General features: G+C 62.7%; 1 protein-coding gene across 5 annotated transcripts; it reads left to right on the plus strand.

Moving 5' to 3' along the window:
• The first annotated feature begins 6,749 nt into the window (after positions 1-6,749).
• On the plus strand, positions 6,750-37,713 carry LOC147571786 (maestro heat-like repeat family member 5). 5 transcript variants are annotated; one of them, XM_086695472.1, is made up of 28 exons: positions 6,751-6,881; positions 10,306-10,346; positions 10,503-10,620; positions 12,544-12,692; positions 13,765-13,848; positions 14,786-14,902; positions 15,281-15,400; positions 15,928-16,077; positions 16,176-16,295; positions 16,405-16,481; positions 16,906-17,041; positions 20,930-21,025; positions 21,501-21,605; positions 22,022-22,157; positions 22,236-22,330; positions 23,551-23,700; positions 24,532-24,686; positions 25,697-25,841; positions 26,168-26,352; positions 26,715-26,852; positions 27,036-27,147; positions 27,391-27,534; positions 28,101-28,277; positions 29,255-29,410; positions 31,439-31,561; positions 36,960-37,020; positions 37,219-37,293; positions 37,544-37,713. In XM_086695472.1, exons 2-28 carry the CDS (start codon positions 10,329-10,331, stop codon positions 37,642-37,644), a joined length of 3,243 nt encoding a protein of 1,080 aa, XP_086551598.1. In that variant the 5' UTR covers positions 6,751-6,881; positions 10,306-10,328; the 3' UTR covers positions 37,645-37,713. The 5 variants fall into 5 exon arrangements, with proteins under 5 accessions (XP_086551601.1, XP_086551598.1, XP_086551599.1 ...); XM_086695471.1 differs by having other exon boundaries at positions 6,752-6,881; positions 36,918-37,020; XM_086695474.1 differs by having other exon boundaries at positions 6,752-6,881; positions 22,139-22,157; positions 36,918-37,020.
• Positions 37,714-52,781: the final 15,068 nt, after the last annotated feature.

Raw genomic sequence — 52,781 nt, forward strand, 5'->3', positions numbered from 1 at the left:
GGGGCGGGAGGGGTGCACAGGTCAGTGGAACAGGACACAGGACGCAGTACCCAGGCGGGGACCCCCGTGCGGCCCAGCTGGTCTGCCTGCCTTGCAGGGAGGACACGTGTGAACACCCAGCGCAGCTGGAAACCTCCCCCTCCCTCACCCCGTGGCTCCCACGACCCCACGACCCCCACAACCCCCCACCACTGTGTAGGCAGCCCCTCCTGGAGGCCCCCCATCCCTGACTGCGCCTTGGGGAAGGGAGGAGAGAATGGGGATGGGACAGGCCCTGGCTGGGCCAATGGGGGCGTGGCCTGTGGTTGGCCTTTTCCCACCACTGCTGCACTAGGATTTGAACACAGCTCCCATCAAGTTCCTCCATCGGGCCAACTTGCCTGGTTATTTCCCTTCGCTGAGCGCACCTTCCCTCCTCTGTGCCAGTGGCTCACTTCTTCTCTGGAGACCGGCAGGGCTGCCCATGCCCACCAACTCTACGCAGGGAAAGGTCTCGTAAAGGGGTCTCTTCAAAACCTCTATGGCTTTGGGGAGACTGGGGGGTTCTGCATTACCATTGCCCTTGATGGGTTATCTGGGGTCTTAGATGACCCCTATCTTGCCTCCCTCCCTGCTTCATTTACATGTTTGGAGAGATAGTGAGTTCCCCAGCCTTGGAGGTAACCAACCAGAACCTGGAATGCCAGGGACGCTGTGGAAGGGACTTCTGTCAAGGAGTCAGGAGACTGGTCACGAAAGTCCTCTCTGGGCCCGAGAGAACTTCTCCCAAAGCGAGCTGGTCCTTTGGAAGGAGCCTGCTGATGGGGTGGGGGGTAATTTCAGCCTTGGGGAGATGGCCAAGGGAAAAGTGAAGGAATCGTCAAGTGACTGTCAAACCCTGGGAGGTGGAGGGACATCACCCTCGTGGCTCTGCAGCTGTCGCCTCACGCTGTCACCAAGGTGGTCCTTGAAGAAGCAACACCTTTGTGATCAGAGCTGCTGGATTATTCATGACGGAGCAGTGAAGCATGACCGCCCCAATAACTTGTTAGTGATGGTGGGTCCCCTCCGCTTGGTGTCTGGGAGACCCGGCTGAGCCGGAGAGAAGCTGGTGACAGGCTCCGGGAAGACTGAGGGTCTGACCTCAGGGCCCACGCTCCTGGGGGGTGCCCGGCCCGCAGGAAGCCCTTGGAGGTGACGGTCTATTGTCCCGCGCATCATCTGGTCCCTGAGTGCCACTGACGTCGCTGCGGGGTGCCGGGGGCCGGAGGTGATTTCGGGGCTTCACGGTCCAGTGAGGGGACAGACCCCAACCGGCAAACACAGTGCGAAGGAGGTGTCCTGGCAGTGATGAGGACGTGGTGTCCGTGGAGCCAGTGACGACGGGGTCAGGCAGTGAGGTGGGAGAGGAAGGGGGTCCCCACGGAATCCCCAGGAACAATAACGTTGACTCTGCAGGTCCCGCCGGCTTCCCGCTCTCAGCCACACGAGGCAGGAGGAGCACGGACTGTCTACACGGGCTCCAGGCTGCCCGCTCCGACCTCGGATGCTGTGAGAGGAAGACGCTCTCATCCGGGCAGGCTTGGGCCCCGTCGGCTGAGCGCACTTCTGGCTGGGCCCTCCTTGGCTAGCTCAGGGACACCTGACCGGGTGGGGGCGCTGCTGAGTGCCAGCCTCTCCAGGGGCCCCCAGGCCTCGACCCACACCGCTGCTCCCGGGTCATACCGGCGGCCCCAGCAGGGAACCCTCTCAACAGCAACAGGCACAGAGGCCCTTGCCATGTCCCAGGCCATCGCTGGTGAGGTGGGGGGGGGGGGGGGGGGCCAGCGGGGGGTGACAGCAGCAGCATTCGGAGCCAACACGCTCCGCCTCCCCCCGGTGGGGGGGGTCTCCTTCTGATGGGGTTCTGTCAGCAGGGGAGGGGCCCAAGGGGATGGGCACAAGAGTGTCTCCACCTGATATGGGGACGCGGCCTGAAGGCGCGTGCCTGTCCCTCTGCTCGCCTGGCTTGGCCCCCCGCCTTCTGGGGACTTCCACGCTCCTGGCCAGCACACCGGCGCCCCCTTCGTCAGCCCCTTTGTTTCTCCCCTCCCGCTGGGGCTGGCGGGCAGAGTCCCCGCCTTCTTTCTGGTAGGCTCCAGTGGTGGCTCGTGGTGGGGACCCGCTGGGACCCTGCAGGTGAAAGAGGGACATGGGGGAGGGGCGTCCTACATCCGCCAGAGGTGACTGGAGGTGACCGCAACTCGGCTTTCAGCGGATCGGCAGCAGCGGGGAGGCGAGCCCCTCGACCCGGCTCTCCCTCACCCACTGTGCTCTGGGTGCCCAACGCTGGGTGCTTATTTGATACTCGAGGGAAGAAAGGAGGGGAGACAGGAGGGAGTGAGGAGAAGCCGCGCGGCCCGCTGGCCTCCAGTGGCCCCCCAACCGCAGGCTTCTGCTTCTTCCTGAGTCTGCCCAGATGTCACCGTCCTGGCCACCGTTTCCCTGATTACCCACTCTGAGGACAGGACCTGGCCCAGGTCGCCCGGCCGCCCCACCCCCCCCAACGCTAGCCTGGTGAGTATAAGCACCCAAGTCCTCAGTCATCCTATTTCGCTGTCTTCCTGCCCCAGCACGCTGGCAAGCGGCTTACAAATAAATGCTCTGTTTAGCTTCATCACGACCCTATGCTGCGGCTGAATCTTACAGGCAACTGAGGCACAGAGTGGCTCAGTGACCTGCTCGAGGCCACACAGCATGCGGTGCGGGAGCACAGCTGAGCCCAGGCCCTGAGCAGAAGGGGCCCTGGGGGATTCGGCCGTGGTCGGGCTGACCGCCGGAGGGGTGAGCCCTGGCCTGGGGTTGCTTGGCTGCAGACATCTTGAAGCACCCCCCACCCCGCCCTCCCTCCGCCGAGAAGGCGGCCCCTCCCGGCCTTCCCTCCCTCTCCATCTGCGGGCAGAGCAGGACCCAGGGCCGGGACCCGGGAGGAGAGTGTCGGGAAGGGCCTCTGAGGCCTCTTGCCTGGTCTCAAGTGCGGCGTGAAGCCCGAGTCTGATGGCGACCGGGCGCCGTCTCCCTGTGGCCGATACCTTCTCCTTCCTGCTGCTTTGAAGCCCCAGAAGCCTCCCTTCTGCCAAAAGGCAAAACCCGAATCCCAAGCCTTGCGTTTGCAAAGGATTCTCGCCCCCTGTCCCCGCCGTGGGGGCCACATGCGGCCCCCCAAGCACCCCCTTTTCCGGGCCCTGGACCTGCTTCCCCTGCTGTATGCCTTTGTACGCTGTTCCCTCCCGTCGCGTGCCGCGGTCTGGCAAGCTCCTCCCTCTGCTTCAGGCCCCAGCTCCAATGCCCCTTCCTCCAGGAAGCCTGCCCTGATTCTCCCCGGCAGACCTGGACGGTTTCCACTGGGCGCTTTTGAATGACTGTTGGTTTAGGAGTCTGCCTCCCTGGCAGGCTGAGCCCCCCCTTTTCTTCTTTTCCCGAGCTGACGGGGGACAGTACATTCTGGGTGTTCAATGATCATGTGTGGAATGAGTGAGTCAGATGGTGACAGCCTGTCGCAGGGAGCCGTGGGCTGTGACGGGACTCAGCGGGGCCCGCGTCTTTCCCATCCCACCTCTTTCCCACAGGGAGGGGTCCGTCCATCTGAAGCCGTGAGGCCCCCACACCCTGCCTCCCCAGCTCTGCGCGGACCTTGGGCGGCAGGGAGAAAGTCAGCCTGGTAAGGCTCACAGAGTCACCAACCGCAGGTGCAGAGGCGGCCCCCCTCCGTGGCACACGCTTGGGTTCCCAGGCTCCCCAGTGTGACCCCGGGGCTCCTGCGGTTCAGGGCCTCCCTCCGCCCAGGGGTCCCTCCGGGTGGGGGTGCCGGAGCCCCCACACTGCTCCGTCGGCCATCTCCATTTCTGTGCACCTGATTCTGGGTTTTCAAACTCCGGCAGTGACGGGTGCGTGCTGAGGAACGGACACCGGGTTCTTCAGGGGCCGTGAGGACGTGCGGCAGGCAGGGGCCTTGTCAGCTGCAGCCCTGAGAACGGATCCCCTCCGAGGGGCTGGAGGGTGGACGGCCCTTGGACGGCTGCCTGGGAGGCCCCATGAGCCGAGCCTTCCCCGAGCACTCTGTCCACTCCATGCCGCCGACTCGGGATCCCTCTGCCCCTGGCTGCCTTCCCCCAGTACCCTGCGGTCACTCACGTGCAGCTCGACCTTGGCCACAACGGGGCTTGTCCCCACCTCTCAGATTGCTTGTCCTGCCCCCTTCGCCGCGCCCCTGCCACCGAGCAGCCACACAGCCCACCTGTCTCCAAAAGCCTCGCGGTTATGGTGTCGAGGTGGGATTCCTCCCCCCCAGCCCCACCCCGTGCCCCTCCCCTGCTCCCCACCGCTGCCGTTGTCAAACCCCCCATGACCCCCCCACCTCGGCCTGCCCATCCTCGCCCCTCGTCTCACAGTGGTCCCCCCCAAGAGCACCCAGGGTCCTCTGTCCCTCCCTTGCCTCCTCCAAGAAGCCTTCCCAGGCTGCTCCTGATTCCACACCCACTCCAGGGTGAGGGCCATCCTCCTGCTTCCTCAGATTTTTGGCCCCCAGCCGCAGGGCGATGGCCACACCACGGGCACCTGCACTCTCCTGTCTAGAAATTGGCGCTTTGAGTCCTGGCCGCTGCTTGACTTCTGACGCGGGCTGTCACCGGCCTCGCCGGCTCCTGGGCAAATGCACCCTGGCCGCCCTGCAGCCCTCCTTCTCCAGCCGAACTCAGGCCTGTTTCCCCCAGCCCCTCGCCTCCTCCGGGACGCCCCTTCCTGGCAGCAGGATGCCTCCCAGCCCCCATGCCGTGCTCCCAGCCTCGGGAGGGGCACCCACTGAGCACGGGGCCTGGGGGCACCAAGCCCTTGGGCTGGGCAGGGACCTGCCAGTGGGGTACTTCCCGGCGCCCCGGCGCCCCCCACTTCCGCTCAGAACCACCACTGGCCCCTTGCTCTACCCTCCAGGTGGCTGCCCGCCCAGTCCCGGCACGCCCGCGGCCCCTGCCTGTGGCCTTTCTGCTCAGAGCTTTGAAGCAGAGGCCAGCTAGTGCCCAGTCCCTCCCCCCTGACCAGCCACTCTTCCCCAGACAGCCCTCGTCACCACAGAGATGGCACGTGCCACCGGAGGCCCAGGAACGGAGTTCCCCGTTCAGATGCGGGGCCCTCGAGGGCCACGTGCCCACAGTGTGGCCTGACTGCGATCTGGAGGTGTTGAGGGTCTTTAACGAGCCCCCCCCCACCCCCCGCCGCCCCGACACATCTCAGGGTCACTCTGGCCCCTCTTCTCGTGGCAAATGGTCCAAAGGGCTTGTGGGGGTTGGGAAAGCCCTTTATGTGTCCCTACAGTGCCCCAGAGCCTGGACAGGGCTGCATCAGGGTCCCCCACCCCGCCCCGCCCTCCCCACCAATACCCTCCAGAGCTAAGAGCTGTGGGCCTTGACAGGGAGTGGGGGACACAAGTGGGGAGACGAGCACCCCCCCGGCAGAAGGTTCCTCGGGCCACAGCTTTCAAACTGCCCAACAAAGCGGCCGCTGCCTGTCCTGGGGGAGGCCTCGTTCTGGGGCTTTCTCTCTACACCGGGCTCCCAGCCTCCCGATGGCCTCATAGGTGGAGGCCTCAGGCCAGGGCCCACAGGCCCCCCGTTCTGAGCCCGGGACCCACCTCTCCCACGGCACTCGTGGCAGGAACCCCCCCGTTGGACCGCTTGTGGGGTCACCCCCAGGTTCCTTGGGGCCCCATCCCTTATCAGCCCCTGCTGGTGGCTACGGTGGCCTCAAGGGGCCGGTTCGCATTCTACTCGCCCGCCTGCCTCTCCACCAGGGCAGCGGCGCCTTCTGGGGCCTCACCGCGAGCTCATCTGAGGGGAGGGGGCCTCTTTCTAACTCAGCGGTCCGCAGCCCTGGGATTTTCTCTGCCTGGGGAATTAGAGAGCCCCACTGGCGATCAGGGATGCCCTCGAGAGCGTCCCAGAGACAGTGACAGACCTACAGCACTCTCAAGGGGACCTCTTCCAGCTGCCCCCAGGGGTGGCTGGCGGGGGCATCTCTGGAGGAGAAAGTTCTTGCGATAAAAACTCTTAACAGGTGGAGGCTCCTCAGGGGAGTTACGCGTCACGCTGTTCTCGGGAAGGCTCAGGAGTGCACCTGCTGGTGGGGCTGGGGGGGGCCGGGGGGGTCCCGGGCGGAGGGCGCGGCCGAGACCCCCTGTGGCAGTTGCCAGGGAGGGGACCCCTGGTCCGTCCAGGCCGGAGGCTGCTTTCAGTCACTGAGCAGCCCTGGGGGATGGTGAGGTGGGTGGGCGGGTGGGGAGATGATCCCTTGGGGAGCACTGCCAGGGAGGGGCTCGGCTTCCCCCGGGGGCAGTGGGTGTGGCTGCACCTCTGAGCGCCCGTCAAGGGGAGGCCGTCACGGAATACGCCCGTGGGCAGGTGGGAGCAAGTCTGCACCCGTTTTATATTCTCGGGGCTTTTGGGGGCCTGGCCCCAGGCAGCACCCGGATGGTGGTGCCGGGGACACACGCCCCCGAGGGTCTTCAGGGTGCTGGTCAGAAGCAGGCAGGGTCTCTCCAAAGACGGGCCCCTCGAGCGAGGCCTGACTGCCGCTTCCCGGCTGCGACAAGGCAGGGTGGGCACCGCCGTCTCGGGCCCGTATGTCTGGGTCAGCGTCCAGGCTGGGGTCCCTCTCGGCCTCAGGAGCAAACCCGCGGCCACGCGGGCCCGGAAGGCCCTCAACTGCCCACGATGTCGGTTGGGGATGGAATTCTCAGGACAGGGTGGCTGTTTGGGAAACAGGGTCAGCCAGGGAAACGCGGTTTCTGGACCCACTTTCTCAGGAGACGTGTCCCCACTGAGCCCTGGGATCAGAGACTCGAAGACTCACAGAAGGAAGGCCGCCCAGAGGTATCCACCCTGACCTGAGGCACAGCTGAGCCGCCCGTAAATGCGCAGCTGGAGCCACACCCACAGGCCTTTCGAGATTTTTTGTTAATGTTTATTTCTTTTTGAGAGAGGGAGAGAGAGACAGAGAGGCAGAGCAGGAGCAGGGGAGGGGCAGAGAGAGAGGGAGACACAGAACCCGAAGCGGGCTCCAGGCTCCGAGCTGTCAGCACAGAGCCCGACGCGGGGCTGGAACTCACGAACCGCGAGATCATGACCTGAGCCGAAGTCAGATGCTCAACCGACTGAGCCCCCCAGGTGCCCCCGCCACAGGCCTTTCTAGATGCCCCCCAGCACTCAGGGCACCACACTCACAATCAGACGATTTTGACGGGGGCCTCCGGTCTGCATGACGTCCACGGGGCCTCTGCTGACCTCCAAACGGCATTGGGGAAAGCCAGACACACAGCTGCTCCTGCCCCCCGCTGCGCGGTCTCCCTGGGTCACTGGAGGAAGGCCCTTCTGGGTCACCTCGGCCTGGCTTGGCTCCCAACCCCGTGAATCCATAAATGTCCTCCAAGTCTCCCCCAGGCTTTCTTGGAGAATAAACCCTTTGCCATCTGGTGGCGGCCTGTCAGGGCCTCTAGGGCCGGGTGACCTCGAGCTGTCACTGCCTCCCAGCGGCTCAGATGTCTGCAGGACGCTGCTGGTTTGTGCAGGGGCTGGGCATGGGCTGACATCCTGTCCCCTGTGAACCTCTCCCAACACCGGCCTCTCCCAGGCCTGAGCAGAGCCCCACCCTCGAGGCCGGGGCCTGACCCCTCCCTGTCTCCTCAGGGTCCCCGGACCTCAGAACACAGGTTGCAAATTGTTGCAAAGGGTACAGGAAACAGAATCCCCTGGAAGCCCGACACCCCGAGATGACTTTTGACTGTAAATTTGAGTCATGGAATTTTTTTATTCCCTGTGGGCTCCTAAGCATTTCCCCACGTCGTTGAACAGTCTTTAGAAACCCGACTTTTGATCACTGCCCCCCCCCCTCTACTTTGGAACATAGCTTTTTAAATCCACGAAGCACCCTCGAGTAGGTAGATTTTTCATGCATCTCTCGTTTTCCAGAGATTAAATTCCCAGAAATGTGCACCTGTGTGCACTCTGGGGGGGTCTTAGCTGAGATTCCCTCTCTTGGGGGCTGTTATCTTTCACAACCCTTTAAACAGTCTTTACTCGTGAATAACATCTTTTACACGAGATTTCGTGGATTAGCCTGAAGTTCCTCTCTGAGTTGATTCCCAGCGTCCCCGAAGCGTGTGTTTAGCAAGGCAGGCTCCCCGTTGGGACCTCATGGCCCGGGGAGGGAGGCATAAAGGGAACCCCGGGGGGGAGTGGGTGGGGGCCAGAGCAGAGGGCCAGCAGGTTAAGGGAGCTCGGAGTGGAGGGGTATGCAGGCGACAGGGAAGGCGTGCTCCGGGCAAAAGTAGCTTGTGCCAAGGTACAGGTAGGGGTCTGAGTGTGGACCCTGGGGACCAGGCAGGGAGCAGCAGTTGACAGGGTCCTGGGGGCCTGGGGTGGTTCCTTCCTTTGAGAGCAGTGGGTAACTCGGAGGGTGGGTCACCGCACCTGGTGGTGGTGGCGGGAGAGGAAGGGCCCTGCAGGTGGGGGGCCATCCCTGTTGGGGGAGATCAGCGAGCAGCGGGGGAGCCCATGCTCTGTCCTCCCCCAGCTGCTTTCCTACCTAGCTGACTTCTGCCGTCTCTGGCCAAATCACCCTCTTTGGGATTTGATTACTTCGGGGCCCCTGAACATTACTTCCTGGGGTCCGCTGTCCCCTTCACGGACTTTGGGGTCTCACCTCACCCACTCCAGGAAGCCTCCCAGGCCTGCTCCCACTGTCACTGCTAACAACCTGGCCCCCACCCCAGGCTGGGAATGGGTGACAGTGGCCCTTGTCTCACCCATGGAAAGGGCTTTGGGGACCGGTTCAACCTGGGGTTCAACCTCCAGGAAGAACTCTCTCCCCCAAACACCAACATCCTCCCGGCCAGAACCCATAGCCAGAGTGCAGGTCACAGGGGCCTTGGAGGAGGTGAGCGCCTGTGCATGGGGTGTTGAGGGCGCCCTCAGGAGTGTGTCACCAAGAGTCAGGCGGGAGCAAAAGCGGGGCCTGCTGGGGTCAGGAAGGAGTCTCGGGGACCCTAGATGAGGGAGCAGCCAGCTCAGACCAGGGTGGGGAGGGAGGGGGCTGACGCGGGCCCCGAAGCGACAGGGTGCTGAGGGTCCAGGCGAACAGGGGCGTCAGATGTTGGGATCTGGGGTGCCGGCTGCAGGTGGCCCCGGGACGGAGGGCAGGGCTGGGCTGTGGCTGTCTGTTGTCACCTACTCCAGGCCTGTGCCCAGGACACCGGACATCTGTCGAGTGAGGGAAGGAGGAGCGGGGATACTCGGGAAGTACAGGAGGCTCCCCCGAGAGCCGACTGGCACCCCTGTTCCCTGGCGCTGTGCCAGTGGGTGTGAGAGCCCAGACGGACGGGGTCCCTGCCCCTGCTTGGGGAGAGGCTTTCTCTGGCTCACCCTCAGGAACACCTGCTAGAGGGCGTGGACTCACGGGTTCACCTGCCTTCACGTATTCCCGCACACACTGGGGACTTGGGGTGCAGACACCCCTGCCTCTGGTGGGGAGGGACCCAGAGCGGGGCCCCAGCTCTCCGGGAGACTGGAGCAGAGGCCGGGAAGAGAGACTTGGGCTCAGGAGATGCGCGAGGCTCCTTTTGGGGCCCAGGGAGAGAGGGGGCAGTGGGTGGAGGAGAGGACAGTTTTGGGGAGTCACCAGGAGTTAAGGTGGAGGTGGGAGGGGTCAAAGGGACGCCAGAGCCCTAGTGTGGCTGATGGTCTTGGAGGCGCTCTCTCCCGGAGGAGGAGCCCCCGGGCCAGGGTCCTGGGGGAGAGCACTTGCCGGGGGCCCAGCCCAGAGAGGGATGGCCCAGAGCCCAGGCTGGCAGCGAGGTCCCCTGTAGGCTTCTAAGAAATGCACATTCTGGCCTGTCCCAGGCCCTCTGAACCAGAAGGTGCCCTGGAAGCGGGCCCCTCGCCATCCCCTCATGCTGGGGAGCCTGGTGGAAGGGTGGGCGGGTGTGGACGGCCCAGGGAGACGTGACGGCAGAGGAGGGCCCCGGGCTGCCATGGGGCTGCAAGGCCGGTCAGAGCACATGACTCCTCCACGCAGGCCCAGGTCAGAGGGGGTGGTGGGTGCCTAGGCTCTGGTCCCCCTGCATCCTGGGAAAGCTCCGGTGAAGCTCCTTTGACCCTCCACGATGCCCCTGGGCTGTGGGTGTCTGGACAGTGGGAGGCCCGATTCGGGATGTGGAACCCGAGCCTCTGGGAAGGGGAGCCTGGGGCTGGTGAGGACCCGATGGCCTTGAATGTCAGCTCATCCTTCCTCCTTCCCTAGGTCCCCGGAGCTCACGGAGCTGTATGACTGAGGGGGCCCTGGTAGGTTGGGGTGACTGACTGGGGTAGGGTCCTGATAAGGTTGGGGTGACTGGGGTGGGGCCCTGGTATGGTTGGGGCAACTGAGGCGGGGGCCCCAGTGTGGTGTGGCCTCTCTTCGGCAAGTCTGACTGGCCCTGCCCACTGTCCCGGCCCCAGAACCTGCTCTCCAGGGAGGTGACACTGTCCATGGTGGCCACACCCAGTGAGGGTTTCTCCTGTCCCCACCGGAGGTCCAACTGCCTGTCGCCCACAGGGGAGCAGAAGCTGGATATTGGTGAGCAGATGGGCTGGGGGCTGTAGGGATCGGGGGCCCAGTGGGCGGTCTCTGGACAACACTGTCCTGGTCCCCTCCAGGCTCGGAGCACGTCCCTTCCCCCGGCCGTTTGTTTCAGGTCACTTGGCTTCCATTTGCCAAGTGTCCGCTCTGTGCAGGGTGTGGGTGCAGAGCCAAGGGCGGCACGGAGGGTGCCGTGGTCTTGCGTCTGCCGGGTGCTGAGGGCCGCCTCCATGCACCCCTGACAGAAACTTCTGGAAGGGCTTTGTCTCTGGAGTCTGACAAAGCAGGTGAGGCTTGCTCTGGAGGCCTTGATCTCCCTGCCGGCCTGCAGCACCACGGAGGATCGCAGCCACCCAGGCCACCCCCAAGAAGAGACCAGGGTCCACAGCTGCTCGGGGGCAGGTCCGGGGGGAAGGGCACTGCCTCTGTGCCACCGGCTTCCTGTGGCCCTGACAGGGAGGGTCCCCCACCTGCTCTGGGGGCACAGGCCCCTCGAGAGTGCTGTAAACATGAGCATTTGTTGTTTATTTGCGGTTCTAGTGCTGGGCAAGTAATAGATTCCCAACAAGTTTTCACTGAATGAATGAATGAATGAATGAAACAGCAGATGGACCCAGATGGCAGCGGGTCAGCACCACGAGTGAGGCCACCTCACAAGCCGCCTTAAGCCTGGGCCCGGCGCTGGCTTCGAGCGGTGGCCCTGGCTGTGGGCGTCAGCCAGGGCTGGGGGGGTCCTGAAGCGGGGTGTGCGTGGGCCCATCAGCAGCCCCGAGACTGTGGGGCACCGGGCGATGCTGGCTCCTGGCCCGCGGTAGGGATTGGCAGCGCGGGACCCACCCTGCGGCTGACCCCAGGCCTGACTTTGTTTCCATTCCCAGGGGGGCGCTGGCCTCGCACCCCCCACCCCCGCTTTCTCCTGATCAAGGCAGCACTGATCACCTCTGTAAACCGTGTTAGAGGATTTGGTTCTCAGAAGGCTCCCAGGCTGTGCCTCGTGAGCCGGGAAGCTGGTTGTCCGAGTGGCTCGGAACACGGTTTTGATGTACGCTCGAGAAAGGTGTACTGTCAGCTTTCAAAGAGGACGGGTCCCTGCGTCCACCCCCAGTGCTGGGACGGCGTCTCCACCCCTCGCTCCTCCGCACCTGTGCCTCGACAACCTGACGGGAAAAGTCCTATCTCCTTGTGGTTTTTATTTGCTTTCCTTGTATCGCTGCTGAACGGCCTTCTCGTCTCTTTACTGGTCACCAGGGTCTCTTCTGGGCGCCTCTCCACCCCTTCCCTGCGGTGGCTCAACGCTCTCCTGACCTAGAAGGGTCTGGAGCATCGATACTGGCCTTCTGTCGTAGACGTCCCTTGTAGACGCCTCCTCAGTTTACCGTTCCGTGGGCTGTAACGATGCTTGGGCCCTAAGCCGACGTCGCTGACTCTAAAAGCGTTTTTCCTTTTGCCTCTTTGTGTCGTATTCAGAACCTCTACTCTGGGGTTTCCGGATAACAAAGCCACGTCCGCTCGGCATGTTCACAGCTGCCATTCGGAAATTCAGGCTTCGTAACTGCCTGCTATTTATTTTGGTGTGAGAAGTAGGGCAGGGACGTAGGTTACTTTTTTCACTCCAGACGATAAGTGACTCCTTTGGGACCGCGTTCTCCTGGGCTGGCGTTTTGTGCGTTTCCGTCACGAGGCGTGTTCTCTTCGCCTGGCTGGCTGGGCTCTGCGGGGGGCTGTGCCCTGGCACCCGGGGCGGCGTCTGCCCTCTGTGTTTTGCCTCTTGGCTGCGCTCACACCGGTTTCCCTGCAGACGCGTTGTCAAGAAAGTCCTGTGGGCCCTGTGACCTAAGGGCCCGGCCGGAGCCAGAACTGGGGGGGTCCAGGCTTCCGTCCGGCACCCCTGGCACCAGACTGCTCTTCTGTCCTCTGCAGAGCACCTAGGCAGGGCGAGCACGAGCAAGCCCCCCAATGACGGACCCCTCTGGGAGGAAGCGCTCATTGGCAAAATCAGGACCATGTCGGCCTTGCAGAAGAGCCAGGCGTTGGAGGCCGTCCAGTGCCACATCCGGGAGCACACCCAGGTGGGACCCCAGGAGCCCTGCTCGTCCGTGCGGGACGCTACCTTCTGCCACTCCAGGGCTCACAGGGGGTGAGCCCCAAGGCCTGCACTGCCGCTTGGCTCCCGCCGGCCTCGGCAGCCCCAGAAGCCCCTGACCTTCAGGGACGTGTGGCAGAAGGTGCCGGGATGTAGGAAGGTGTTGGACCACGAGCAGAGGGGCAGGTGGGGCACAGAGGCCCTGCCAGCTGGTGCTCAGACGTTGTCACTGGGGCCTGGTGGCAGGTACGGGCCAGGGAGCCACGTGGAGCCAGCCAGCCTGCCCCCCGCTCTAGGCCCCGGGGACTGGAGAGGACAGGGTGGTGTCTGATCCACCTCTGTGCCTGGGGACCTCCCAACCTGTGGGCCGCAGGAGGCTCCCCAGCTCAGGACTCCTGCCATCGTGGGGGGCCAGGCCCTGCTTTTCCCTGACGCCCCACACACTCTGGCCTGTTCAGCGTGAAGGCCTGAGCCACCACCGGCGGTGGCTGAGCTCCCAGGTCGGGTGGGGCCCCCCCCGGCCCCTGTCCTCCACCTTCCTGCTGCAGAGTCTTCAGGAGTTCAGGGCCGACAGACAGAATCGAGTACGAGGGACAGCAGCACGGACGTGTGCCTAGAGGGAGACGGGCTCTAAGCACACACACAGCTTGGCTTCGGGCCCCTGGAACCTGGCTGATGGCCAGGTTCCTGCTCTGCTTCAGAGCAGGGGAGGGAGGGACATCCGGCCAGTGGGAAGAGCCCGTGCAAAGGCCCTGAGGTCAGCAAGATGGCAGAATGAGAGGGCTGGGGGACACTGGCAGGGCCAGAGTGTCACGGGCTCCCCAGCCAGCTTAAGGGGTGCAGGGGTATCCCGCAGGTGGGGGGCTGCCAGGGACCAAGCAGAGGTGGGCACAGCCCTCTGGCAAATATCTCCTTACCCTTTGGGGGGTGGTTTGTCTTCTCTGCTCACCCACAGGTGCCCACCCCGAGTTTTCATCCCTGGGGCTTCCCAGCGGATGTGGGGGTCCTGCTTCCCCCGGAGGGTCGGGTGGGGCCTGAACACTGTGTTCCGCCCACAGCTCATCAGGAAAGAGGTGCCCAACGCTGGCCTCCAGGAGCTCCTGGCGGCCTTGAACCTAGAACTCAAGCAGCCTTTGGAGAAGGTCAGTGCCTGGGGTGGGGCTTCCCCGGGGTCTCCTACGTGTGCTCAGAGCCCCCGGGAGGCTGTGACTGCAGAGAGCCCGCGGCCGCTCAGGCCCCTTCCCCGCTTCCCAAGTGATTGTCGCCATCTGAAGCTCTGCGCACACGGACGATGCCGGGAAGGCACGAGGGGTGCTGTTGCAAGGGGACGGCAGCCTCGGGGCCACTTCGTGTTCGCTGAGCCCTGGCTCCCAGCCGGCCAGGCCCTCTTCCGGGCCCCAGGGACGCAGCGGAGGCAAGGGCGGCAGGCTTTAGCTCTAGTGAGGGAGCCGCGCTCGACAGTGGGGTCACCGGTGACAATCAGGAGTGCACTCTGTTCAAGTTGTGTTGCCCGATGTAGAAACTACACATTTTCATCGGGAGAAAGATAAAGGGGAATTCTGGAAGACCCTGAACGCAGCCTCCTGCGCCCGCACGAAATGAGGCTGGGGGGCAGGGGGGCGCAGCTCTGCCCGGGACACCGGAGGTGGGCGGGAGGGGAGGTCCGCTGTGACCGGTCGGCCCTCCACAGGATGGCGCTCAGGCTAGGCTTGGGTGTGCCCGGGGCGGGGTGGGCGGGTGGGAACCGCGGGAGCCTCCGGGGAAACCGAGGCACCGCAGCCGACACGGCGTCTGGGTACCGCCCTGAGGACCCACGAAACTTGGCGCTCAGGGTCTGGCGGCAGCCCCAGGCGCGGTGAAGAAGCAGTTCAAGGTGGGCAGGGAGGGGGTGCTGCGGTGGCCCCCGCGCCTCCTGCGGCCTCAAGCAGACAGTGGGCGCAGCAGCCTGAGGCAGGAGCCGCGCAGCTCGGGAAGGTGCTCAGGACAAGCTCCGCGAATTCATTCGCCCCTCGCCCTGCGGTGGCGGCGCCCCTGCCCCAGTGCCCCGTCCCACGCCCGCCCCCTCCTCCCTCCCCCCAGACCTTCCTCTTCCACTTTTACGGGCTGATCCTCCGAGAGTGCGCCTGTGTGGACCTGGTGAGGAGGCACCTGGCCAGCCTCCTGGAGCTGTCCCACCAGTCATCCGGCCAGCGGGAGGTGGGTGGCAGCCCTCGGCACCCCCGCCCCTCCGCCCCGCCCCGCCCCGCCCCCCGCGCGGACGTCGCTGCTTGACGGCAGATGGACACCCCACCCTTCACGCCACGACCTGGTGCGGCTCCCGCGGCCCCCGGCGCTGTGCCGAGCGACAAGGGGCTGCGGTGCGGGTGCCGCCTGGAGGTGACCTCGGGCACCTGTCCACGGCCGAGTCCTGGTTCCATCCCGCCCCGACGGCCCCAGTGGGACACACGCCCTTCAGGGCAGGGGTGGGGCTCGCCCACCTTCCTTTGCGGGGCCCCCGGGAGGGTGGGGAGGAGACGGCAGGCCGCGTCCAGCACTGCCGCGTGGGGACGAGCTCACGGTGTCTCTGGCCCACAGGGCATTGCCGTGGCCATCGGCATTGTGTCCTCCAGGCACATGCAGGAGGTGTGGGCCACGCTGGAGCACGTGGGCCGCACCAGGTTCCTGAGGACTGTCTTCACGTCCCCAGACAGCCAGGTAGAGAGGGCAGCGCGGGGGTGGCAGGGGCCAGAGGCCCGGATCGGTGCTGGCTTGCTCTGAGCCTGTTTGCTCGTTGGAAACGTGGGGGTGACCCCTGCCCTGCCCACCTTCCTGAGGGGCTGGTGTGTGGGTGTCAGACCTCCGTTCTTGCTGCGGCCCGGGAGTTTGGAGCCTTGTCCTTGGGGCCCCACACGGGATCCAGAGCCTCCGCTGGGTCTGACGGTCGGGAGCCGTGTGGGCTTGCCTTGATTTTCAGGTGGGGCGTGTGGCCCGGGTCCTGTGTGTCCACCTATGCTCCCGCCCTGGGGGTTTACGTGGAGCATCTGTGCTTTGCTAGTCCTGGGCACCCCGCTGGGAAGAGACATGAGCGACAGAGACCCCCGGACGAGAAGCAGTACCTCCAGCCAGAGGGCGGGGAGCCCGGGGCCCGGGGCCGCGGTCCTGAGGCGCACGCGGGGAGGGCCCCCCCGCGGAGGGCGGCAGGTAGAGAGCCGATTCCCCAGTGGCCACCACTCTGTCCGCAGCAGCCGGAGCCGGACACGCACTGGAGATGGGCCGGCAGCACCTCCCTGCTCTGCTACGGGCAGATGGCCGCGCACGCCGGGGCGCAGATCCTGCCCTGGGTGGACAACATCGTGTCCAGGATGGCGTACTACTTCTCCTGCAGCCGCTACGTGAGCGCGGCCACGGCCGGGGCGGCGGGGGGTGTGGGGGCCGCGCGTCCTCTGACTGGGGCCGGCCCACTGACCCTCCCCGGACTCCACACGGACAGGACAACATCCTCAAGACCAGCTTCCTTTCGGCCACCATCATGCTTTTGAAGGCTCTCAGGCAGAACAGCACCCCGAGCTACAAATTCTCTCAGATCCCAGAGCTCATCCAGTGCCTCCTGGTGAGCGATGCCTGCGGGGGCTCCCGGGGGCTCCCAGGGCCGCCAGCGGGACCAGGAGGCTGAAACGACCGGGCACTCTGACTCCACCCCCCCCCCCCCCCCCCCCCAGTGCATCCTTCAGAAGGAGCCCAACTTCCTGACCACCCTCTTCCGGGAGAAGATCATATTGGTCATTGTGGGACTGAGGTAACTCTCCTTGGGGTCCAGAACGAAGACAGGCCAAGTCATTGCGTGGGGGTGGGGGTCCACATGTGAGGAGACGGGATGTGAATAAGGGACCAGGAACACAGGGCTGGCCCTGCTGAGGCTGCGCACCGTCAGCCTCGTCTCCTATCCAAGATAGGTCGTTAATGTTGACACAGACCGATCCCCAACCTGGTCACACACCAAATCCAGGCCTCAGTCACAACCTGAGCCTGACCCTGGGCCACACGCTGAACCTCGACCTTGACCCCGGTCACATTCTGGGCCCTGATCATGGTGACACCCACTCGTAAATCTTAAATTGTGTAGGCCTCTCCCCGCTGGGAATCCATTTCAGCCTGGTGTCTCACTCCTGAACCGTGGGCTCTTGTGAAAAAGTCCAGAATCTTCCCCGTGTTTCTTCCAGCAACCTGCGGCCCGGTCTCAAACCCATGGTCAAGTCCCAGATCCTGCAGACCTGCCTGCAGAGCCTGTACACGCTCCCACCCACGGAGACGCTCAGGAGCAGTTTACCTCCATTGGACGTGGCCCCAGACGTCACGGTGACTGCCTGTTCCCGTCTCTGGGTGCTGGGTTCCGGGTGCCGGGCCGGCCTGCCAAGCCCCGGCCGCGTGTGTGAGCGAGGGGAGCACCGGAGAGAGCTCGCCCGGCCTGGGTTTCTTCCGGGCTTCGCCACAGGCTGGTCTTGACCTTGGAGCCCGAGTCTTGAGTTCTGCCCTCAAGTGGGGCTCTGGTCTCCATGCTGCCCCTGAGGTGCTGTGATTCAGATGGGACAAGGAAGTGACAGCACTCTGCAGATGTGTGCCGCTTCCGGCCGCCTATTCAGCAGCTTCTGCTGCCCGAACAGGGCTAGCGTTTCTTCCTCGGGTGGGGCAGACAGAGCAGCTCGGATCCCCACCACCGGCAGGCCCAGCGTGGGGTCTTCTCCCAAGACCCTGCTCCCTACCTGGAACCCCCCGGTGGGCGGGGACACACACATGCACCCACATGCCACCAGCCAAGCTCCTGGGAATCCCCGGTCAGCAAGAACCAGCAGGCCGGCGTGGAGACGAGCCACGGCAGGGACCTGAGCTGTGGCCAGGCTGGGCTCCCAGGGAGCAGACTGTGGGCCCAGAGTTGGGGGTACACTCTCAGGAGAGGCCCGGTGGGGAGCTGAGAGGATGGGGTGGGGTCACAGGAGAAGCATATCCTGGTGTGGCTCAGGGAGGGCTCAGCAGATCCCCTGGGAAGCTCTGGTACCGAGGGAGCTCAATCGTGACATCGGCCGGCCCATCGCTGGCCCGTGGACAGCCCGCTTCGGGGGAGCGTGAGCTTGGAGGTCAAGTCCTGAGCGTCCAGCAGCCGGGAGTGGGTGCCTGGCCCCCGAGTCTAACATCTAATTGGAGCCCTGTCCCAGGAGGGAGGGGCCAGGGCACCAGAGGGGAGGCCACGGGTCATGACACGTGACACGGGTGGGAGCTGGGTCTGGGTGACAGATATAACAACCGAAGTGTCACTGCCACGCAAAACGTGGCACTTTTCCAAGTGTATGGTTCTACACGTTTTGACCTGGATTTGTGAAACTATCCTCAAAGCCAAGATGAACACGTTTGTCACCCCCAGAGCCTCCGTGTGCCACCACGGGACTCCTCCTTGCTATTGTCATCATAGTTGGTATCTCGTAGAATTTCACGCAAGTGGGATTATGGGGGTTCTGCTTAGCTTCGCCTGGACGCGTCCCGATCAGACGACCTGGAGATTCGTCTACACTGCAGCCTGTACGGACGGCTCATTCTGGGTTCCTGTGGCACGGTATCTGACTTTTCGGATGCCCACCGGGTGTCGACATGCTCGCCGTACGAGGGGCACTGTGTTATCTCCAGCCTCGCACTGCTAGTCAGGCTGCTGTGCACATTTGTGTGCGGGTCTCTGTACAGACCTGGATTCTGGTTTTTGGGTAAACACCCAGGACCGGACGTCTGGGCCATAAGGCAGGTGTGCGTCTAACTTGCCAAACCGCCTTCTAACCGGCTGTGCTGATTTGACTGCCAGCAGCAGGGACGAGAGCCCTGCTCCTCCCACATCCTTGTCAACACACGGTGTAGTCGGTCGTAAGCGCTGGCCATTCTCCTGGGTGTGCAGCAGTGAGTGGTGGTTTCAGCGTTCGTGTCTCTACTGAGAGGAGCATCCCCTCGTGTGCTTTTGACCATCTTTGTATCTTTTTTTGGTGAGCTGTCTGTTCAAATCTTATGCCTCATTAAAAAAAATTTTTTTAATGTTTATTTTTGAGAGAGAGAGAGCACGAGTGGGTAGGGGCAGAGAGAGAGGGAGACACAGAATCCCAAGTAGGCTCCGCGCTGTCAGCACAGAGCCCGACGCGGGGCTCAAACCCACGGACGCAGGATGGTGACCTGAGCCAAAGTCGGACGCTTAACTGACTGAGCCACCCAGGTGTCCCTCTCATGTCCAATTTTTAAGTTGCATTATTTATTAGTTTCTAGAGTCCCTTTTAGAGTTGCTATGGGGGTCCTTTATCACCCAGGTGGTCTGAACATATTTTCTCCCGGTCTCCAGGCTTTCTTTTTTTTTTTTTTTCAACGTTTATTTATTTTTGGGACAGAGAGAGACAGAGCATGAACGGGGGAGGGGCAGAGAGAGAGGGAGACACAGAATCGGAAACAGGCTCCAGGCTCTGAGCCATCAGCCCAGAGCCCGACGCGGGGCTCGAACTCACGGACCGCGAGATCGTGACCTGGCTGAAGTCGGACGCTTAACTGACTGCGCCACCCAGGCGCCCCTTGGCTTTCTTTTTATCTTAATGGTCTTTTCTGAAGAGCCGAAGCTCTCGATTTTGAGGTTGTTCAATGTATCTGTTCTTTCCTTCGTGGGTTGTGATTTTGCTGTTGTATCCAGGAATTCTTTCCTTAAGCCAAGATCGCAAGGATTCTTCTCTGCTTTCTTCTGGAAGTTTTACGGTCTTAGGTTTCACACTGAGGTCCGCGACAGCTTCTGAGCCAACTCTTTATCTGCTGTAAGGAACGGCCTGAAGCTTAGCTCGTTGCGCATATACGGACACCTTGGTTGTTCAGGACCCATCCGGGTCCCAAGTTCGCCTCTGTCGAAAGCCAGCTGCCCACGTGTCTGTTTCCGTTTCTGCCTGTTTATTCTGTTCTGAGCCGTGTCTGCCGATGCCACATGGTGTTGGTCCTGGTAGCTCCACAGGAAGGGGTGAAGGCCCCCAACTTGGGTCATCTTCTTCAAAGCTGTTTTCTGCTCTCCCGGCTTCTGTGCACCTCTGCGCGAGTCACAGAATGAGTGGCTCAACCTCGAGTGAACGGCACCCTGGGGTTTCGATTGGCGTTGCACCCAATCTACAGACCGACTTGGGGAAGACCGACACGTTAACACCGGTTTGTGTTGCGAGCTGGGCGCTGGCGCACCTCTCCGTTTAATTAGGTCGTCTCCAAACCCCCCAGCAGCGTTGGCCGGTTTTCCATGTGCTCGCCTCGGACGTCTTTTGTCAGAGTCTTTCCTCTCTCTGTTTTCTTCTGATATTGCCAATGATATTTAAATGTTTAGCTTTCAGTTGCTTGTTGCTGGTTTATAGGAGCACAATCGACTTTTTTCGTATGTTGACTTTGTTCCCGAAACCCCGCTAAACCACGTGTTAGCTTTTCAGAGCCTTCTGTAGATTCCACAGGGTTTTATACGTGACGTGTGTGAACAGTCTCCTTTCTTGTCAACGGGGACGGTGCTGTGCTGTCGCCCTCCTACCCCACCGCCCTTGCCAGGACCCGCCAGTGGTGGGAACAGACACCGTGTTGTTCCTGATGTGATCAGGAACGCATCTGTCTTCGCCATCGAGTCGGCTGTTGCCGTGGCTTGCTGTGGGTTCTCTGATGCTCTTAGTTAGGTGGAGAAAGTTCTCTGCTAGTCCTGCTTTTCGGACAGTGCTCATCAGGATGGACGTTGGACTTTGCCCACTGCTTTTGCTGGGTCTATGCAGATGATCAATTTTGATATGCTGTTTTCATTTTCACTCAGTTCAACGTACTTCCTGGTTTCGGCTTAGTGCTGGGGGGATATGCCCAGGGGCGCCGTCTGAGGAGCCCTGGGCTGGGCAGCGTGCCTACAGCAGCATTGGGAGCTCACTGAACTCTGCCCCCGTTCTGGGAAATTAGGGGCAGATTCAACACCCTCAGCGGTTAGGACCTGAGGCCCGGCAGCCGGGAGGGCACTGTGTGTCCCCACCAGGGACCGAGTGGGGACCGGGCCTGGAGTGGACATTATGATCATTTCCGCAGGCCCCACAGGGAAGGGTGACTGAGCCCTCACGGGGGCGAGTCCCAGGGCACCAGGGGAGAGATGGGCGAGGGTGTCGGCCAGGGAGGGCCACGGTGCTGGTGGGTGCCCCCCCCCCGGGAGTGACACCAGGCCATCGGCCCTGCCAGGCGCTGTACCGGAAGTCGATGCAGGCACTGGACCTGCTGCTGCAGAGCCTCATCTCCGAGAACAAGAGTGTGGACGAGCTATGCTTCATCCTGCAGGTGAGGCTTGGGCTGGCGGGGGGGGGGCACACGACTGGGGCTCCGCCCGCCCGGGGTGTGTCCCTCGGACACAAAGGCGGCCAGGTTGGCGGGTGTGCCCCACGCCGCTGACCGGGGGGCTCTCGTCAAGGCAGGGGTGGGCGTTTCAGAAGAGCTGAGGGCCCTGCGAGGAGAAGGTGACCCTGGCTCATCTCCGGGCACTGCCGTGGGCAGGGAGGAAGTCCCGGGGATGGTCTGCGGGCTCCCGCACAGCCGTGCAGATGTAGGCCCTCAAACGCCCTGGCTTCCCTCTGGGCCCAGACCCGGCCTCGCCCTGGGGAGCTGAGCCGTTGGCCGGGCACGGACGGGTGAGCCATCTGGTGGGCACGCCCGGCTGCGGCCGGCCCGCCGTCGCTCCGCGTCCCAGCGGCCACGTCCGGGAGGGGAGGGTGGGTCCGTGCGCGAGCCGGCCTCGGGCTGTCCTCTCCCATCGCAGCACATGGAGCCGTGGCTGAAGTCAGACAGCAGTGACGAGCGCCAGCGGGCGGTGCAGACCATCTTCCTGTTCCTCAAGTACGTGGTGGACCACGTGGGGCTCACTGTGAGTCGCCTCGCCCGGCACCCTCGGGAGGGCAGCCAGGAAGGTGGGCCTGAGCCCAGAGAGGGGCCGGGAGCCCCCATGGCGCGGCTGCCTCCGTGCTGGGCCCCCCGGCCCTCGCTCCTGATTCTCGCGGCCGTATTCACGGAGCGTCTCGGCTGCTAGGCACGGGGCTGGGTGGGCGAGACGCAGGCCCTGGGGTGCCCCCAGTCCCGGGGCAGGGGTCAGAGTTCAAAGAGGGCGGTGGGGGGAGCTCGATGGCCAGGCCGCCTCAGAGCAAAGACTTGAAGGAAGCGGGGAAGGGAGACCGGGTGGCGGGGGGGGAGGCGGTCCCGCCGTGGGACGAGGGCCTGGGGGCGCCCTGCCCACGAGACACCTGGCAGCCGGGCCTGGCCTCGCTCACTGCTCGCCCCTCCCAGGAGGAGGCCACCCCCTCCATGCTGGGCCACCAGATAGGCCTGCTCATGCTGCTGTGGAGGGACAAGGAGCCCGTCACCCAGAGCCACGCCCACCAGTGCGTGTACCTCCTCCTGCAGCTGCTGACCCAGCAGAAGGGTGAGCTGGGAGCCCCCCACCTCCGGGGCGCTGGCCGCTTGGTCACCCCAGGCCCCCTGACTCGGTGCCCCTCGCCAGGCAGCACGTCGGAGTTCACGTATTTGAATAAAATGAAGAACTTTGAAGCAAATGCCAGGAGGGAATCAGAAATGAAGTTCTACGACCTGGTGAAGGTGGGGCCCGAGCTGCACGCAGCCCCAAGCTGTCCAGGAGTGGGGGCCTCTCCGGCCTCCACCTCCCTGCCCATTCTGCAACCTGCGCAGGGGAGCTGGGGGGCGGGTCAGGCATAGCCGGGACGTGGACGCCTTCTTGCAGGGAAAGCACCCCATCACTCTGCCCCTTGAAATCTCGGCCTGCACCCTCCCGCCCGTGACTTGGAGGTGCGGCAGGGCCCCTCTGGAGCCCGGTCCTGAGGTTCTTGCTGACCTCTCCCTTCTCGGCTCCCACTCCTCTTGTGGCCTCACCCCTGGGGCCCCTCACTAGGGCGACAGCTGGGTTTGCCTGAGGCTGTCCCGCGCTCACTACTCGTGCACAGTCCCGGGCAAGCAGCATGCTGTCTGTCTCCCTTGTCCATCGCCTCTGCCCTCCCTCCCTGTGTGTGTCCTTCCCGGGCCGGCCCTCCCCTCAAGACGGACGGGGCATCAAAGCTTTGGGTTTGAGTCCAAGCTCTGCCTCCAACTGCGGGGCGGTCATTCAACCCTTCCATGCCTCAGTTTCCCCACCTTCCAAGTGAGAGTCCCTGAGTCTGACCCCCTGCCTGCTCTCAGGACAGGCTGGGACAGGAGCAGCAAGCCCTCAATGCCTCCGTGTAGAGGGTCGTCCCCTGGGAGCCCCTCCTAGGGAGCCGGCTGCTTAGAAGCCTGTGGTCCTGATGGGTTCCCTAGAAACAGAGCCTGGGACAGGAATTTCAGTGCAGTTTAGGGGACAGAGACTCACGCTCAGGAGGAAGGAGTAAGGGAAGCAAGCTGGGGATGGGAGCAGCCAAGAGGGGGGTGGTCTGTCTGACCCAGGGGAGTGTGGCAGCTTAAAGCGTCCCCCACCTCGAGGCAGGGGCTGGACCCTGTACCCCGAGTCAGTGACTGGCTGCGGGCTGCAGGGTGGGGGGGGGGCACCTGACTGCCTGGACACGACTGCTTGCTCCCACCATCCCCAGAGTGATCCTTCAGCCCTCGGCGGCCACACCTCCCACCACTGAGGCAGGAGGGGCGGGGCCCCAGCAGCCTGGTGCGGGGGAGGGGACAAGTCTGCTCGCCTGGCATTTTTTCCACCTCTGAGTATGAGGAGCGCCCCCACCCCGGCCCTGTCTCCAACCCCGACGCAGGAGGGGCTGGAGGGCTGAGGACCACCAGGGAGGGTGCCGCCTCGGCCTCTCACCGCAGCCCCCCCGGCCCAGGTGCTGGATGGGAACCTGACCGTGGCCCAGCACACGCAGCTCGTCCTCACTCTCCTGCGAGGGCTCTGCAGCCACAACCACCTGCGCTGTGACCTGGCCTCACAGTTGCTCCTGATGATCGTCGAGGACCACAGCATCAAGGCAGAGCAGGTGGGCGCTGAGCCCCGGCTGCGGGCCACCTTCTGCAGACCTCCCCACGGGAGTCGGGGGACCCGCTAAGGAAGGACTGGGGTGGGGGAGGCGGGCTGGCCCCGCGTCAAGGGCTGCCCGCGTGCACGCGGACGCACCCGTGTCTGTGCACACACGTCTTCACAGAGAGCGCCCGGGCCTGGAGGCCGTGGGTCCCGAGCTCAGTCCTAGCCATCCGCAGTCCACGGCCCGCCTCCCGCTCCCTGAAATAGCACAGCCCTGTTAGCAGGGCTGAGACCCAGCGATGCCCCAGGGCCCCGGTTCACCCCTCCCGGCTGGTCGGGACCCTCAAGGTCCCAGGGCCCTGACAGCAACACCCTGCCTTGTTCATTCAACCTTACTCAGGAGAGAAAAATTCCCTGCCCCCACCCCCTCCCCCACCTCCCTGGGGATTTAACTGCCTTTCGTGGGGCAAGGGGGCGTGGCCAACCTAGTTCACAGCCCACACAGACAAGACCGTCTCTCAGGGGCTGCCAGGCCCATCAACCCTCCTGGCTGCTCGGGGTTGATCCTCACTTTTTCACAGGCACACAGGGAGATGCGGTGAGGCCGCGGGGACGGCGGGGCCACACCAGCTGTGAGCCACGGTGCCGCCGACCCCATCGGGTCCTGTACGTGTCCAGATGGCTCATCGTGGGGCAGGGATCACGTAGCGGTCAGGCTACTGGCTGAAGGCTGACGAGGCCATCAGGATGCCTCACGGGGGAGGCAGACCCCGGCCCCAGCAGGGGACGGAGGCGGGAGCTGGGGGTGGCTCTGACGCCCCGTCCCGGTCTGCCCGTCCCTGCTCAGGTGGCTGAGATCCTGCAGGGCTTGTTCCAGGAGCTGCCCTCTATCATCTTCAAGAACACCCTGCAGACCGTGATGCAGGCCGTGTCAGTGTTGGGGACTCAGCACACCCAGGAGACAGTCGAGGTGATACTGTCCCTGTGTCACCCCTCTGAGAGGTATGGCACCGGCACCCACGACCCAGAGGTGAACACCCATCCTTCCTCCGTGGTCTCCCCTCCCAGGCCACAGAATCCCTGGCCAGGCAGCGGCATGCACGACACTGGCCCTTCCAGTGAGAGAGACTCCACTCTCCTTCCCAGACTCCCGAACCAGGGCCAGGGGGTCCCCAGAGGTGTTCTAGGCTGAGGGGTTAAGGTGGAGGTTCCATTAGTCCCCGGAGGGGGCTTTCGGCATGGGAGTGTCCCTCAGACCAGGAGAACCCTGAGAGACCAGCTGGCAGAGGAGCCGGAGGTCAGCTGGCCCCCAAACAGCCCCCTCCAGCTGCCCAGGGCCCCCGCACACATACGGGCCCCCTGCCCTTCCGGGGCCAATATTGGGTTTCCAGGCTGCACCGTGTGGACGTCATGAGCTCCAGCACCGTGATGCTGGGCCTGGCCTGTGAGTAGAGACCCCGTTCTAAGCAGCCTGAATGGTGTGTGTGTGTGTGTGTGTGTGTGTGTGTCCCCTGAAGTTTGAGGGCCACTGGAGCACCAGGGTGTCTCCACAGCGTCTCAGGGAGCACCGGCTTGTCACAGGCCCACAGCACCTTGGACAGGGAACAGAGTTCTGGGGGATGCAGGTCTGTGAGCCCCACACGCCCCCCACCCCGCCCCAGGGAGACACGCCCAGTGCAGACCCACTTTGCCCGCTTTGCCTGAGGGGTGAGCCCCCGCCCCCACAAGCTGGGGGGAGGACGGGGGCTCTGTTTGGGGTCACGTGGCAAAGGAGTGCGGCAAAGCGGGAATCAGCACCGACATCAGGGAAAGCTAGCCTGTCCTGTGCTCGGGGCTTCGAGCGGGGGCCCCATCCAGATACAGCCTCCTGGACCCCGCAGATGGAAGGGCTCACTGTCCCTGGGGGGCCAGGCCATCTCAGGCCATCCTGCTGTCCCGAGGGTCACGTCCCGCCCGCCCCTCCACCCTGCATGGCCAGCCACCTGCAGGCACTGGGCCCCCTGCCTCCCCAGACAGGTCATACCCCTGTGGAAGGCCCTAGCCAACAACACCCAGCTGGCCCGCAAGGTCCTCACCCTGCTCTACATGAAGCTGAGGCTGCGACCCCCCAAAGAGCTCGTCAGGTTCACCCAGCAGGCGGAGCTCATCTCCCTGCTGGTGAGCAGCACCCCCCCACGTCCCCACCCGGGCCCCCCGCCCCCACAACCGCGCTGTCATCCAGGTGCCCTGTGGGATGCCTGGCTGAGCCGGCAGGCAGAGGGTCTCGGCAAGAGCAGCCGAGGCCTCTTGACTGCTGAGTGGCCAGCAGAGCGGGGCCAGCGCCCCCGGGAGTGTCCCGGCCCGAGGCAGGCACAGGCGACAGGGGCCTGGGCCTGGGGTGGGGGGGGGGGGGGCGCCCGTGCTTGTGGCTCCCCACTCCTCTGCTCACTGGAGCCGGCCCTGGAGAGTTGCCCATCTGAGTCCCGCTCTGTCGCCCGCCGCAGGCCCTGGGTACCATTTATGAGCTCCTGTACATCCGGGAGTACAAGGCCACGGTGCGCTGGGCCTTCGCAGGGGTCCTCGTGGGCCTGCTCACGCAGCTCCGTTACCTGTTTGAGCTGGATGTGGTGGACGGCATCTCAGACTACCAGGAGGATGTCCTAGACGGGAAGCCCCTCAGCCCCTGCAGGTGACATCTGTGATGGGCCTTGGCGCCCAGCCCCCTGGGGAACCCCAACCGTGCCCTCTTTCGGGTTCCTTCCACATACCCATGGAACCCCTGGCGGGCACCAGGCCCTGGGCTCAGGGCTAGGGACCCGGAAAGGAATGCACTCTGGCCCCACCTGGAGGCTTTCAGTCCCAAGTAGGGAGCAGGGGGCACAGCCACCAAAAGCCAGCGGGAGTGAGAATCCTGGGGCAGAGCAGGCTTAGAAGGTGACAGCTCACCGGGGCCCAGATGGGAGAGGAGGTCGCCGATGACCTTACGGTCCAGGCAGAGAGCCCAGCCCCGAGCCCCGACTCACCTCTCCCCACACCCCCACCTGCCCCTAGGACATGCCTGGAGGCCCTGAAGGGTCTCTTCTGGACCACCAACTACTGGGAGGTGTTTGCCTACCTCAAGCTGCTGAGAGGCTGGGAGCTCTTTGAGCACATGGAAACCTACACCGAGGGGGTGACCCTCTTGGCTAGGTGCGCACAGCCTGGGGGGCGGTGCTGGCCCCAGAGAGCATTCCTCATGGGAAGGCTACACCCCATATTGGGAGCTGGGCTCCAGACTCAGTTGCCTGGGCCATCTCCCCGAGTGAGCAGGGGGCTATGGGGGCCAAGGATGGAGACCTCAGGGCCCCCGTGCCTGCCTCTCTCATCTGACAGGGCCATGGCCCACTATGACTGTGAGGTCAAGGCCGTCTTGGGACAGGCGGTCATCTCCCTAAAGAGCTCTGAGGAGCGGGACAACATCGTGGCCATCCTCATCATCACGGAGGTCAGCCCCTCCTCGGCCCCGCCCTGCCCCTGCCCCTGCCCCTCACCAGCGTCCTCGGGCCCTTCGGAAGCTCAGAGAATTGGACTTCCGCTCCAACCCTCCCACGTAAAGGTATCCTAACTTCTGCCTTCCGTGTCAGACCTGCTTGCTCTCTGGAAGTGCTTCCTTACGTCTAACCCCACTATCTCATGCTGCGCCACAGGCCCATTTTCCCTGGTAGCTGACTGTGCCAACACTACTCAGTTTCTCAACAGCCACGAGCTCACCCAGTACATGTCTCGGAGAACCGTGGACAACTTCCTGAGCCTGGGCCTGAACAACCCCAACCAGCTGGTGCGGGCCATGAGCCTGAAGGGCCTCAGCAGTGCCCTGATGCATCCTGAGAAGGTGAGAGCAGGGGCTGCTCGCTCCTATCCCAGGAAGACTTCAGGGAGGAGGAGGCATGTGAGAAGAGCCTCCACAGCAGGTCAGATTGGAAAGGGTGGGTGGGGAAGGCAGGGCAGGCCAAGGCAGGAGAGGGGGGGGGGAACGTTTGGGGAACGGTGCTGCGTTGCATGCAGCGGGGATCCTAGAATTTCAGGGCCGGAGGGGGCTCTGAGGTCTGCGACTCTGGCCTCCTTTCTAGTAGGGGTCTCTTACCCGACAGCACACCTGCTAGCTGGTCCTGTTCACGCGCCACCCGTCACATAGAGGACTGGCACCTGGCTGGGTGTGGATGCACGTCCTCCTTCTGCCCTTTAGGCCTTCCAGAACAAGTCCATGCCCCCACGGTGCAGGCCGGGGGGCTGGGGCTGAGGCCCCTGCGGATTGTTAAAGGAGGCAGCGCGGGCAGGGAGCGGCAGCCACGGCCCCGCCGAGTTGCCGACACCCGTAGAATAGAAACGGTGGTGAAGTCGGGAAGGGCACTTTCCAGGGAGCGGGGCAGGCCCGGGAGTGGCTGCGTCCGCCCGCAGGTGATGCTGCTCCGGAACCGGCTGGCCGGGCTGCTGGACGGCTTCGTGGGGCCCGAGCCCAAGGACCTCATGGGCCTGATGGAAATCCTGGGCGACATCCTGCACCGCCTGGGGGCCCAGGGCGTCGGCGCCACCAGCCTCAGGATGGCCCAGCACCTGCTGCAGCTGTTCGACGATGTGAGGAGCGCGGCGGCGGCGCAGCGCCTCGCCTGAGCCCGCCAATCCCAGCAGCCGCGGCTGCCACCCCAGCCAATCCGAGCAGCCTCCGGCTGCCACCCCAGCCAATCCCAGCAGCCGCGGCTGCCACCCCAGCCAATCCGAGCAGCCTCCGGCTGCCACCCCAGCCAATCCCAGCAGCCGCGGCTGCCACCCCAGCCAATCCGAGCAGCCTCCGGCTGCCACCCCAGCCAATCCGAGCAGCCTCCGGCTGCCACCCCAGCTAATCCGAGCAGCCGCGGCCGCTTCCCCACCCCCCCCTTCCCATCCCCGGGGCTTGTGGGTAAAGTCCTGTGGACCTGGGCGGGAGCCTGGCCCCAAGGAAGGTAGGTTCTGGGAGACCCCTGGGCCGCCTCAGAAATGACCTTGCCCAAGCCTCGTGCTCCCCCACGTGGAGGGCGCGGGCCGCGGCCAGGAGAGCAAGGATGGGGGGGGGGGGGCGGCAAGGGGGCGCAGGCCCGTGGTGCAGGTGCAGGGGCTGGTTCGCAGCCTCGAGGCGTCCTCATCGCCCCCCTCCCGCCCCCAGCACAAAGCCCGAGGCCTCTTGCTGGGTCTGAGAGCTCAAAGTGACCGGTCTGGCCGCAGGGTGCACCCGGTCCGCCCGGGAGAGGGGGTGAGGTCGCTGTGGCCGAGAAAGAGTTGGCCGCAGCCACCGGAGGGGGTGGCAGGAGGAGAGGCGCCCCAGCTGCCCAGAAGGCTGGGTTGTGCGTGCCAGTGGGCGGCCCGGGCAGCAAGGTGGGTGCGGTGGAGGGGTGCGGTGGAGGGGCGCAGCGGACGGTCCCAGAGCTGGAGAGGGCGGGCGTCGGCGTCAGGGTGCATTGGCCAGCGCAGGTCCCTGGGCCGGAAGAAGGGTGAGAGATGGGCGGTGGCTGGCAGAGTGGGGGGGGGGGGGGGGGGCGGGGGGCCGCCCTGCGGCTGAGGGCTCTACCTGCCGGCAGGAACAGGCTGACGTGCGCGGAGGGGCCATCCTCCTGTACGGAGACGTGCTCTACAGCGGCGGCAAGAAGTACCAGCAGGCACTCAAGAATCACGCTTTCCAGGCCCTGGTGCCACTGCTTTTCCACCTGGCCGACTCCTGCCCCAAGGTGGTCATGGTGAGTGGCCCCCCCGCCTTGCAGGCGACAGGCGCAGGGAAGGAGAGGGCCCGTCCAAGGTGGCGCTGCCCTCACCTCTAGGTTCTCCCCCCAGTCTAGGAGCCCGCGAAGCACCCCCCACCCGACACACACACACACACACACACACACACGCAGTCAGCCTCAGGAGCCTGGAGTTTGGGGCCCTTCTCGCTCCCCGCTCTCCCCAGGGCCTACTGCAGACCGTGCCCCCCTCAAGGGCACTGCCCCCAGGGAGGCACCGTGTCTGACTCCCACAGAGGACCCATAGGGCGGCCCTGGAGCTACCAGCCATTTCACAGGCCCCAGGTTTCCCAGATCATCCGTTTGAGCGGCCCCTCTGGCCTCGGGGAGTGCCCCTTCCCCCCTCTACACTGGGAACACCTGCTTCTCGCCTGAGACCCCATCCAAGTGCCCCGCCCCGCTCAAGGAAGCTTTCCTGGCCTCCACCCCTCAGCAGCATTCTGCTGGCCCTGGGTCCCCATCCCTGGGTCTCAGCTCTCACTGTGGTCACCTAACAGCTTGGCTCGGCCAAGTAGGCCCTGCCTGCTGCCCTCTTGATCGTGGCCACCTCCTTCCCTCCAGCCCCTCCTGGGGCCCTTGGGAAACTGCCTGAATTCCTGCTTCCTCCTCACAAAGGGACTTCCTTCAGTCCCAGGGCTTCTCTCTGCCCCTGCCCCAGACCCACCAGACCCAGGAGCCCTCCGGACCCATCACGGGTGGTGTGACGGGCTGGGAACGCCTCAAGCCTGGGAGAGGGTCCGCATCAGGTCTGGGTCTACACAGCCAGCCAGCAGCCCGGAGCCTGGCACAGGGCAGCTGCTGAGTGAATGTGCAGCTAAATGAAGGGGTGAACGGAAGGGTGGATGGGAGACCAGTAGAAGGCAGGGGTGTCGCCAGGTGGGGGGGCTAGAGGGGTGCAGCTGGGAGTTCAGAGGAGAGTGTCGAAGAAACCAGGAGAGGCTGCCTGGGGGAGGCCGGCCTACTCAGCCTCACAAGCTGTAGTCTTAGGATAAGTGGCCCAGAGGCCAGGGGCCTCTGAGTGAGGTGGGCGGTGCATTCTGTGAGCTAACGGGAACACAGGAAGTTGAGGGCAGGCCTGGGCCCGGGGTTGGGTCGGAGGGTCCTCTGTGATCAGGGCCTCGTCCTAGATGCTGAAAAACAGGTGCTCCCCCCCCTCCGGAGCACAGTGTCCTGGGGACAGAGGCGTGGTGGACTCAGGAGGAGGTTGAGGGCTTTGGAGTGAAAACCAGGTGGGCCGATCCCCCCTCAACTCAGCAAGGGAGGGAGAGTTCAGCTCGGGGACCGGCCCGTCTCGGCTCAGGCCACCGCCACCAAGTGCCGCGGACAGGGCTGCTGGGTCGAGGGTGTGGCAGGCTGGTCCCCTCCGGCCTTTCTCCTGGGCACATGGACGGCGTCTTCTCCCCGTGTCCTCACGTGGTCGTCCCCCTGTCTGCGTGTCCAGATTCCCCTCCTGGTGAGGACACCAGACAGCTTGCCCTAGGGCCACCCAGGGACCTGATTACCTCACCTCTGTTGGGACCGTGTCTCTGGACAGTCACAGCCTGAGGTCCTGGGGGTGATTTCCACCCATTGTGGGTGGTACACGGACCCTTTAAAGGACTTCTGAGACTAGAGGCGGGGCTGTTGGGTACTGGTGAGTGAGGGACCGGCCTTCCTCCCCTGGGTGCCTGTCCCCCGGCCCTTGAGAGACTCCCTCAGGGTCAGGAAGGAAGCCTGGGTGGCCAGGGTGACCAGTGGCCTCTCGAATTTTCGCGTGAATTAGAGCACGGCGCCCACGGGGCTTGGGGGGGTGAAGACACTATGGCGGGGGCACCTGTGCCCCCTCCGGGGTGTGAGCAGGCTACACGGCCCCGGGCGCGGCTGTGAGCGGCGTCCTTGCCGGGCCGGGGCCCTCGGTGCCGCCGGGCCACTTGTCCTGCAGTCTCTGCCCGGGAGGGTGTTGATGCGGAGGGAGGGGACCCGTCTGTCTCTGCGTGGCGCCCACAGAAGACAAAGCTGACCTTCCTGCGCTGTGCCGTCCTGCTGAAATGGGAGTTCCGGAAGGAGCTGTTCGGGAAGCTGGCATGGGGTCGTGGCCTCAGCGCCGAGAACGACGTTTTCATCTACACGGTAAGGTGTCGGCACCCTCCCGGATGAGGGGCAGGGAGGCCGGGGAGGTGGATGGGGGCCGTGCGCAGTGAGGGTCCTCACCCCCAGCACCCAGAGGGGGACGGGCGTGATACAGGAACCCTCTTGGGTGGCATCTGACTCGGTCCCGCGGGTGTTGGTTAGAGGCCCGCTCCGTGCTGGGCTGGCCCCTTCAGCCTCCCTCAGTGGGCCCCCTCTGTCAGTAACCGAGCTGGGGGCCTCCAGGGCCACGTGGGGACCACCGCACCTGGACGGGGAAGCCCTACCTGGAGGCAGTTCCCATGGCCGCTGCGGAGGGGCCTTTGGGGAGCGTAGCGCCCGCTGATGTCCCAGTGCAGACATGGGGAGGGCCCCGTAGCTCTGGGAACCCGGGAGTGGCCGCACCGGGACCCCACGGACGTTCCCGGGCCCACACGCCTTGCTGAGGATTCGTGTGAGGGGACCCGTGTGCGCGGGGCGGGTGAGCAAGAAACCACAGCTCTGATTTCTGGTGGTCCGTTTATTTCTGAGTCCGGACCCTCAGCGCCCGGCTGGGACCCCTCCCCAGCGCTCGGGGACCGCGGTCCCCATCCCGGGCTTTTCTCCAGCAGGTGGCGGGCAGGCTGGCGCACCGGGCCACACTGGATGTGGTTGAGGTGGGCGGGGGCTTGGGGGTCCCCGCCGCGGCTGGGAGACGGCAGACGTTTCCTGAGAAGTGGGGAAGGCTACGGTCTGGGGGTGAAGGTGCCCGGGGAAAGGGAGCGGGGCTTCTCAGGGTCCGGAGGGCAGTGACTTTGGTAGGCGCCACCTTGCTGGGGAGCCGGCGGGGGCTCCGTGCCGAGCGCTTCGCCCGCCGCGTGCCGGTGGTGTTTTTTTGTGCGGATGAGGAATTCTCCGCAGGCTCCAGGCGTGGGTCCTTGGCCGGTTGTTTGTACTGTAATTGCTGTTGCCCAGTCTGTGACTTCTTGCACTGTGCTTACTGTGTCTCTGCTGGCGCGGAAGTTCTGTGGCCGGACGTGTTACTTTCCCACGGTCTGTGCTCGGGTCTGATGGAGAAGCCCCTCCCCGCCCTGGAGCCGCGCTGGTGCCTGGAGGGGCGCGGGGTGGCTGTGACCTTCCACCAGCTGCAATGCCCAGCTCCCTGCCCGCGGGAAACTGCGTGCAGCGCTTCTGGGCATTAGGCTGTCCCCCGTGGTTGATGACGGTGACGCGTCACCCGAGGCACAGGCCGCGGGCGCCCGCGGGGCTGCCGCACTTGACCCTCGTGGCTGTGATCGGGGCTCAGCGTCTGTGTCCCTAGGATGCGTTCAGGAGACAGACGTCACAGCGATTTGAGCAGGGGGAGGTTAACGTGAGGGGTGGTTAACCGCTGCAGGGCCCGGGGGCTGCGGGGGGCTGGTCGGTTTGCGGGGGAGCCAACTCTGAAGGCCGCGGGACCGCAGGGATGGCGCGTGGACGTGGACGGGAGTACGTGATGTCGCATGTCCCAACGTAGTGGAGGAGAGCCCCTGCCCCGGGCCAGGAGGACCCCCACCCCCAGAGCCGAGGGCATGGCTACGCCCCTGCGTGGCAGAGAAGCTGGTGTGGCACAGAGCCGAGATGCCGGGACAGGTCCCACACGGGGAGAGGGGTCACGGGAGACCGGCTGTGAAACGGCCCGGGGGTGGGGGAGGAGTCCTAGGGGTGCCCGCGGGATCGAGGGCGGGAGCTCCTCCTGTGTCCCCACGCTGCCCCCGTGCCCTCGCGCCAGCTGGCGAGGATGACACTGGGGCCCAGGTCCGCTTTCACAGAGTGCACAGCAGGGGTGAATTTGGAGCTGGGAGGGGAGAGAATGCTCCAGTGGGCGCCAGGGCCTCCGCCTCGGGGGTGTGGCCCGGGCTGGGTTTCCTGCCCTTGTCATTTTGGGTTGCGGGTCTTTCTCTGTGTACGTCTGTCAGAGACCTTTGTGCCGCCGCGGGGTGGATGTTACAGTGACATCCGGTCTCTGAGGTGTCGTGGGTGCGGGCGGCCCGAGTCCCGCCCCAGGGCCTCGTGCGGCTCCAGGCCATGGCTGAGGCTTTTCAAGGAACTTGTCTTTTGTCTTGCTCCTAACTCAGGCCCGGGGTGGGGGAGGGAGAGAGAGACTCCCTTTTGGTGTCCCTGTGCCTTCCCTTGGGGTCCTTCCGGTCTGGTTCCCGAGGTGCGTGGGCGATGTCAGGTCCCCCCCTGCCTCTGGCGTCCTGGGCGTGAGGTTGGTCTTTCCCTCCACGGAGACACCTCGGGCGCCCGGACTCGATGCCCACCTCAGCCCGTGTGCAGGGACAGCGGGGCCACCTGTCACGTGCTTGTGGTTCCGGTCTTGTCCTGCCCGCTTTTGCCCTTGGGGACTTGTGTTTAGCTGGTTGCTGAGGAGAGCGCGTGGAGAGGTCCGTGCTTGCCATCGGTGTCTCGGTACCTAGTTGACCGATCTGACCAATTTATTTTTTTTAACGTTTACTTAATTTTGGGAGAGAGAGAGTGCGATCAGGGGAGGGGCAGAGAGAGAGAGGGAGACAGAATCGGAAGCAGGCTCCAGGCTCCCGGCTGTCAGCACAGAGCCCGACGCGGGGCTCGAACTCAAGAACGGTGGGATCATTACCTGAGCCGAAGTCAGACGTTTAAGCGACCGAGCCACCCGGGTTCCCCTGATTTCACCAATTTATTAAACACTCCGTCTGTTAGAGCGTGAGAACGTCAACGTTATTGAGTTATACTCACAGGTTTAACCAAGTACGTTTCCCTCAAACGTTTGTTTTTCTGTGGGTTTCAGACCCACTGAAATGGCTCTGAGCCCCCACTAGCAGCCTCGCTGTGACAGGGGTCCCGGGGATAGCGTAGGCACCGGGGGAGCCCGGAGACCGTGGGCACGTGCGTCCTCCCCGCCTTCCGTTCCGGGCCCCCCTCCTGCTCTTCTCACGCGGACTTCCCCGGCTTTGCACACGTTTCCCTGTTTTCCCACCTTCCAGGAGTTGGGGTTTTAGGAAGCAGTTGCCGCCTCGGCTGGCAGGGGCTCAGGACGCCCCTAGTCGGGCAGCGCGGCCGGGCTTGCTGGTGGCAGGGGCTCCTTCCGCAGTGACCGTCCTCTGCCCTAGCCCGCTGCCTTTGGGCCGCTCGCTGCCCCGTATGGTTTCCTTTCCACGCGGCAGCGTGGTTCCCGGGAGCCTCACGCGAGGTCGCTCACGGCTGGCACTCCTTCCCGTCATCCCAATACTTCCAGTCCGTCAGCTTTGCTGGGAGCCCCTTCTTCTGGAATTTTCTAAGAGTTGAGACGTGTGGATTAGGGCTTCTCCAGTCCCGATGCTCCCAGCCCTCCCTGGGGACGTCTTCGTGCCCCATTGTGGGGTGTGCCATTGAGCCCTGCCCCCCCCCCCCCGGCTGACCTCGGCCACCGGTCGCCTTGAGCCCCGGGCCCCCTGGGCCACGTGGGCCACGTGATGTGCTCACAGCTCTGCCTTCCCTCTGTCCCGATTCCCCGTATGGGCCCAGGCTCACGGCCAGGCCTTCTTTTCAACAATCACAGAGAAAAAAAACAAAACGCCGGTATTTAAGTGCTCCCTCACTTTTAGGCACCGAAGTTAAATCTATTATAGTTTCCCTTCTCTTCCAGAAACCTCCTTCCTGTTTTCTTTTTGCTGACTCCTGCCTCTGGAGTAGTGCCGCGAGTTGATGGCCTGCTGGGTCCCCAAGGCCCCCGTGCCACGGTTCCGCGAGTCTAGACCACAGACGTTGCCGTCTCGCGGCTCTGCAAGCCAGCGGCCTGTGGCACGGTGCTGGCCAGGCCACGGCCCCTCCCAGGCCCCTCTCCCGGGCCCGGCGCTGCCCTGGCTTCGAGTGTCACTGCGCCCGAGGTGCTCTCTCTGCACGCTGGCGCCTCCCCTCCTAAGGCACCACCTGTAACGCGTCGGGGCCACTGGGGGACCCCATTTCACCGCATTGCCTCCAGAGGCCCCATCTCCGAGTGTTGTCCCATTCTGAGGTCTGGGGGGTTAGGAATCAACAGATCTTTTTCGGGAGAGGCGGTCCAGCCGGTCCCTTAGCTCACGAAGGACCCCGCTCCTTCCAGGGAGGCACTGTTACCGCTGCTGGTGTCACTGCTTTATTGTTCAGACTGTCACACCTGGCCTGTCTTGAACTTGAATCCTGTTTCCAGTGAGCTCTGTCTCTGGACTCTCTGTCCATAGGCATCCTTGTTTCTGAGAGCGTTAGAATGTTCCAGGCCCTTCCTAGTTAGCCTGTTCTCTCCAGGGATCAGCCTCCTCCAGGAAGTCCTGGTGTCTGAGTGGAAAAGGGTGTGAGAGCCCAGAGTGCGTCTCAGGGGGCTCGGAGCTCTGGGGGTGGTCCTAGAACGGGCACAGAGCAGGAAGGCGGTTGTCTTTTTAAGGTCACGAGCTGACGGCCAAAATCCCAGAATGTGGGTCTGTGACAAGAAGGCACAGGCGATCACGGTGGTTGGGGGGGAGCGGGGGTGAAGGGCTGGGGCCTCAGGCCGCCCGGTGCCTGAACCTGGACCTCCCACCTGCAGTGTTGGTCTGACGTTTGTGGAGGGAAGCTGGTGTGGGCAGAAACGCAGCTCCGAGGGTCAGCCCGGCCAGGGCGCAGCCAGAGAGAGGACGGCCAGGCCGAGCAGGGGTGACCTGAAGCGGGCGCCCCTCGGGGGAGCACGGCCTGGCGCCACAGTGGCCAAGGGTCCCTGCGGGAAGTGCAGGGCACCAGGGTGGCCTGGGGGCTGAGGCGAGGGGGCCGGCGTTCTTGTCATGCAGGTGGCAGAAAAGCCAGGTCCAGCAGGCTTAGACGGTAAAATAAACCGGTTTATAATCCTGCAAAGGCCCAGAGGATGCTGCCACAAAGCAGCTTGGGCCAGCAGTGGAGACGAGCAGCCTGGGCTGCGTCCGTCCCCTGCCCCCCGTCCTTAGATTGGTCTTATCCTCGGTCCAGGGGCCGTCCCGTCCTGAGCCTGCTGTCCCCTCCTAGAGCAGCCGCACACCCCACGTGTCCACAGCAGAAGCCCAGGGGAGCGAGCGAGGGCGGCAAGAGAGGCTGGGCTCCAGTCCTGGTGCAGAAGAGCCCAGCAGACCTCCCTGCCTCCTCTTGGCTCTGACTGGCCCTGGGTCTGTTGCTGCAGCTGGGGAGGGTGGGGGGTGGGAGGGGCAGGGGAGGCCTCCCGGAGGACATGTCGGGGAGAGGTGACAGAGTGCAGGGTCCCAGGTCCCTTGACACGGGCCCAGCCCGAGGTGGGATGGGGGTGGGGCGTCATGGGTCTTGGGACTGCAGGGCTGGCAGGGGGCCTCGGGCGGAGCGGCGTCACAGGAAGCTGTGGGGCCCATCTCTTCCCCCTCCCCAGGTGGAGAGCAACCTTGGCAACTACCACCAGTTTCTCATGCAGGCGTTGACTTACCTGAGCAGCCCCGACAGGAACCTGAAGCAGGCGGCCATGAAGTTCATCGGTGGGTGCTGGCCCCTGGTCTTGTGCTCCGCCCACCGTGCCCACCCAGCCCCCACCACTCAGAGCCCAGAGCTGCCCCCAGGAGGGCCGGGCTCCCGTGTCCGGGGGTCGGGTGGGCCGGTCTCCTGTCGGGGCCACGCTGGCCTCCCCCAGGGGCCAGGGAGGCGCCCGTGCCCACCGCCCTCCGTCCCTGGTGCAGGGGGGATGCTGCAGGACTACTTTCCCGACCTCTGCATCTGTCTGAGGAAGGCTGACGTGAGGACCCTCAGGAAACGTGAGCCCTGGCCCAGCACAGGGGCCTCTTTGTTCCCCAGCTCTTAAGAAGGCCCCTTAGCCGGCCTGTCCCCAGAACAGGGCATCGTCTCCTCCTTGAGACTCGGTTCCAGGACAGGGCTGTGCCCCCCTCCCCACATACACCCCACAGGGCTCCTGGGACGGCTGTACACCTCCCCCTGGACCCTCCTCCTTCAGCTCCCGCAGCAGACTGCCCCCTGCCCTCCCCTGCCCCGGGGGTCTCTGTGCAGACTTGGAGATCCTGAAGCAGGACCCAGACTCCATGAGCCGAAGATTCTACAGCAGCTTCCTGGAGGACATCTGGGAGCTGTCCCAGTACGTGACCCACTGAACCGTGGCTCGATGTCGTGCTGGTTCCCGGCGTGTGTTTGACGTTCTCTATTAAATGTGACAGAGTTCCCTTTGGCCTCCCTGGGCTCTCCCTGCCTTGCAGCCCCCTCAGTAGGGCTGGGTGGCCTCCCCTCCAGACGCAGACGCTCAGGATGTGGGGTCCTCAGCAGCTCTGCTGGTACTCGGCCCGAGCCCTGGGGGTCAGCCTTGACACCTCTCCCAGCCCTCCCCAGGTCCGGCGATCCCCAGCATCTAGAATCTTCCCACTGCCCTGCCGTGGTCCAAGCCCCCCAGCCTCCCCTCCTGCACCACGTGTGGCCCCGAGACCCTCGGGGCCCTGTGTCCACCTTCCTGTGCTGCCCCTTTCGGTGCCTGGTCTCACTGGCCTCCCTGCCTGCCCCGCCCCCTCTCCCTAGCCCAAGTGGGCAGGGCAAAGCCTTCCCTCCTGCTCTGGGCCGCGGCGAGGGGCCCTTCGGTTGTGTCCGACGGCCCCCTTACCCACTGTGGCTGTTCTGGGGATGGCATGTGGGCACGTGGTAATCGCCTGGTAAACGTGAGTCAAACCAGCGAGTTAAGACCATGCCTGGACACAGCTCGCGTCCTCCCGGGGTACCCCTGGCCCTCGCGTCCTCCCAGGGTGCCACTGGCCCTCGGAGAGAAGTGCAGATGCACCCCACAGCTGTCTGGGGGCCCAGGGACCACCCCGAGACTCCGCCTCCAGCCAGGGAAGTGAGGGGAGCTTTGTGGAGAGGGCCAGCTGGAGGCCAGCCTGGAGGACGTGACCAGGGAGTGGTCAGGGGCGGAAGACACCGAGCGGGAGCCCGTCTCGGCAGAGGGTGCCGTGTGAGCCAAGGCAGGGGCCCGCGCTCTGCCAGCCGCGGGCAGGGGGCGGCAGGCTGGGCAGCTGCAGATGCCTTCGGGTCTGGGCCTGCGTGTGCCAGAGCCGGGGAGCCCATGGCGGTGTTTGGTGGGAGAGAAGTGTGGCCGCACCCCACGGCCTTTCCCGGCAGCCGGGCATGGCCCGGCTCCTGCCATCTGAGCACCGTGTGGTGGTGGCACTAGGTGGCCAGGGTGGGGAGGCTGGGCGGGGAGCACCAGGGCGTGTGCCCCCTGGAGGAGGGCCTGGGGCAGGGGGGCGGTCCGAGCTGGGGGGGCGCTGGGGTCTGGGGAGGAGAGGCAGGCTGGCTGTGAACGAGAAGCCCCGCTTGTCCTGGTTCCCCTGAGGAGGGTGTCCCGGCAAAGAGTACTTAGGATACACGGCAGCTGGGGGGGGGAGGGGTGGGGGATGGGGGAGAGGACGGGCAGTGAGGCGTCGCAAGGGCCTGGAGCAGAGTGTGCTTCCAGAGAGGGCGTGGGGACCGCGGAAGGAATCCGTGTCTTGCTCCAGAGCACTTTGGGGTCGGCCGTGGGGACACGAGCCAGAACAGAAGTTTCCGACGCCTGCGGCGTGCAGACTAGGTGTTCCAAAGTGGCCTCCCGCGAAAATACAAGTAGACCTTGGCTAGATTACAATAAATGTGCTTTCGGATGGGTTGCTGACTCTCGAGAACAGTGAGGGAAACCTCCAAAGGCTTAAAAGCAAAAAGCAAAAGAATGGAAGTGGCCGAAAGCCAGCCAACAACGGGAATGGTGGGTGGAAAGACACTGAGGACTGGGGGCCCCGGGGTGGGGCCAGGGCCTGGCTCCCCAAGTGAGGGAGGAGGGAGCGGGGGCCTGATGTGCGCAGCCTGGGCTCTAGGGGTGGGGGGGGGCTGGGGGCCGCGTCGCCCACCGGTTGCAAGCAGCGGTGAGCAGGAAGCTGCCTGGCAGGACGGAGCTCCACCTCCCGGGCTCAGCGCACAGACGCCTGAGCGGAGCCGCTCGGGCTCCGGCCAGAAGGTCGCAGACGGGAGGAAAGCAGCCCGTGAGCGAGAACAGGAAGCCCCGTGGTTTCAGGCCCCTGGGGACTGCAGATGTTCCCAGGACGAGGAACCGCAGTGAACAAATACGGTTCGCAAAACGATCCCATAGGAAATTTTTAAAGGGACAAAAGGCAACCATACGATGACCAAAGGGAGAGAATTATCAAAAATAGCCAAGCAGATTTGGAAAAGAATCAGAACCTGAGAGAGGAAAAATGCAGTCCCTGAATTAGAGTCTCAGGGGCCAGAGGTTCTCCCTGTGAATTAATGACTGGAGGCTGCACGGAAAACGAATAGAGATTCCCCAGATTTGATGGGAGACCCGCGTCCACCGTGGTAGGAAGCGCAGCACCTACTAAGCGCAGTGAGATACCCCCGGACACAGACCGCACAGAACACTAAAGAAAGCGATCTCGCCCGCGGGTGCGGAGCCCCTGGGGCCGACGGTGGTGCCTGGGGCAGCGGCAGAGGACAAGGCTCAGTGACTGTCTGCCTGGAGCTGTAAACCCAGTACCGCCGGGCTGCAAGCATGGAGGTGAGGTGCACAAAGACCGGATGCGCTAGGCGCCCGCCTGCACGAGTCGCTGGCTCCCCGGCCCAGGTCAGCCTGTAGGAGCCAGACAGGCCCAAGGGAGACACGGAACCGAGCAAGACGTCCTGAGCGCAGAGGAACCAGAGAGCTGTGTCGGCGGTCTGGTTAGCTGGCAAAGTGGAGTCCGAGACGCAAAAACTGTTCTAATGGGCAAAACCGGATGTGGGTACCAGTAAAGGGAGGGAGCACACGAGCTGTACCCATCATAAATACGTAAGCACCAAACGCTCAGCCTCGAGATAGACAAGCCACCGCTGCTAGGCTCTTACCAAATGCAAGACATCCTGTAAAGTCATGGCGGTAAATTTAGGAACCGGGAAGAGCAAAAAATAAGAGTGTGTTTTGGCTGAAGAACAGATCCACAGAGCAGCAGACATCTCGCGGACAGATTCGTGTTCACACGCACCGTAGTCAGCTTCCGGGAAAGACCGCAGAACGAATCAATAGGAAAAGGGTGGGTTATTTCAGTGGCTACGTCGGGAATAACCGTTTCACCGGGTGGACAAAAAGTAAGCTGGTTCCCGACCAGCGCCACGCAGGAGGCGGCTCCAGAGTGAAATGTGCAAGGACAGGCTTGCCAGTTAACAGAATAAAATGTGGACAATGAAGGGCCTCAAAAACAAGCTTCGGAAGAATAAACCGTAAGGCAAAAACGGGTGTATGCGATTCCACCAACCCGAGCCCGAGAGACCCGATACCACAGCTGCAGAAAGAGAGAAGGCCGTCACCGCGACGCTGGAGCAGAGTTCCCCACGGCGGCACCGCAGCCCGGCCTGTGAGCGGCGACGGACGTCGCAGGTAAAGAGCAGACACCGGTGACAGCACGAAGAAACCTGCGGCGGCTGGAACCGAGATCTGGGGCAGGCAGAGCGGTCGGTGAGGAGGCAGTCCCACAGAAAACTTGTCCCAGGTATGGGCAGGCGAGTCACACGGGAGGGGCCCCCAAAGCCAACAGGCATTCACTCGGAAAGGTGCAGAAACTCATTAACGATTTGGGAAGGTACACGTTCCACCAAATGATGCTTCACTTTATGCCTTTTTGGGTGACAACAGCTAAGCTAGGGAGTCGGCCGATGCCTGGTGCTGGCGAGAACTTGCGGTTATGAGGGGCCTGGCACGTTCTGACGGCCTCACACTGGGTTAAGAATGCACCTACCCGGTAAGCCGGCAGTCCACACCTGCATTTACAAAGGAGAGCGATTCTCGGGGTGCCTGGGGAGCTCAGCCAGTTAAGCGTCCGACTTCAGCTCAGGTCACGATCTTGCAGTTTATGAGTTTGAGCCCCGTGTCAGGCAACCCTCATACAAAAGGGGGTCTGTGGGGGGACATACACCATCGTGGTGCTTGTGACGACGGTTAGAAAAGTGGACAGATGAAGGACAGGGAACGTAGGCCACGGGGAGCCACGGAACGGTGGGAAGTTCCGGTTCTGGGCAGGGTGGGAGCCCGCGCACTCCACATCGCCTCTCTGGTGAACGTGGCTGAAATTCGCAGGTGCCATGCATGGAGGGCTCTCTGAGGGCTTCGTAAATACCAGCAGGTGGAGTGTAGACCTCAGAGCACCACTGAGCTGGTGGTATGTCCCCTGTTTTTTCCCCTGGTACTTCCTGGACTGCACTCAGCCAGCCCCAAGTCTGGGTGTGTGCAGCAGGTGTAGACAGAAGGAGCTTCGAGAGAAAGCCCCCTGTTCTGCGCAGGGAGCTGGAAGAGGGGGGTCCTAACGTGACAGGGAAAGGAGAGGCCGTGCCCTTGTTTTTCTGTCTGCTTTCTGTCTCTGCCCCAGTCCCCAGCAACTCTGAAAAGGACGTGGTACAGACACCTGAACCCAAGGGGGTTGCGGGGAGGGAGTTGCTTTTTTGTGTTTCTCCTTCTGTGGTCTTGGCTTGGGAGACAGAACCAGTTACAGCAGGTGCACCGCTGAGGGGCGAGCTGAAGTCCCAACTCTCTAGCCAGAAGGCTAGAGTGGGGGTGGGGGCCCCCTAAGAAGTATTGGGAAGTTCCACGAGGAGGGGTCTGGGGGAGCGACCACATGAAGTCGTGCGTGTACCCTGGGCTCACCCTGCTCTGGGCCAACCAGAAACAGCATGTAGAGGTTTTTAGAGCTGATCTAAAGGGCAGACCTGCCCAGGTCCCGGGCTTGCCCCGTGCACAAACAAGGCAGGTCTCAAGAGCTTGGGGAACGATTTGAAAACCCACCTGGTCTTAGGACCACAGCTCATGGAAAGTGGGGCTGGCAGCAGGAACCTAGCCTATCTGATTGCCTGCAAAAACGTCCCCTCCCCCAAATCAATATTCCTCTCAGAATTCAAGTAGGACCGGGCGTCACAACCAAATAAATACCAGTGTCCGGGATGCGATCCAAAATTCCTTCCATGTGACAGGACAGGAATATCTCAAGTGCAAGGGCAAAGGCATTCCGTAGATACCAACTAAGAGATAACACGTGTTGAAATTATCAAAGACCTTGAATCAACGACTTAACCAAGCCCTAAGAGCTCGTACAATAAAGGGAAAATTAGAACGTCTCAACAGAGAAACAGGAGACAGAAAAAGAATGAAATGTCAAGGCAGTGTGGTTTTGGCACGAGAAGACACGCGGTGGTCAGTGGAACAAAATAGACCCCCCTCCCCCCCAATTACAGCCAGCTGATGTCTGGCAAAGAGAAAAAGTCCATTCAGTGGGGGAAATGATAGTCTTTCCAGCAAGTATGCTGGAATAATTGGACCTCCACGTTCGAAAAAGAAGAGAATCCAGACGGAGCCCACACGCCGGTCACAGACGTGAATTCCAGTGGATCTGAGCGCGAAACGTAAAATACAGATCTGTAAAACCTCTAGAAGGTCCCACAGGAGAAAACCTGCATGGCGTCGTGTGTGACCGTGAGTTTGTAGATTTAACACCGAAAGCACAATCCACAAGGGAGAAGAGTGGATGTTAGACTTGTTAACAACTTGTGTTTTGCCACGGCTTCCTCTGGAAGGATAGGAGCCCGCAGGCTGACGGGGGACGGCTGCCCACGAGACACAGCCCCGAGCCCCGCAGGAGAGCAGCCGGCGCCCCGTCCCCCTGTGCGTGCAGTTGTGGGTGTCTCCCGGCAGCCGGCGCACCCTTGACCGCGGGGCTGGCTCTGCACGTGTGTGCATTTGCCCAGACTCCTCAAGCACTTGAGGTGGGTGGGGCTTAACTGTACATAATGTGTGCCCCAGGAAAGTGGGGGTAAAGCATGGAAAGTTCCGGCAGGCACATCGGCGTCAGCATGCACGGAGTGTGTCGTTACATGTAGCTTCATCAGGATATACGTCGGGAAGTATTTTTTTTATTAAATCATGTGAAGAAAAAGGAAAAAAAAAAAGAAAACGGATCAAGTACACACATAGCAACCCAGATCTTTTAAAAAAAATTTTTTTTTTTAAAGTGCTTAGTGGTTGGGGGCGCCCGGGTGGCTCGGTTGGTTAAGTGTCCAACTTCCGCTCAGATCATGAACTCACAGGTTTGTGAGTTCTATGCTGACAGCTCGGACCCTGGAGCCTGCTTCAGATTCTGTGTCTCCCTCTCTCTCTCTGCCCCTCCCTTGCTCATGCTCTCTCTCTTTCTCTCTGCCTCTCAGAAATGAATAAACATTAAACAAAGGTTTTTAAAAAATGCTTAGTGGAAAAAAGTCAAAACAGATGAGGTATATAATATAATTTAAATAAATTTAAAATCCGTACACTTTGATAACTGTCTCACAGTTTATTTTTATTTTAGACAGTGTGCGAGACGGTGGCAGGGGTGGGGCAGGGCAGAGGGAGAATCCCAAGCAGCCTCCATGGTCAGCACGGAGCCCGATGCAGGACTCAGTCCCACGACCCTGGGATCATGACCTGAGCCGAGATCAAGAGTCAGACGCTCAACCGGCAGAGCGACCCAGGCGCCCCTGTCTCATGGTTTTGTAAGACGTTAACGTTAGAGGAAGCTTGTGAGGGGTATACAGAGCCTCGGTACTATTTCTGTAACTCTTCTGTATGCCTAAAATTAGTTCCAAAAGTTAAAAAAACCTTTTTCCTTTTTTTTTTTTTTCCTGAGAGCAATTACAAAGGAAATAGACACATTAACTAAACTAGAGTAGTTGTTTATGGGTTGGGGAGGGTTATGGGGAGAAAAGGGATAAATAAACACCCAAGACCGGGACTGCAGGGGGCAGTGGTGACCACACGGCAGGGGCAGTGGGCCGGTGGGCCCGGAGTGGGGGCAGCTCAGTCTTCTGCTTGTGCAAAGAGAGACCATTACCATGGACAGGCTGCAAGGACTTTGGAAGAATATGCTCAAGAGGGAAGGCATGAAATTTAAGGGGACTTGACGTAACATTGTGATTTGTAACAAGCATCATTAGGTCTCGGGCCTCCTTTCTGAGATGGCGTCTCCTAAAACCCTGGGGTTCATAAGTGAAGAAACCCGCCCCCGAAAGGTATCTTTTGTTGTGTAAATGAGACGACCTTCGGGCCTCGATGGTGGGGGGGAGCCACGGTGGGATTAGACGTTTGGAATTTTCAGTCTCACCCCTGACATCTGGGGAGAGGGGAAGGGCTGGCAGCTGAATCGATCACCAATAGCCAATGAGCTCATCGGTCATGCCTACGTAACGAAGCCCCGTTAATGCCCCCAAAGGAAGGGGTTCAGGAAGCGTCCTGATCGGTGAACACTGGTGACACGGGGAGGATGGCTGTGCCCCTTCCCCACACCTCGCCCTGTGCACCACTTCTGTCTGACTGTTCTGAGTTACATCCTTGTACAATGGACCAGCGATCGAATGAGTACAGTGTTTGAGTTCCGGGAGCCGCTCTAACAAATTAACCAAACCCGTGGCGGGGGTCGTGGGGACCTGCCGCGTAGGCTGGTTGGTCAGAAGCGGTGGCGACAAGCTGGGCTCGCAGCTGGAGCCTCAAGTGGGGGCGGCCTTGTGGGACGGAGCCCTCAGCCTGGGGGCGCTGCAGCCGCGTGCGGGTCATGTCGGAGTCGAGTTGACTTGTAGGACACCTGCTGGTGTCTGGAGCATTGCTTGTTGGTGGGCCCTCCCCCCTCCAACACCGCCAACACGCGCACCCACAGATCGGAATTGGGCACGGAGCCCAATTAAGTGGCGAGCAAAGTAACCGTGAAACACATAAGTAAATACAACCAAATATTGTCTACTTTTTAAAAATAATGTCTCAGTTATGCAGTTTCAAAAATACAGAGCTAAAATAGTAGACCACGTAAGTCCGAAGAGAATGATTAAAATGTTCTGAGGTCCTTGTATTGTTTGAAAAGGATTTACTATTTTGATAAATTTCAGACCTCATAAAGTTAAATAACTGGTGAAATGTCAAAGGGAAGCTGAAAAGGAGTAGAAAGAATCTATGGTTTCTGGGCCAAATACAAGGTAAAAGTGGGTTAAAAATAAGTATTTAAAAAGTGCAATTGTTTCAAAATTCAAGGAAGAGGATTTTTATTTTTTTTAATGTTTACTTATTTTTGAGAGAGCGAGAGAGAGACAGACAGACCGAGACAGACAGACCATGAGCAGGGGAGGGGTGACGAGAGGGGGTAACACAGAATCCGAAGCAGGCTCCAGGCTCCGAGCTGTCAGCACAGAGCCTGACGTGGGGCTCGAACCCACAAACTGCAAGATCATGACCTGAGCCAAAGTTGGCTGCTCAACCGACTAAGCCCCCAGGCGCCCCAAGAAAGATAATTTTTTTTTTTTTGAGAAAGAGGATTTTTAAAGTGCCGTTAAAGCAGGACGAATAGGGAACACTGAGAGGAGTGAGCCCCCACCCAGCAGTGGTTACACACAGTGTGATAAAAAAACCAGTTCAAAAACAGAGATTCTCTGGTTGGATTTTAAATACTATTTAACAAAAGATAGGGTATTTACATTAATATCCAACACGAGGGACTGTATGTCAAAGGATAAAAACATTATTATGTAGAGAGGTGGTCCCTTCAAAAGAATAAAAGATTTGATTTGCTGGGAAGATGCGACAGTTGTAAACTGTGTTTAGACATATAAACAAGGCAAACTTTGGTAGAACTACAAAAAACTCTATCCCGGTGGGGATTTTCAACATACCTTTTTTAACTATTGGCAGGTCACAGAGAAAGAAAACCATTGGCTGCATGGAAGACGAGCACTGAGACTCACAGGCTTTTCACTTTACAACCATATTAACTATTGTGTGCTTAGCAGTTAGAAAATACACAGGGAGTATTTTTTTTTTTTTTTAATTGGTACCTGCTATGCGACAAAGCAGGTCTCCTACGGACTAGCTCGGACTAGCTCGTATGCTGGCATTATAGCTAGCATAGCTCCTGTGCTCCTATGATAGCATTATAATTAAAATGGAAATCACAAAAAAGCAGATTTAAAAATTTCCATGATTCAGGACTTTAAAGCACATGAAATATCAAAGAAAGTAACCATTAAAACAACGATAATGGAAAAAGGTGGAGCTAAAGCAACACCTTGAGGGAAATTTGTAGCCTAAAGGCTTACATCAGATGCATATCGAAAGCTAAAAGTTCGATGTGATAAGCATCCAGCTTAAGGAATTAGTTATTTTTGTTCATAGTGAACCCGAGAAGAAAGGAGATAAAGATAAGAGCAGGAATTAATGAAAGAAAATGAATACAGCAGGCCCACAGAGCTAAACATTTGCTCTTTGCAACAGCCGATAAGACAGCACGCAAAAGAGAGGAGAAGGCACGATTCAAACAAAGGCCAGATGAAAAGGGGACCCAGCTACAGACACATTAGAAACCAGAAAAGGCGATGAGACTATTAGGAGCGATTTCATTCCAATACATTTGGAGACTTAAGTTGAAACGGACGGATCTCTAAAAATACATGGCGTCCTAGAAGTGACTCAAGAAGTAGAAAGCCTGAATGGTTGTGTAATTAAATGCAGTGAGAAGGCCTAATTAGGGGAGCCGTGGAGGCGTGTGGCGAGAGGGGAGTCCCTGGTGTAAGGGGCCCGGAGGAAGGGAGGGACAGGGGGCGGGGCGGGAGTCTCACGGTGGGGGAGGGGCGGGTGTCTCTGCCCGGCGTTCCCGGGGAAGGCAGGGGTAGATGGGTGCAGAGAGAAGGGCACGTCGCCCTCCTGCCCGAGACAGCATCAGGGCCTGGCAGGTGTGCAGCCCGGTAGGCGCTTTAAAGTAGGCCAGGCCACGGCGACCAGTACGCGGGCGTCACGTCTTGCTTTGCTTTAAGTTATGCAACGGAAGTGACTCCTTTTCTTCCTGACGATCCTCCGCTCTCACAAACCTAGGGGGCCAGTGTGACCTCGCTTAAGCGCACAGCGACGTAGCCTGGGCTCCTGGTTTCAGGGCTCCCCACGGACGCGCCTCTGCAGCCTTGGGCAAGGCGCTCACCCTCTCTGTGCCTCCGGTTGCTCTTCTGCGAGGGGGGATGGGAATAGTAGCCCCTGCCCCAGGGGCTCTGCCGTTCCCCGCTGCCAGCAGCTTGACTCGTCGTTCTGTGATGCCCTGGTCCTCCCTGAGGCCCACCTGCTCTGTGAGCCTCCGGCAGGAGCCCCCTCTCCTGCCCCCCCTGCAGCCCAGCGGCTCCCCGCCCTGGCGGTATGCTTCCGCTCCTCAGCCTGGCCCTCGGCCTGGCCTTCACCGTCCCCTCTCCCTATCCCGCCCACTTGGCTTACTCCACTGCCCACCCCCCCCCCCCACACACACACCTTGCCATATCCCCGGGCGTGGGTGAAAGTGGCCTGCACACCCTCCCCAGCGTGGTCCTGGGGGGGCTCCTTCCCCAGCGGCCCTCCCCGCTGTCAGAGGACAAGATCTCATGTGCGTGCCAGAGGGAGGGGGGACCGGACCCCCACACCAAAACCTGAGGCAAGACCCGTGGTGGCTCTAGGGAGACAGGGAGCCACGGGTGGGGTGGGGGCGGGCGGCTCCAGAGGGTGAGGCCAGGAGAGGACATGGCAGCCATGGGCAGAGACTGCGGGGGCCAGGATGGTGGGGGGGGGGGGAGCTTCCAGTGCGACCCAGGCAGTGGTGCAGGCCTCAGCCGTGTGACCCTGGCCACACCTGCCCCCTAGTGACTTGTTGGTGTTCCGGGGGAGGCCAGAGTCCATTGTGGCCCCTGGGATTCCCCAGGGGTAGGGCCTGAGAGCAGAGTGTCCCTCCCCAGCAGAGAGGCCCCTGCCCGGCTCTCAAGCCGTCTGCAGCCTCCAGCCTGGGGTCTGTCTGCCTCCCCGGGTGCCCACCTCCCACCCCGATGACCTCCAGGCTCAGCCTAGCTCCCCACCCTCCTCCCCACCGCCAGAAGCCTTGGGGGATGGTGTCCCTGCTCTGGCTCTCAGGGCACCGTCACCGGGCCGTGTCCCCTCCTCTCGTCCACCACAACTCCATCCCCCCTCTTTCCTGTCCTGGCCCCCCTCGCCGCTCCCCCCCCCCCCATCCATCCAGGAGGTTAAGTCCCTTTTAGAGGGACCGGGCTGGAGCCTGTCAGCTGCCTCCCCTCTGAGGATCCGGGAACCCTGAGCCTGGAAAGGACAGGAGAGGACAGGTGGGGCACAGGCTGGTGAAGGAGGCACACCAGCGAGGGGACAGGCCCCCTGAGGTCACAGGCAGCCGAAGTGTCCCGGAACCAGGCCACTGCACCCACCGCTGCCTCCCAAGGAGCTCCCCGTGATGGAGAGAGAGGGGGTGCCGCTGGTGGGGGTGCTGCCTCCTGCCTCCTCCCGACTCCCCTTCCTGGGCAGGATCCATCTGGTGTTCCCAGAGAGCCATATTGAGTCCAACAACACCTCCTCTGCCTTCCTGGGACGGCTGGGGACGCCTGCGCCCTGCAACTGGCCCAAGCAGGGCTCTAGGCTGCCCCCCGCCACCGTCTCCGGTCGGGGTACCCGCTGGCTGGGACGCCAAGGGGAGAGCCGGCCGACAGCCCACCCTACCTTCCTCAGGGGGCCCTGCACTTCCGTCTTTGGAGATTTGGGGGAGGGGTCTGAATGTGATTGTCCTAAGATCCCACGCACGTAAAGGGAAGTTTCTGGATGAGCAAATCTTCGATTCCGTGATTGTAACTGCTCAGACCCCAGTACTCTTTGTCCAAGGAGCTGTGCTCTACAGGGGCCCCCCAGGACCCCTGCCCCGTGCCCTGACCGCTCTGGGGGGAGACCCCTGGGGCCCCGGGCTGAGGGCTGGCTGCGGTGGGAGGGAAAGTTCTGGAGCAGCACAGCTGGGAGGCTGACGTGAGCAGTGACTGTCTCAGGGCTTCCGGCTCTGCCAGATCCTTATTTGGAGGTGGTTCCGCCGGAGTGACTGGCACATTCCCGAGCTATTCAGAGACACCCTTCCCCTCCTGGTTATTTTTAGGCCCTAAGAGAAATACTTGGGGAGCCCGCTGCTCCCCGCCTCAAGAGGTTACAGGGCCACAGACTGCTGGCCTTGGAAGGGATCTGTCACCCGATCCTGCTGCCACAGTGCCAGAGGGGAAACTGAGGCCCAGAGGGGCGGGGCTCGTCCAAGGTCAAGGCCTTCTGCCCCTAGCCGGCCCACCTTTGGGCCCCTCCGTGGACCCTTCTGAGCAGACCTGGCCAGGACCGTGGGACACCCCCGTGCGGAGAGGTGCACCAGGCGGGGACCCCCACTCCACAGGAGGTCTGAGAACTCCCTTGGTCACTGGCAGTAGTGGGCACACTGGTGACACAGGCAGAGGCCCGTGTGACCCCTCCCGGCCCTGACCGGTGTGCCAGCCCTTCCGTCCAGGGCCTCGGCGTCCTCCCCAGGGGGCGGACACTCCTCAGGATGAGCCCAGACACCTGCAGGGGTCTGGGGGGGGCGGTAGCAAGGGACCCCAGATTTTACATCTGTCAGAAAGGGCTGCCGGTAACCTCCCAGGGCAGTAGGATGGCCACCAGGGGTGGGTGGCGGTTTCTGGACTTTTGAGGTGGGACTCCAGCTGCCTTGTCACCCCAGGGGAGCCACACAGGTCCCGTGTTCCCCAGACATAGCCTGGAGGCTCCAGGAGGAACTGGGGGTGGGTGGAGCAGGCCCAGGAAGGGCACTCCCCGCTGGTGGAAGGTTCTGGAACAGTCCCGGGGCATGAGGCCCACCGTGGATTTGCTCCTCTGTGGAGGCAAAAGCCGGTGTCGGGTGCGGGGCCAGGGGAGGTGACGGGAGTCTGGAGGTGGGCCCTTCGTCTTGGCCGAGGCCAGGAGGGGCCGGAAGGTGTTGCGCGGCGGCCGGCACGGCAGTGGGAGGCTGGCCTGGAAGAGGGCCTTCCAGACAGTGGGGGGCTCGCTGCTGGTGGGGGCCAGCTGGGGGCTGGGCCCGGGGGTGGTTGTGAAGGCTTTTCCAGGGAGGGTCTCCCCCTGCCCAGGGGCAGGGCGTCTCCACCGGGCGAGCGGGGACTGCTTGGGCTTCCCTCCGGGCTCGGCCCGGCCCTGCTGGCCTTGGTGACAGGAGGACATCGGGTGAGGAGGACCTGGGTGTCAGGAGTGTGTGGCCTGGAGGAGGCTGCCTCCAGTTTGCCCTCCCCCCCTTCCCCCCGGGGGACTCAGGCTCTGGTCTTTGTCCTCGGGGAGCCTCCTTCCTACCCTTCTGTCCCTCCATCTGCCAGATGCCCCCCCCCCCCCCCCACCGGCACTACCACCAGCCACACGGATCATCGCCACCGTCAGAGCCACCGCCAGCACCGCCAGGGGAGCTCTGGCCGCACGTGCTCCCGCCCCTGAGGGTGACCACCGCCATCCTGGGCGCCACCCCTAGGCCACGATGCACTGCAGGCAAAAGGGGGCAGCGGAGGCATTCTCCGAGCGCCTGTGGCGGGGTGGCACTTGGACAGAGGCGCCCGGACAGTGAAGAAAACATCTCTCTGGTGGCCCGATCACCTCTGGAAAGGAGTGGCTTCTGGCCGTGGGAACAGCACGGGGAGCCTCCCGGCTGCCACTGGGTGACCTGCCAGGGATGAGGGCTGGGAGAGCTGGGCTCACTACCTGGCACCCGGACCCCTCCCCGGTCCCTGAGGCAAGAGCGCAGCAGCGGCGGCAGGCCCCCCATGGAAGGTGACGGAAGCGGACCCACGCAAGGCCCAGGGGTTTCCATGAGTCTGGGGGGGGGGGGGAACATCCCCGGCGGGCTTCCTGCACCGAGGCCTGGAGAGAGGACAGCCATTTCTGCGACCGGTCACTGTGCCAGGTGGCCGTGCAGCACGGAACAGCCGTGAACGTGGGGCCCGGGGCAGAACAGGGAACGGGTCTTCTCCTGGAAGGACACAGCCTTCTTGGAGGGAGCCGGGACGGGGGACCTGGGTCCGCTGACCCTGAGCCCCCGGGTTACTGCCATCGCATGCAGGGAGCGTGTGGCTTGGGTCCATCTTGGTTTGCTGTTTTTCCCAGCTTTTCTGTTGCACAAGCGAGCAGCACAGGGGAGGGCAGGTCACCGGCCGGACCCTGCCCGGGTCACACCACGAAGGCAGTGGTAAACCCTGTGCTCCGTGCGCCGTCCCCCAGGAGCGTGGCGGGGGGCTCAGGGCTTTCTGCACCAGGACCCCCTTCCTGGGGGCGCTCCGGCTTCCTTCTGGGGAAGGATGAGGAAGGCAGCCAGTGGCCGCCCTCGTCCGAACCGCCCCCCGCCCCAGGCCAGATGCGCTCGGAGTTGGAGGCTTCTCTGTGTCGGGAGAGCCTGGGCGCACCCAGTGTTCGAACCAACCTTAAGCCTCAGCCGGGGGAGGTTTGGCTGCCACATCGCACCCACAAGAGTTGGCTTTTTGAAGTGTCCAGACCGTGGCTGAGAGGCTGGTTCCCGGGGACGTGCGGGCCCGTGCCAGGACGCTTGTGGCCACGCATTCCCCAGCCCCTCACAGCCATGCCTGGTCACCACCGGTCCCTCTCCCTCCTCAGTCACTTGTGGCCGTGACCCGAGGGGGTCGTGACAAGTGGTGGGTGGGGCGCCGTGAGACACGTGCCAGCAGCTCCCCCACTTTTCGGGGGGGTTGGCATTTTTTCATCTTGAATGATGCGTTTGGGGGGCCATAATCCAGGGCGCTGGGACCCGCAAACAGACCACTTGCACACCACTTGTTTGGGCCAGTGGTCACTGTCTGCCGCCTCCCGGGGTCCAGCGGGGTCTGGGGGTCTGCCCCCAGGGTGGGAAGCGCAGCCTGGTGGGGAGAGCCTGGCTCACGGCCCCTCCCAGCCTCGCACCTGCCAGCCTGGCTCCCAGTGGAGGCGCAGGCTGCCCCCTGCTGGAAATACAGAGGAGAGGCAGGACCCCGCATTTCCCCTGGAGAGACAAGCTTCTCAAGCTGTGTGCCCCGGGCCTAGGTGGGGGGTGGCAGAGGGCGGGGCAGGATGGAGAAGGGGGCACGGCTCTGGGCGTGTCCACATTTGTTCCTCACACCTGCCCCAGGACAAAGGGGAAGGTTCGGAGGACACAGGTGATGCAGAGGGCAGGGGTCCCGGAGGAGACAGTGGGCACACCAAGGCCAGGCGGGAGGGGCCTTCCTCCTCCCCCCAGCCCCACCACATCCTCTGCCCCTGCATTTCTTTGCAGTCTTGGATTGTCCCTCCAGCCATGACTCTGGGTGCAGGGAAGTCACACGCCAAGCCCCGTGGGTCTAAAAGTCTGCGGGCAGGGGAGCAAGGGAGCCCAGCATCCGACGGTCC

The sequence above is a fragment of the Puma concolor genome, chromosome F2, assembly GCF_028749965.1.
Source record: "Puma concolor isolate L17-30 chromosome F2, mPumCon1.1.hap2, whole genome shotgun sequence".
NCBI classification, from domain to species: domain Eukaryota; kingdom Metazoa; phylum Chordata; class Mammalia; order Carnivora; family Felidae; genus Puma; species Puma concolor.

Bases quoted from the DNA above. Each gene is read 5' to 3' on its own strand.
- LOC147571786 (XM_086695471.1), top strand. The intron at 12,693-13,764 runs GTGGGACCCCAG...TTCCGCCCACAG, and splicing joins ACATCCGGGAGCACACCCAG to CTCATCAGGAAAGAGGTGCC. The intron at 25,842-26,167 runs GTGAGCAGCACC...CGCCCGCCGCAG, and splicing joins CGGAGCTCATCTCCCTGCTG to GCCCTGGGTACCATTTATGA.